The sequence below is a fragment of the Benincasa hispida genome, chromosome 1 (genome assembly GCF_027475165.1).
Source record: "Benincasa hispida cultivar pf3 chromosome 1, pf3_genome.v1.1, whole genome shotgun sequence".
Taxonomy (NCBI): domain Eukaryota; kingdom Viridiplantae; phylum Streptophyta; class Magnoliopsida; order Cucurbitales; family Cucurbitaceae; genus Benincasa; species Benincasa hispida.
The window spans coordinates 89,703,578-89,775,666 of record NC_143478.1 but is presented as its reverse complement, the minus strand read 5'-3'; the positions used below and the strand labels follow the sequence as shown (position 1 = coordinate 89,775,666).

General features: G+C 34.0%; 3 protein-coding genes and 1 long non-coding RNA gene across 9 annotated transcripts; 2 read left to right on the top strand and 2 right to left on the bottom strand.

The window, feature by feature from the left end:
* Positions 1–28,030: 28,030 nt before the first annotated feature.
* Positions 28,031–34,172, top strand: LOC120080974 (inactive protein kinase SELMODRAFT_444075-like). 6 transcript variants are annotated; one of them, XM_090307751.1, is made up of 11 exons: positions 28,031–28,171; positions 28,845–29,083; positions 29,389–29,661; positions 30,063–30,217; positions 30,317–30,411; positions 30,518–31,560; positions 31,885–32,045; positions 32,394–32,470; positions 32,557–32,704; positions 32,848–32,997; positions 33,544–34,172. In XM_090307751.1, exons 3-11 carry the CDS (start codon positions 29,481–29,483, stop codon positions 33,787–33,789), a joined length of 2,256 nt encoding a protein of 751 aa, XP_090163877.1. In that variant the 5' UTR covers positions 28,031–28,171; positions 28,845–29,083; positions 29,389–29,480; the 3' UTR covers positions 33,790–34,172. The 6 variants fall into 6 exon arrangements, with proteins under 6 accessions (XP_090163877.1, XP_090163889.1, XP_090163881.1 ...); XM_090307763.1 differs by having other exon boundaries at positions 29,353–29,661; XM_090307755.1 differs by having other exon boundaries at positions 29,280–29,661.
* A 2,322-nt stretch (positions 34,173–36,494) lies between these two features.
* Positions 36,495–37,531, bottom strand: LOC120086935 (PRA1 family protein F2). The gene has a single exon (XM_039043746.2). It carries the CDS (start codon positions 37,337–37,339, stop codon positions 36,797–36,799), a length of 543 nt encoding a protein of 180 aa, XP_038899674.1. The 5' UTR covers positions 37,340–37,531; the 3' UTR covers positions 36,495–36,796.
* Positions 37,532–52,196: 14,665 nt separating this feature from the next.
* Positions 52,197–55,026, bottom strand: LOC150038825 (uncharacterized). The gene is made up of 2 exons (XR_016527731.1): positions 54,853–55,026; positions 52,197–52,662 (listed from the first exon to the last, which is right to left on the bottom strand). It is a non-coding gene; the product is annotated as an uncharacterized LOC150038825 (long non-coding RNA).
* Positions 52,508–55,547, top strand: PLDEPSILON (phospholipase D alpha 4). The gene is made up of 4 exons (XM_039023333.2): positions 52,508–52,655; positions 52,778–53,338; positions 53,439–54,633; positions 54,877–55,547. The coding sequence occupies exons 1-4, from the start codon at positions 52,563–52,565 to the stop codon at positions 55,311–55,313; spliced, it is 2,286 nt and encodes a 761-aa protein (XP_038879261.1). The 5' UTR covers positions 52,508–52,562; the 3' UTR covers positions 55,314–55,547.
* The last annotated feature ends 16,542 nt before the right edge of the window (positions 55,548–72,089 follow it).

Below are 72,089 nucleotides of genomic sequence, written 5' to 3'. Positions count from 1 at the left end.
TTTAACCTTAACAATTACAAACTGTTGGCAAAAGCAGGTTATGACTTTGCAACTCACACTAAGTTGAAGAGCTGGAGGATCTATGAGTGGCTTGATCTTTTTCCAACCTAAAATCAGCTTTTCCAGTAAGAGCATGTTGTACCTGTGTCGAGAAAAGGACTTGGATATAAGTCATTAGAGCCAGTTCATTTAACTATAAGGGGAAAGGAAAAGGTGGTCGACAACAATCATATAACTGCAGAAGAGGTTGATGATGCAAAAGAAAAAGAAAGCAATAACCGAAGAACCACAGCCTTCGAACGTATTAGACCGCCTATCGCACGTGCTTTAATCTTTGAAAGATTAAGCATGACGATAGAAAAGAAAGAAAGTCGGTGTCCAGTGCTCGACCTTTCAAAGGTTGACCGTGCCTTCAAAAGTAGAAGAGGTCATCTGTCAAATGCTAGGGGGAACATGACCATCAGCCTTCAAAAGATTAAGCATGGCTAGAAAGAAAAATGGGGGAGCGCCCCATGTGTCAATTATTGATCGTCTCAAACGTGAAGGTGTTAAGAGCCGCTCCGGAAAAAAAAATGGTTGAATGAGATAAAATGTGAAGGAGAGATTTACAACAATGTTCCTAATGTAACTATAAAGAAGAAGGAATCGATATCTCGCACATCAGTTTGGTGCCGCCTTAAGCATAAGGACACTGAAAGTCAATCAGGTGAGAAGTCATCTTGTGAAACAAAGGGTGATGGAGAAATTCGTGTACTGTTCCTTTGCGAATGTAAAGAAAGATCTTTGTTTCTCTCAATAGAAACAAAGGTTCGCTAAAGGTAAAAAGGCATGACGTTATCTTCACGAATCTTGAAAATGAAATCTTAAAACAGGAGGAAAATGAAACTTCGTGTCACCACATTTCCATCATCGAAGAGTCGGAAAATGAAATGTCTGAAGAAGATGTAGAGGATGCCCCATTAACACGTGAAGATGGTGTTCGATCCACTATGGATGAACTTAAAGAAGTGAAACTTAGTACAGTAGAGGAACCGCACCCAATTTTCATTAGTGCATCACTCTCTAGTGAGGAGAAGGGTGAATACATGAGTTTACTCACTAAGTACAGGGACATATTCATTTGGTCATACAAAGAGATGACGAGGCTTGATCCAAAAATAGTAGTCCATCATCTTGAGATCAAACAAGGGTATCGACTAGTTAAACAAGCTCAATGACGCTTTCAACTAAGGTTTATTCCCCAAATTGAAGCCGAAGTCAATAAGTTGATTGAAACAGAATTTATTCGTGAAGTCAAATACCCAATGTGGATAGCCAACATTGTTCCTATTTGAAAGAAGAATGGACAGCTTCGCTTCTGCATAAACTTTCGTGATCCAAGTAATGTATGCCCAAAAGACGATTTTCCTATTGCCTATCACAGAGATCATGGTTAATGCGACTATAAGGCATAAGACCTTATCTTTTATCGATGGGTTGTCTGGATATAACCAAATATGAATGGCTCTCGCATATGAGGAAATGACGGCTTTTCAGACTCCAAAGGGAATATACTGTTATAAGGTGATGCCCTTCGAGTTAAAGAATGTTGGTGCTACATACCAACGTGTTATACAAAAAGTGTTTGATGACATGTTGCACAAAAATGTCGAATGCTATGTTGACAATCTTATGGTCAAGTCAAAGAAAATACAAGATCATCTAATTCTTAAATGAGAAAATTTCAAATGGGATGAGGCATGTCAGAATGCTTTTAACAATATAAAGGAATATTTGCTTAATTCTTCTATCTTTGGTGTTGCTATAGCAGGTAAGCCATTGATTTTATACATCGACACGCAAGAAAGATCATTGGGAGCATTGTTAGAGCAGGAAAGGGAGAAAGGAAAGGAATGTGCTCTCTACTATCTAAGTAGAACATTAACTGGAGTTGAAATCTACTCTCCTGTCGAGAAAACGTGCCTTGCACTCTTCTTCGCCATAAGTAAGTTGAGAAACTATATGCAAGCCTTCACAGTTCGCCTAATTGCAAAAGCGGACTCCATCAAGTACATTCTATCTAGACCAATCATCCCTGGGTGTTTAGCCAAATGGGTGATTATGCTCCAACAATATGATTTTTTTTTTTTGTGTGTCACAGAAGGCGATTAAAGGACAGGCATTGGCAGACTTCTTAGCAGATCACCTAATTCCATCAGATTGGAAATTTTGCAAAGACTTACCCGATAATGAAGTTTTCTTCGTGAAAATCACAGAGCCTTGAACCATGTACTTTGATGGTGCAACACAAATGAATGGTGTGAGGCAGGCAAACATATGTTGCCCTATAACTTTATGATTGTCGAGTTATGCTCGAACAATATTGCTAAATATCAGGCCTTGATAATTGGCCTCCAAATGGTGTTAGAAATTTAAGTGTCGTACATAAATATCTATGTAAATCCAAAATTAGTAATCAATCAGCTCTTACTCCAGTATGATGTGAAGCATGAAGATTTAAAGCCTTACTTAACTTATGCTAGATAGTTTATGAAAAAGTTCAATAATGTGATGTTCATGTCTCGAGGTCAGAAAATAAGAAAACGAACGCCTTGGAAAACTTGGCTACTGCCCCCACGATTTTAGACGATGTAACTCTAAACATATCTCTTTGTCAAAAGTGTTCAGGTTGATGCCCTAAATCTTGTGGATCTTGTAGTTTGTAATTGTAATGTACAAACAATTTTATTTATTTAATAAAATATGAGATGTTTTATTCGACATTTAGTAACATTAACCTACAAATCAATAAACTAACATTCAAGATTATCTTCTGTAGTTTAAACATGTATGTAGGACATACAGGTGGATCATGTTTAAATGATAACCTAAATGGTCTGTAGTAGATGGATAAGGCTGGGTACCTTATCTTGGTGACACTACGAATACAACCCACATTGTAGATGTTACAATTGTTGTAAAGTGCTACAAATAATCTGATCCTGATCATTCATGTAGAGACATATGAGTGGGGGTGTTCTATACAAAGGGGTTTGTATAAGATCGAACAATGAAATGATTAGTCTCATTATATAACATCGTTGATAATAGAGACTTACATTTCACCAGGATAACCATAAGTGACATGACCTGAATCTTGAGTGAGTTGTGAACTCCTGCCTATGAAGGCAGTCCTTTGATTTGTATGGATGAGAGTGGCTAGATCACCGACTAAAAAAGCTTACTATTTTGGGGATTCATCTTATTGGGGAGCTGAGAACATAGCTACACAAGACGGAATTCACTCCTTCCCTAATGTCGAAGTACGTAGATAAACTGCTCCCTTAAGAGCTGATTCCGGGGCTTGAACAATTAGTCATAATCCACCCTCTCTTGGCTCGATATGGGTTTGGTCATATTTGGACTATGACTAATTGTTCATTAGAGGGATCAGTGGTACTTAAAGAGTTAGGTGTAACTACAAGGGCAAAACAGTAATTTTGGTCTAACTGTACTTACAAGCAATTTGTGAAGAGTCGTTGCACTGTTCATTGGTTATATCCAATGGACACAGAAATATATCTGTAGTGCGAATTGTGCAGCTATCAATCTTAAAGGAACTGGCGAAGGTTCGCAGGGGAAGGGGATCGTCCCAATTTTTCAATTTTCACAAAACATCAGATTTACAAAAACAAAAATATGTGTCAAGAAAGAAATTTTTATAGCTTGCTCTCATAAAATAGGAAAAAGAGAATTAGGGATTAGAAAACCCTTACCTTTGAAGATCCGATCTTCAGTAAATCCCTCGAACCGAAAATCAAGAACAGAGACGAACCAATAGGGCACCACCAATTAAAGTCCTTTGTATTCTCTAGGATGATAATCCAAGAAGTTGTGAGATTTTGGTATTTTGGTGAGGAAAAAAAGTTTGAGATGAGAGGAGATGGGAAAATTTTGTGTGGGGAGATTTTCTGAACAAAACAAAAAAACTCATTGTTCTCTATCAAATCTTCTTTGTGAAGAAGATGAATAACCACTCACCCTACCACACATGTTCTCTCAGAGAGAATCAAGGGAGGGAAGTTATTTCCCTCCCATTAATTTAAAAATTAAATTAAATTAAAAACAATTTAATTTTAACAAAATTAATATATATTATATGTAATAACTAATTTATTATATATATATACATAACTATATATTATATTATATATGACATATAACATATAGTTTCTATATTGTATCAAATAAAATATGCCCTAAACTCTTCGAATTGTTTAATCATTTTATTTAATGCATTTTCAACTTCAGCCTTAAACTCTTTAAACTTTTCAAAAGCTTCAAACTTCTGTCTGCATTAAATAAACATACCCATATCTTGAATAATCATTAGTAAAAGTGATAAAATATTCAAAACCCCCTCTTGCCTTAACATTCATCGAACGATATTGGTCTGAATGTACAAGCTCTAAGGGTTCTTTGGCCCTATGACCTTTTCCAGTAAAAGATCTTTTAGTCATTTTGCCTTCAAGGCATGACTCATACACAGGTAAAGAGTTTTCTTCTAACTCGCTTAGAAGTCCATTCTTAACCAATCTCTCAATCCTATTGAGATTGATGTGTCCTAAACTTAGGTACCAAAGACGGACATTTTTTTAGGAGAAAATTTAAGTCTTTATTCCGAGTTACCGCAACATTTCAATGTTAAGGAAGGTTTTAGTTGCTAACGGTCTTAGCACATATAAATTATTTTCCAACTTAGTAGAACAAAAATTAATATCATTCTTGGAAAATAAACGCTTTGTTTACAGATAATTGTATATAGTAGTTTTGTTCTAATAAATACTTTATAGAAATTAAGTTCCTTTTCAAACCAGGAACAACAAATACATTTTCAAGTAAAATATATCTAGTCTATAAAGTTAGTCGGAGTCCTCCACTGCTACAACTAAGATGACGTGCCCAGTTCCAACACGCATCATCATCTCCCCAGCTTCCAGTTGCCGCCAGGAACTAATTCCCTGAAATGAAGAACAAATATTATTAGTGGCGTCTGAATTAATTATCCAGGTTGAATCATCATTTTCCATTAAACAAGTCTCCAATACAACTAAATCATATTTATCTTGCTTGGTCTTCTTCTTTTCTGCCAAGTATTTGGGACAATTTCTCTTCCAATGTCTCTCATGGTTGCAATGGAAATAGATTTCCTTTGCAACCTTGACCTTCTTCCCTTCTGGGCAGCACCTGGTGGGTTAGCTTTCCATTTTCCACCTTTCTTCTTCTTCCACTTTTTGGTGTCGGAAGAAGAAGGCACAAACTTAGTTACAGAGGTCGAACCTCTGTAGAACTTTTTAGAGGATGAGGTAACATTTGCCTCTCCTTTTTGTTCTTTGCTTTTCATCAAGAACTGAAAAGTCTGGAGCTCATTGAGCAAAGCGGTCAGGTTGTAGTCCATCATGTTCATAATAGCATTGCTACGAAATTGTAGGAAACTTTCAGGTAAAGATTCCAAGATGAAGCTAACTTGACTGGCTTCATTAATAACAGACTCATTCATCTTCGCCACGTTAAAGTGAACCATTATGTTGAGAACGTGTTCTCTAATAGATGCCCCTTCTTGCATGTGGGCATTGAAGATGTGTTTTAGAGCGTCGTGCCTGAGTTGTGTGAATGGTTGTCTGAGCATCCCCCATAGGGACTCCATGATCTCAAGGACAATGATCATGAACTCATGCTTCTTAGCCAAGATTTTAGAAAGGCTAGCCAAGATATACGCTCATGCCTTCTCATTTACCCGTGTCCATCGATCGTATGCTTCTCAAATATTTCGATCAACATTTGAAGCAGGAAGAACAATCCTCCATAAGGAAAAACCAGAGGTCATCGATAATTAAAATCGTGTTGATTGTGTTTTTCCATGTTGTATAGTTTTTGCCCGTAAATTTGTCGGCAGCGAGTAAATTTAAAGTCGCAGAAGTCATGATTAATAATTTGTCGAAACCATACAATTTATTATATTAGTAATCTATGCATTAATTTATTTGTAAAAACCAATCAAATTTAGCAAAATAAACTAATGCACCCTAAGTGATATCTATTTTGTAATGATGTTTCAGTGACTCAGGACAAAAGCCACGATAGGGTGATTAAGTGTCCCTTTACTGAAATGAGACTATCTCAATCAAACTTGATGTTTGTGATTATTTGGTTACTCACTAGGCTAGTAGCTCACTTGTTTTAAATGTTTTTCTCCTCCCAGGTAGTGGTCAATTCCCCAGGAGTTAACGATACAGTTGCTCTGTCACTTGAAGACTCCGGTTAAAGCTCAAGTTAAAGAGAAGTTTAGGTGTTTACTTATAAATGTTTGCACATATGTATGTTCATGTTAGAGACTAGTGTTAAGTGTTGGGACCCACAGAACTCTATTTTTATAATTATAAGGTAATTATGTTGTTGTTGAACCCCAGAGGTTGTAAAAGTTGTTTAAAGTTCTTAAAGCATAATAAATGTTAAGGTTGTATATCCAAGTTGTTCTAAGCAGGTTAAGGATGTCAGTTAGGTAGTAAGTACTACAAAGGGTTGGTAACTACTGTCATCACACTCTCTGTCATATTATGAGGATAATCTAGGAGGGGGTGTGATATAATACCTCTGATTTATCTCAAAATTAAATAGGGGCATAATCCGTAATTTTATCCCAAGCTAAAATTGAGTGAAGTTCAATTCTCATCTCACATTCTATTCCAATTTCAAGTCAAGCATCTTGGGTAGAAGTTCAACTTTACTCTAAGTTCAACTTTGAATTATCAATTATGTAGAACATAAATTCTAGTTAAATTCAAATCAAAATTTATGTTAAAAAAAAAATCAAAACTTTGACTTAATTTCATGTTTTGATAAGGTGACATGATTACAAAAGATATATGTGTCAAGGATATAAAATTTTGGTCAAGCTTATGTACCAAATTCATAATTTGATTAAATCGACGCTTTGAATAGAGTCAAATTCAAGAGTATACAACTTGTATTTTGATTCAAACTTTATCTTTTTCGAGATTCATCCACCCATACATGTGCATAAATATGGAAAATGGGCATTTGTTGAATGAGAAGTTTTGGACGAATTACAAATTGTCACGTTATTTTTCAAATTAATGATAAAATTTCAAATAATTGAACTTGGAGCTAATTAGAAGTAGACATGTGTCTCAAACTGAGGTTGAAGACATAAATGGGCAAATCTTAATCATGTCTCTTCGTCTTCACTGTTAGATTAAATTGATTATTTGGGTCCAATTAAATACTAATATTTGGGCTAAAGTCGAATTGAGCCCACGAATATGCTTAATTTGACCCAAATGTCAAATAAGGCCCAATTACAACTAATTGGGCCCAAGGGCCAGGTCCATTGACCAACTAGGCCCTAGCCCAAGCCCACAAAGCCCACCAAAGAAATCTATAAATAGAGAACTTCTCTTCATTTGTCAGTGTGAGTAATTCTACATTTTAGAGAGCCTAGAAATAATTCTCTACCTTCAGAAGACTCATACTCATAGACTTTTGAAGACTGAACCACTCCTTGAAGCTCAAATTCTAAAGGTACAAAAATTCTTTCAAGACTTCAACATAAAAAAACATCACATTCTGCTTCTCCAAGTCAAGCATACGCATTCAATTGAGAGAGAATCAAAGAATCAAGAACTAGAGATCGAACCACATCGTATCAAATCAACACAAACACAAGTTCAACTCCGCCAAACAAGTTTCTTGGAAACCTCATGCAAACATACAAATTTTATTTTTCATGCACTTATCATATATCACTAATTTATTTCTAGAAAGTTCAAATATATAGTGCTATATATATCAAATATACCTCCTTATCTCCTTCAAAGATTCTCGTTGATTCTTACTTTCATTTATGAGGGCAACAATTTTCGGATTTTTAAGTCATTGGAATGCAGTTTTTTTAATACATTTATCGAAATTGAGTTGCATATCTTGAATCTTCGAAATTAAGTACAAATGTATTTTTACCTATTAACATTTTACTTTTCTTTAAAATAAAAATTTTGAATAAATGACTCGAACCAACCCAACAGTTTGATTCATTATTTAATAATGGTTGTTTGTGTTGAAAAAATTCATAACTCAAGGTCCCGTTTGGTAATCATTTGGTAGATAGTTTTTAATTTTTGAAAATTAAGCCTATAAACACCTTTTCCACCTCTAAATTTCTTAGCTTTGTTATCTACCTTCTACTAATATTTTCAAAAATCAGACTAAATTTTGATTTTTTTTTATTTTTTTATTATTAAAGAAAAAGTAGTTTTTGTAAACTTGTCTTTATTTTTGAAATTTGATTAAGAATTCAACACTTGTACATAATAAAGATGAAAATTACTATAAGAAATTGAGAAGAAATAGATTTAACTTCAAAAAATCAAAAACCAAATAATATCAAATGAAATCCAAATAATTGAATTGGATTTAAAATATATCCCGATGAGATTCAACCAAACCCACAAGTTGAAAGTGGTCTGAATTGAAATAGTAGAAACTGGATGGGCCCTTTTACAATTTTGTATTGAGCCTTTGGGCCTTCTACTAGTTCTCTTCTACATGGGCTAACTGTATTAGAAGGACTGCAGCCCATTAATAATTTAAATCACATGATATTTTTTCATAGAAGAACACCTTTTTAGTCTTTTAAATATAGTTTCTATTTCATCATAGATTTCAAAATATTATATTTTTATCTCCAATATCTGTGTTTAGTTTTTATTTAGTTTTAATGTTTCAAAATGTTACATTTTTAACTTAAATTTCGAGCTTAGTTTCTAGTGAGTCCCTAGATTTCTAGATTTTATACTTTTATCTTTGATTGACTATTTGGTCAATGATGTTAATTTTTTACTTCTTAATTCAAAATTATTATGATGTGAACGGTGTAGTTATTTTTTAATAATGACTAAAAATTAATGAAAACTAATATAATTATAATTATTTTATATAAATTAATAGAAACTTGACATTGTGAACTAAAAGTGGACATTAGTAAAAACTCAATGGTAAAATTATAAAATCTAAAAATTTATGAACCAAATGAAACTAAACTCAACATTCAAGGGAAAAATGTAGTATTTTGAAACCTAGTAACTAAAAAGAAACAAAACTCAAAACTCAAGTGTAAGAGTGTAATATTTTGAAACCTTGGTACCAAATGAAAACATGTACAAAACTTATGGAACGAAAATATATTTTTATCTTTTTTCTAAAGAAAAATACCCACTTGGTCCCAAGGTTTTGAGAATAGTATTTTTTTTTTTTTTATAGGTCTTAAAATGTCACAATTTTACCCCTGAGTTTTGTGTTTAATTTTTATTGGATCCTTAAATTTTACAATGTTATATTTTTACTTGTAGTTTTGAGTTTATTTTTCATTTGGTTCCTATAAATGCCAATATTTTATACTTTTTCCTGTTGAGGATTATTCACATACCTAACTTAGCGGCTCTATAATGCGATGTTATAAAAAAAAAAAAAAAATTTGATCATCTATGCCTCTAGAGGGTCATAAAATCGAGTTACAATTATCACATTTGTGACATAATATTAATTGATTAGTAAACCATATAAAATTTATAAAATTAAATGTATTAATTTGGGTTCACAGATCATCTCTAAATTACTTCTTATCCACACAAACAATGTTAGTTCATTGTTAAAAAAAATGTTTTGACTAAACCATAAAAACCAAATTCCTCAGATTAGAGGGATTGAATTGAAAATCACACAAAATCAATAACTAAACCAATCTAAACCCAATTTTATTTTTTTCTGGAAAAAAAAAACAATATAAATAATTTTTAAATAAATGAACCAAGAGAAACCACAAGCCATATTCTGCCATATAGTTGCATTTGAACTTGAGACACTCTATGTCTTTCTCTAAGTAGGTGATGATGAACAAATGATGGTTCAAAAAGGGTCAAAAGAGAATCTTTGATTGACTGTCCAAATTTTCCATATCTCCACAATTATTTTTTCCTTTTTCTGCCATAGAATCAATCTTCTCTGAGCCCAAACAGAGGGGTTTTTTTTTTTTTTTTTTTTTTGATTTCAAAGAAAAATATAACTAAAATTTCGTTTTATACTAATATAAAAACACATTGGAGTTGGGAGGGACTCAAGTCTTTAGACCTATGCTAAATTCGCTTATGATTTCGAACTATTCTTTTTTTAAATTCGATACCACTTTTTATTGAGATAAATTATATATGTGTGTTCACACATATATGTATGTATTTGCCCCCAAGTCTCTAGGGGCCCATTGAAATGTGATGGTCCATTATTGAAGAGGGCAAAAAGTTGTGCATTATTTGAGAAATATGAATGGAAGTTAGCTGGAGGCTGATTCCAATTAGGTCAATGCCCTACATTAATGGAGCTCGCCTTTTGTCTTCTTTGTCTCTGTGTTTTTTCTTCTTTCATCTTTGGATTCATATCTATTACCTCTCATTCTTCCATTCTTTTGGATGGATTTTTTCCTCCAACAAAGAAAGTGTTCACGTTAACAAAAAACCAAGTTATTGTAACGATTTATTTAGTTTATAATGACCGTTTCTAATCACTACGATAGGTATAATAACGATGTTACAACCGTCGGCAAAAAGACCATTGAAAGGTCAATTAACAATGGTTTTCAAAACAATTGAAATCAAAATGCAAACAACTACTATTTTCTCATCTATTGCAATATTTTTTTTTATATATAATGTTTCCGTCTATAACAATATTTTGTTTTTTTGCTTACACCAATAAATCATTCAATTTTTAGTAGCACTTTTATTGGTTTATAATGGCAAATATTTTAGTCTATAGCAACATTTTTGTAATTATTACAATATATGTTTCAGTCTATAACAACATTTTTTGTGGTCTATAAAAATGGTTTAAAGCTTCCTATTGCAACAATTTTTTGAAACGTTTTGCAACACTTTTACAATTTTTTAGCTTTATTCTATATCTAATATATTGCATTACTTTTTAAAAAATAATAAATAAATTAGATGATATAGCTGCTTAGTGATGTAAAATATATGTTTCTAAAAACGATAACTCCAAAGTGTATATATAATTATGAAAGTTTAAATACAAAAAAAAAAAAAAAAAAAAAAACATTATAAATCAAAAAAATGTTGAAATGAGATATTTAATTTAAATCATGGTAAACATACTCTGCCTAAGCTCTTAGGAGCTTAAAAGCATCAAGAAAAATTGCCTAAGTTTAGGTGACTTTGCTAAAATTTAAATCGTGAGAAAGACAAGAAGGGGATTTGAATTTTATATTTTTATTCTATTTTAATTTATGATTAATTAATAGCATATTTATAGTATGAAAACATGAAATGTTGTTCTAGAAATTTTCTTCTTGTCACGAAATCCAAATACTATTATTAGATCAAATAATTTTTTTTAATGCATTTGAATCAGTGAATTTGTAAGCAAAGTAAATTATAGATCCAAATAAACTCTTAGTTATTTGTACTATAATCTCCACTTTAGAGAAAAAAAATCAGGTTAAAAACTAAAATTTTGATCATTTCTAAGAAGATCAAATCATTATTGCTCTAACTTGCATGATATACTTTGGAATGAGAGATGTTTCTCTTACTCATATTCACATTCTTCCTCTTTATTTCTAATGAATATAAAGTTATTTTTACATCACGACGCAATAAAAATTTAGGGTCCATTTGATAATATTTATGTTTGCTATTTTTTATCTTTCGTTGATCAATTTCTAAGTCATTGACTTATTTGATAGTCATTTTCTTTTGTTATTTCTAAATTTTAAGAAAAGATTCTAAGAAATTGGCTAAATTTGACCTTATTCGTTTTTCTATTTTTCTCTTAATATTTATATGATTATTTTTATAAACAAGGCAAGTCTAGGTTTGATTCCAACATGAAGGAATATGTAAATTTTTTATTCTTTCTATTATTTTATTTTATATATTATTTTAATCCTTATGGATGGATAAAATCCTAGTAAATAGTTCCTATAGGGACTATTTAGGAGAATTTATCAAACTATAGAAAATTAATTCTAATTATAAAACATAGGGACTACATTAAAACTTTCTCCAAATTATAGGCATCAAAACTAAAAGTTAACCTTTAATTTTTAGTAGACCCCATTAGAATTTGAAATATGTAGCTTTCATTTAATAAGAAATAAATTGTGTTCATTTAAACATGCATTTAACCTCATTTTAATATTTCACAACCAGATTTACAAATACAATATAGTAGAGATTGATCTAAATTGACATCATTTAAGACAAATGATTTGAGTGTCATATATCATTATAGACTAAATTTGGATAACGTTTAAAGGATAGGAACAACATTGTTGTTATTAATTTTGGATTGAAACTCAGTGTATTAGATAATATAAATTTTTTTGTTGAGACATATAACATATAAACTTTTGATAATTCTTATCCATACATTTTATATATTTTTATATCTAACTCTATTATATAAAACAAGGGAATAAAACAAAAAAAATGTATGAAAAAAATATAAGAAACGGAACACCTGAAATAGTTATTAGACAAAATTTTGTTTTTGTTTATTTTCTTCTAGAAAAAAATAAGAAACAAAATTAGTTACCAAATATATTTCTATTTCTAATTCTTAAAAAACAAAAAATAGAAAATAGAAAATATGAAACATGAGGATTATAAAAAAAAATCTAAGTTACCTGATTTCAACCTCAGATCCCAACGATTTTACGAAAATGGTAATGAAGTAAAAAAGTACTCAGAATTAAGGAATTAAGGTTTAAATACTATTAAGTTTTGTAATTTTGATTTCAATTCATTCTGGTCTTTATACTTTAAAATGTTTATTTTGAATTCTATACTTTAATTATAGTTCATTTTGATCATTCATATATATTTATAATATTAATTTTTGGTCCCTATATTTTTTTAATGTAAATTTTCTAAATTACATGAATCAAAATGAACATTTTAAAAATATTGTGACCAATTATTAAAAGTACAAGAACAAAAGTATAGTATTTAAACCCAAGATGAAAAGCGATTTAGTGGTTTTTGTTCTTTAAAACAAAAGCCATGAAAAAATAAAAGTATTCAAAAATTTAAATTGTAATTGTGGTTCATTTGATTTGGAAAAAGTTTATAATTAAAATTTAATTCCTATGATTTAATAAAACTCTCATAAATAGTCTCTATACTATATATGAGAATTTTATTAAATCAGTTAAACTATTTAGGAGTGGTTTTATCTAACAAAAAGGATTTATAAATTCTAAATTAAATTTATATAAGAATTAAATTTTAATTTTTTTTCAAACCATAAAGTCCATATATATAATTAAACCTTTTTAAAAAAATGTATGTGCTGTGTACCATGTTTAAGTTGGCTAAGTTGATCATTTAATTGGGACATACAATTTTTATAAAACCCAACTAACCAAATGAACCCAAGATTTAATTTATTTGAACACTAATAACTTATAACTCACTTCACTAACCTATAAGTTCTTTAAAATAATTTTTATTACAATCTTTTTTCCTCTATCCACATCCACAATACATACATGCCACCCTTATGATATTTTAATTTGTTTATGATTGGCTACGTTTAGGCTACGTTTATGAAAGGTGTATTGCAATAAATGAAAGATAATTTGGAAAGTGAGATCTTTTTTTTTTTTTTTTTTTACATTTTCTAGTGTTTTTGGCGTTCCACATTCGTACTAGAGGGCCCCAGTTAAAAATCCTTAATCGAATAATGAAATCTGAATGACGAGCATGATGTGATCAATTAAATTGCATCCGAAAGTTACGTCGTATCGTTACCATTATAGTTATTGTTATTGTTTTAGAAAGAAAAAAAAAACTATGAATGTTGACACATTAACTATTACCGTTACGATTTGGCTCTCAAATATAAAGGTAATCATAATGTAACAGTAAATTTGACAAAATTCTTGATTTTACGTAAATGCAATAAAAAATGATCTAATTACAATTGTGATTGAGACTCGTTACGATCGATCTGTCAATGAAATTCGATTACGATTACAACAATTTTTATTACGAATTGATAAATGTGACCTTAATGTCTATTGAAACAAAAAGTGTTGTGTTACCTTTGGATTATTATTAAAGAAAGTCAAATAGAGACATCATCAATAAATGGTTCAAACACATATTGTACAACAAATATTGAATTATGTAATAATATATTATCAAGATATTTTAAAAGGAGGAAACAATGACAAATCTACATCTTGATAGTAAAGATAAGAGGAAATTGAATTTTTTTTAGGGATGTAGGGTACAAAAAATGGAAAATGACTTTTGATTGGTTTCACATGCCAAATTAGATCCTCACCTACTTGTTTCATTTCAATAGAAACCTTTGAGCAAAACCCTTATCTTATCTTCTTCTTCTTATTTTTTAGTTTATTTTCCATTTTAGGGTTTAATTAATTAAAATGTTCCCCACCTTTTCTAATAATAATAATAATAATTAAGCTCCATATGCTTCTCTATTGTGGTTGGCCAAACTCAAAATGGACCACAAAAGAAGGAATCTATACCTATCCTTCAATGCCAAATGACAACTGTTAGAAGAGGTACAACAACTTAATCATTGAGCATGGTGTGTGATGGCTTTGACCTCTATTTATTGTGATTTTTAAATCTTATTTTTCATTTATCTTTTTTTTTTTATGCATATTTTCTTCTAGATTATAAGTTTTATTTTAATTTATAAGACTCTGGATAATAATTTTGTTTTTATATTATTCTAAAATATTTACCTACTCACATAACTCTTATCAACCACGAATATTTTTTTTACAATTTAAAAGGAAAAATGCAAAAGACGAGAGAAAATGCTTAAAAAATGTTTTTGCATATATTATATTTGTTAAAATAATTACAAATACTTCATCTCCAAAAACACTAGTCATAGGAATCTAATTGAATTTTTACAATATTAAAATATCATTTTGATCCCCTATTTTAGAGTTTGTTTAATCTTAGTCACTGTATACGTAAATGTTTAATTTTAGTCTTTGTACTTTCCATAAATCTTAAATTTAGTCTCTCAAAATTAACTTTTATCGAAATTGGTTAAATGACGATGATGATGATTTTATGCCAAAAATATATAATGTGAATATGTTTTCAAAATCTACAGTGAAAATGTTAATTAATAAAAAAAATATTTAATGAATCAACAACAAATTAGTAGTACAATAGAGACACTATTTAAGATGTTTTTTTGAAGAAAAAAAATTAAGATTTTTTAAAATAGTGGACTTAAATATTTAAGATGTTTCATGTGTTTTGAAATAGTGGACTTAAATATTTAATCTACAATACACTATTTAAGATGTTTCATGTGTTTTGAAACATGTCTTATATTATATTAGTAACTTGTTTCTGCAACATGTTTCATGTCGTGTAGACTATGCCTAGAGATTTTTTTTCCTATATGCGAGATTTTTTTCTCCCTATATGTTGATATACGTAGTTCAGGCATGTTGGTTTCCTATCCTCGACAACATATCATGAATAATGTCAAGGATAGTGTTGCATGACAGGCAAAAGTTTTGCATAATATTTTTTTACTTATCTCTCAAAGTGTATTGTAGATTTGGTGGTCTACTTTCCTATTCCCGTTGAGAATATTTCTTCATTCCTTGAAAATCTTCTCAAAAATGAGTATTAATATTGTGGTCTTATTTATTTTTTAGGGTTAACCACTTTAAATTAAAGTATATATGTGTTGAGTTTTTCTTAGAACATTCAAACATATTCTTATGTACTGATAGGAAATCTTGTGTTCCTCGTTATTGATAGAGGTGATCATAAAACTCGATGACCTAATGACTCAATCAATCAAATCCAACTCGTATGGTTTGGATTGGTTTGGATTATTAATTCATTTGAGTTGGATTGGATTCAAATAAATGAAAATTTTATAGAATGGGTTCATAGGTTCACCTAAACCAACGTGAACTTATTATTAATTTTAAAATACGTACATACTTGTGTGTGTATATATATGTGTGTGTGTGGGGTATGATTATATATACATATATTTATTTTAGTCGTATTTAATTTTATGGTTCTTTTGGATAATTTGTTCTCCAACACCTCCTAGAAATAACTTTACAATACTATGTAAAGAAAATACTCATAAAATAAATTGAAATTAAAATTGAATTGTTAATCTTAATTTAATATGTGAAAATAATTAATTAAATTTTTTACATTTTAACATTTTACTTAATTATTTTTAGAACAAAAATTTTAATCAATAACTCAAGTAACCCAACTAATCCAACTCAAATGTTTAGTGGTTGGGTTGAGTAAAGTTCATTATTTAATAAGGGTTAAACTTACAACCCAAACAAGTGGATTGAGTCTAAAAAGTTCTTCAACCCATCCCAATCCAACCCACGAACATCCCTAGTTATTGAGGGTGTTGCATGTACTTGTTTAGATTAGATTGTTTGCTTATGAGGATTGTAAGTCGTTTTGAGTAAAGTTGAGCGGAGCTCACACTTAAGAGGAGTCGGAATACGTTGTATTGAAGGGATCTCATACAGGGCTTGGGATAAGTTTTATTGTGGAAGCGAGGGAAACATTGATTTTTGTATTCTATATTAGATCTACTAATTTTTCAAGTTGAACCCATGTTTATTGCTTATAAATGATCAAAATGGTTGATTTTTAATAGCTCAAAGATTAAAAGTTTAAAGATCAAAATTAAATAAACTTGAAAATTTTTTGTCAAAGTTATATCGAGTAAATCATTAATAATATAAGTTAGGAGCAACATTTTCATTAGTAATAAATCTTTCGATCGAAATTAAAATTAAAAAAAAAAAAAAAAAAACCGTAAAAGCTCATATCTAAAGTAAACAATATCATACGATTATAAGCAAAGAAAAAGATTAATTGTTCATTAAAAAACCTAAAACATTAATACCACATGTGAGAGTAAATCTTTGAACCCTATAAATAACAGTAGAATATAAGGATTCAAACTTGTGACATCTTGCTATCGAGAACCTCAATAGAGTTAGGTTGAGATTGAAGTAGGGAGATTAAAGAGGGGTAAAATGTGAGGGGAAAGGGCGTGTTGCCTTGCCCATGCCCTACATGAGTTGGGGAATGTGAAAAGTGTGTAAAAAATTGTAGAAATAGAGAGCACAAAGCACAGAGATTTGATTCCAATCAGTGCCACTAGAAATGGGAACACAACCAATTTCCCAAACATTGCCCTTTGTACTTATTAGCTAAACTATACCAATACCTACAATCCCTTCACATTCAACAAACACCAACCTAATTTCATACTAAATTACAAATTTTCACACCCCCCAATTCCTCTACTCTCAATAAGTTCCAAAATTTCCCCCTTTTTTCCCTGAATAGCTTGGATTTTTTTATTATTATTATTTATTAGTTGGAATATATGTTATCCATTGTTTTTGTTTTATTTCATTAAATATTTGAGTCCAATAATTGGGATTATTCTATCTTAAGTTTAGTTTATTTAGATTTTGGTTGTAAATATACATGGTTTTACAATTCTCTTTGGTTTGTCATAACATGACATTATGGGCTTAGACACAAAATAACATAATAAGTGTTTGATACTTATTCTTTTTATAATTATGAGCTTAGACACAAATTAGCTTTTTTATTCTTGGATAATTAAGTGTTTGATATGTTATACATTTTATAATTCAATAACATATTAAATAGAAAGTCTTAGACACAAAATTTTGATTTTTTTTAAGTTGAAAGACATATTAACATATGCCTAAAAAGGGGGCCAAACTTGTGTTTAGGAAGATTATTAAAATCTAAGAACTACCATTAACTTTAATAAAAACATTTTAAAGTCAAATGTAATATTTATTAGAGGAAAAAATCAATCTATACCTTGAACATTAGATTATATCAGTTAAATCTTGCCAACAAGCGTATAAGACATAAAATTTGACTTATCCATCCCTAAATTATTGTACTAAAAAAACATCTAACTTAATCTTAAACTTTAAACATAGAATCTAAATAACTCACTTATAAAAATTTGATCAAAATAGGTTAAAATACCAATTTGGTTCCTATACTTCAATGTTTGTTCAATGTTAGTTCATATACTTTTAATTATCAAATTTTTATCACTGTATTTTCAATAAATCTTAAATCTAATTTTCACTACTATTTTATTGTTGATTTTTAAAACAGATTTATATTGTTAATTAGCATTTTTACTATAAATTTAATTATTTTATCAATTCGAATAAAAATAACTTTGAGGATTCAACTTAAAATTTATTAAAAGTACAGAATTAAAATTTAACAAACAACCTAAACTAAAATAGTATTCTAACCTAAAAAAAATTTAGAATTTTAATTCTTGTAATTATTACTTTGATATTTTAAAGATACCAGATTTAGGGGTGGATGTTTAAAGAAAAAAAAAAAGGAAAAAAGAATTGAAAAAAGAAATTTAGGGTGCAGGGTTTTTTTTTTTTTTTCCTTTTCTTTCTTTCTAATTATTATTATTATAATGAAGATAATTGTACAAAATTGAGGGTCGTTTTCCAAGAAATCGGTGCGTTTCCTTAATTTAAATAGGAAAAGAAAACAAAAGATGACGCCTTGGACATTGGTGTCATCAATTTTAAATTTTAATGCACGCCGATGTCGTTGAATAATATAATTCAGTATTTATTTGATTATTTAAAAATTATACAAATAAATAAAATATGCGTGACGACTTGTCGGCTTTCTGAGACTTCGGCGTCCCACAAATTTTGGTTTAATCAGTTCTACAGATTTTCGACGTTGATTTGATTATAAAATTGTTGGCCTTTATATATTAAAGTTACAGATCAAAGTAAGAACAAGCCAATAAAGAAAAAGAAAGAATCCGGATGATTTTGGTAATTTCATAAGAAAATGACATAAACTAAAAATCAAAATACATTTGTTTTAAAACTAAGGTCAAATTTCTTTTTAGCCTCCCATTTTCAGCCATCCACATCGTATTCTCAATTACATGTCCTTTTATAATTTAAATACCTCTAAAACTAGTTTTTAATCTCTTCAGGATCTATTTGTTTTTTTAAACATAATTTTGAATAATATTAGGATTAAAAACTAATTAATAATAATTTATATTTAATGAGTAATTCTAATTAGTTTTATAGTTTATAAATATATCATCAATACATTTCGAATCATCATTTAATTGGAATACAATTTCTGAAATACTACCAAATACATATATGAAAATATAAAATATAAATATATTTTTATTAAATCACTCGTTTTTCAAATTTATATTTTTAAGATTATCTATCAAGTAGGTCCACATATTTCCAGTGTTGTAGAGGAACCTATGTTAATATATTTACATTTTTTAGTTCATCAGATGTAGTATATGTATATGCAGTGATTTTAACATTTAAATTAAATGTACCACGCGTTAATTATGGTAAGGTGTTTAAATAAAGTCACATATGATAGGTTTTTAGACATATTTAAGTTATTGTCTAATGATTAATTTAAAAAAAAAAAAAAAAATAGCCCCAGTGATGACTAAAATCATATTATATGGTGTTTAAATTATAAATAAAATATTTAAAGGTCGTTGCGACTAAAATATTGTAGATAAATTGTCGATTTTGATTTAAAAAGCTTTTTCCAATTCAAAAGTAACCTCATTTTTTAAATCTTTTTTTTTTTAACTTCTTTTCTATCTTTTCAAACTTTAAGTGAGAGACCTACCACGTGAAAATGTCATTTTCTCCCTCCATTTAAATCAATCTATTCATCTTCCCGTAGAAGTTAGGGCTTTTCTATTTTTCTTCTTCTCGTTGAGTTCAATTTATTCATTTTCCCGTAAAAACTTCAATTATTGTTGGACTCTCTTCTCGCAAAGAAGACCTATCTTTTGTGATCATTGTATGTATTTCAGTTCCCCTTCACCCGATTCAAATTTTGACAAAAGACACACAAGTACCTTTTCCATTTTCTTTATTTCTAAATGATTAATCGATTGTATTATTTATAGGGGGAGTCTGTGTGATTTTTTGTAGGAATGTGTAATGAAAAACTCAAAACTCTTTTTCTTTCTTTGAACTTTAACGAATTTAAAATAATTTCACGAGACAAATATCTCGTGAAGTTGTTACGAAAATTTATCTCGTGAAAGTACTCTCAACAGTGGAAAGTTTGTAAAATAGCTTAAAAGCTCTTTGTCGTTTGTCTTGTAATGTTGTAAGTTTGTCCCGTGAAGTTAATTCACGAACAAAAGACAGATGGACTCGACTTTACGAGAGACAGAAGTCAATCTTTTGTCTCATAATGTTGAGTTCACTTTCGTCTTTTGTCTCGTTGTTTCGTGAAGTAGCTTCAGAAGACAAACTCGTAACTTTACTAGACAAATGACAGACTATCTCGTTTGTCTCGTAATAATGTTGTAAGTTTGTTTTATGAGGTTACTTCACGAGACCCCCCACCCCCCCTCCCCCCCCCCCAAAAAAAAAAAAAAAAAAAAACAAAAAATTACTTACAAACTCAACTTTACGAAACAAACGACTAATTTTTTACATAAACAAATAAAATACTACTTTTCGACATACTTGTCTCTTTTAGAACTCTAAAAAAAGAAAGTAATTGTTCATCCGAACTTGGGACCCTCTGAAAATATTCCTCCGAAGTTGGGATCCTCATGTAAAGTATATCTATCTTGAAAACAAAACGTGAAACTGAAGATTGAATTTACTATTTTAATATATGTGAGTTAGGTAAATTAGATGATTTCATATTCAAGATAATTAAATAATAATTTATTGAGAGACAAATGATAATTTCACGTGGAGGATCTCTCTACTTAACGATTGAAAAAATAGAAAAAAAAATATTACAAGAGTAGATTTTAAAAATGAGATTACTTTTGAATTGAAATTTTTTTTGGAACAAATTGGTAATTTCTCAATGTTGTACTAAAAGATTTAGAGAGACAAAGGAAATAAATTAGTAAATATAAAAATTCTAAAACAAAACAGAAGGTTTATATGTGTTTTGTCAGCTTGTTTTATTCGTTTTCTTTTTTCTTGGACAACCTGCCTTTATTTTGTTCCATTTCCCTATTCTCTCATTCAATCTCAACGCAAATTATTACAATTTGGTAGTTGAATCCTATCATATGATCAATATTGCGAAAGACAAAATTGTTTTGTTCCATTTTAGCTTTTGAAAATCATACCGTCTCCGACTTTTAATATTTTGTAATTCAATTCAAATTTTGATAACTAAAAAACATAATTTTGTAAAGACTTGTTTTTTATTTCAAAATTTGGCTAAAAAATTAACTATTGTAATTAATAAAGATACAAACCATTATAAAAAAAATGTATATATATATATATATATATGCTTAATTTTGTAAACAAATAAAATTTAAAAGAGTTGTTTTTAAATATAGAAAAATGTATCAAAATATTTACAAATATAACAAAATTTTATGATCTATTTGCGATAGACTAATATGTGTCATGATAGACATAGATAGTAGTCTATCACGATTCCCGCTCTATCGCAAATAAACTGTGATATTTTACTGTTATTTATAAATATTTTAAGTAATTTTGTGATTTAAAATAATTTATCTTTTTTAATTCTCTAAATTCAATGATTTATCATTTTCTGATGTGTTTTCTTTTTTAACCGATTCTCTGTCACCAAATGAGGAAGCCATACTTTTCTTTTTTGAAAGTGGAAAATCCCTAATTAAATGATAGCATTTAGTAGCTTGGCTATCAACTTTATAAAGAGGATCTTTTTATAAACAAATTGAGGAATATTCATTTTGCACATTAAAGAAGATTTGTTGCTTCATTTTCAGCCGTTTTATTATAATCCAATTTGAACTTCTAAGTTGAAAATAATTTTCTTACAACATAAAGTCCTCCGCGTGGAATTAGTTTCTTGTATACTTTTATAAATTCTAAAATCCTTTTTAATTACCACATAAATTAGCTTGACACTATTATTAAAACATACACGTGATCTAAGTATGGAAGTAAATCAAAATCTATCCGTTTAGTAACCATTTCGTTTTTAAGTTTTTGTTTTTGAAAATTAAACCTATAGACATTACTTCCGCCTCCAAATTTATTCATGTGATATCTAATTTTTATCAATAGTTTAAAAAACCAAACCAAATTTTCAAAACTAAAAAAGGTAGCTTTCAAAAATTTGTTTTTGTTTTTTTTTTAAATTTGGCTGAAAATTCTACAATTATATTTAATAAATATGCCAATTATTGTAAGAAATTGAAAGAATATATATTTAATGTTAAAAAATTAAAAACAAAAAATAAAATGGTTACCAAATTAGACCTTAACAATTAAATAGGTTGATTCTAACCTATTAGAAAATTTAGTTTGAGTTCTTACTCGACCACTCAATACGAATATAACTCCACTCATGAAAAACAGGAAAACTTGAGCAATATTGTATATTGGAGATATATCACCATAATCTTAAAATTATAGGTGGGAAAAGTTCAATTTACAGTTATACTCCTAAATTTTGTTTAACCTAATATCAATTTAAATTAGAACTAATAATTATATTGACTTAAATCTTAAACTTTGGCAAATATATTAAATAACCATTTCCTTCAAACTTAAACAATGTTTACACCAAGGGAAAAAGTAATAAATGCATGATAATTTGAAAAAGTTGGCCCAATAAATTACATTTGTTGTTGTTAACCTTGTGTTCTATACTTGTATCGACATGCAAGGCTCACTACCCCATCTGTAATTAAAAAAGGAAAATACTTGGATGCATCCGGGGTCGAACCTATCTATGTCTATCTGTGTGCATCCCACCAAATTGTCCAATCATAATTTGACATGTGATTAATTTTTCTTATTTATTTTATGAAATATCTTAATGATTTGTTAGGTGAGTAATAAGAGTGAGATGCATGATGATGGGACTATCAATGATGTACCCAAGTATAACCCATTAAAAAATGCAAATCGATTAACGAGCGAAGGGTGATTGATCTGTTTGCATTTTAGAACTACGTTATGGTTACCATTAGTATATCGTTACAGTATGAAAGATTAATTGTAATGGGCCAAAAAAACGTAATTGAGTTTAATCGATAAAACTATAAGTCTCACACAATGTTTATCAAAACAAAATGTAATAAATGATGTAAATTAATACACTTGCAAAAGTTTAAAGTTTAAATCAATAAAATTATCAGTTCATAGTTTAAATTTATACAACCTCAAAGGGTAGAAAAGTAAATTGATATTTTTCATTTGTAAGTCAGATCAATTGACTGGTTTCAATTGAACATGTCACACCACTTTATCTAAAGTCATGTCCCAAAACCAAAATCACTTCAATATGCTCATTTTAAATAGTTGCTTTTAAATATAGAAAAATGAGTCAACTCATTTATAAATATAGTAAAATGTTAATGTCTATCAGCTATAGAGAATGATAGACACTGATAAACACCTATCAATGTCAGAATGACATACTATATTTATAAGTACTTTCAGCAGTTTTGCTATTTAAAACAATTATCTTATTATAAATGTGAAAATGCGATTTAATTTTAGTACACACGAAAATGATGCATAAATCTAAGGTCTCTTATACTAAGTAAATTTAGTTTCACTAAAACTATAAATCTTACTCAAACGGCAAAGTGGGAAACTGAGCAGACCTCTTAGAACAAAAGTCAAGCCAATACTATTGTATCGTTTACTTTTGCTGCTAAAATTATAGATCCACACTGTCTTAAAAATTTAATATATGCCTAGTATTTCTATATGAGCCGATGAGGTGTGAAATCAATATTGTCCATTAGAATAAAAATACATTATAAATCCACCGAATTTTTTTGAAAAAATAAAGGGAAAAAAAATACTTTTTTGATCCATGAGTTTTGAGAAATAGGTGCGTCTAGTCTCTCATGTTTAAAACTAGCCAATTTAGTCCCTAAATTTTCAAAAATAGGTTTAAAAAGTCTATCTACAAATTTTTTTTTATTAAATTTGAATTAAAAAAATGACTAGATGAGTTAGAAAAAAAATCATTTTTTAATATTTCTCTTATCTCTCTTATTTTCCTCTCCCTTCTCTTCGTCCTCTCATCTCTCTTCTCTCTTATTCTCTCCCTTTTTCTCGATTGCTAAATTTCAAAAAAAATGAAAATAAAAAAATAAAATAAAAACGAAGCCTTTAACTCTCATATCCTCTAACCTAAATTTGAAAAAAAATATGACCAGCAGCAACAACGGTTGTAATAATGGTGTATAGAAATGACGAACATGAGGATGATGATGAATTACTGTGGCTAAATCATGGGTAAACTTCATATAATTACCACAACCTAAATGAATTAGTCCAATCAATTTCGATTTTTTTTCCCAATTTTTTGAAAATGTAGCCATGGTGGGAGAGGTGAGAGAGCATGAGAATTAAAGATTTCCATATTTTTTGAATTTTTCTGAAAATTTAGTAATGAAAAAGAGGGGAGAGAATAAAAGAGAAGAGAAAGATGGGGAGGAGAAAGGAGAGGGGAAAGAGATGAGTGAAATATTAAAAAAATAATTTTTTTCCAACTCATCTCACCGCCTTATCTAATCAATTTTTTTATTCAAAATTAATGACTTATTTGGATTTTTTAAACTTATTTTTGAAAACTTATGGATTAAATTGGTTAATTTCAAATATGAGAGACTAAATACACCTATTTCATAAAATTTAGGATAAAAAAGGTAACTTTCTCACCAATAAAATACATTGCATCTTTTAACTTTATACTAATTACTAAACAAATAAAAAAATTTTTAGACAGCAAATAAAATAAACAATATTCGATTAACAAAATATATAAACATGCAAGAAAACGTGCGTTCTGTACTATATATATATTTCTTCTTTTGATTGGATTATGGATAGTTGATTAATATTAGCCATATTTGAAATAATATTTATTTATTTTTTGTCTTTTGTCGAAAATGACCAAAATAAGATGAAATAAATAATATACAATTACTTCACTAAAAAAATTGTAAAATACAATTAAAAAAAAAAAACTTTAGGAGGTTCGAAAGCTGCGACACGATCCGGGATACGTGGCACCGAAGCCGAGGACGTCAGCCGCCAAAAACGCCGTCGTCTGGTCACTGCAGCGGCAGAGGCCGCTGCTACAGTTACCTAGCCGTGAGGTAAATCTGTCACCGTTTTCTGACGTGAAGATAATCGGAAGGTGCTCACGCGCCAAGCGTGAGTTTGTGTAACGGAAATCGTTGACGACGTTGAGAAACGGTGACAGAGCGACGTTGGTGGCGATGGATCAATGGTTGGGTGATGGACAGTGACGGGGATGGGTAACGGCGAGTGGACCCACGTGGGGCCGTGCGAATGGGAAAGTGTCGGAAGGTAGGGCTATGTTAATTTTAATTTTATTTTTTTTAAAAAAATTATATTATTTGATATTTGTTATAAATGCTTACTTGGGATTGTGGTTGAGTTCACGTTTTTGCAATTAATGAGAAGGTTCAAAATTGAAATGGGTCTTCAAATGTATTGGAGAAAGTGCCACCCATATTGCCTTTATTTACCATTTTGGGGTTTTTTTTTTTAAAAAAAAAAAATTAAATAAAATAAAATATATGAATCAAGGAAGATTAAAAAGCAAGAAACAAACCATGGAGAAAGGGAAAAAAGAAAAAAAAAAAAGGTAAACAAACAAACCAACGACTCTTATTTTGAATAAGGATGTCAAAAAGGAAAAACAATAACATAAAGCTTGAAAAAGAAAAACAACAACTTATCATTTAGATTTAAAATAGACATATAGAAAATGTCATAAACTATTTTAATTTGTTATATAAAATTAGGTGATTTTTATTTTATTGACTATAATTTTTTATCACTTAGATTTAAACAGAGCACCGACCTATAAACCTAAATCCATTTTCAGAGATAATAGGAGGGGGACTTCAATAATTATTGGAATATCTTCGTCTATTATTTATTTGGACACTTTGGGACCAATACTTTCTTACTGTATGATAAAGTCTTAGAATGTACCGACACTGAACAACTCCCATTCTTATACAACCTAGACCTACTCTTAGGGTGGGGAGAGTTACTAGTTGTTGAGACATTTCATCTATTATTTATTTAGAGACACTTTAGGATGGAGACCTTCTTTTACGACAGAGTCTTAGAATGTCCCAAGATTAAATTACACCCATACATTTTAGATATGTCAAGGATAATTCAAATATATATCAAAATCCACATTAAAAACATATCCACTTTTACATATTTTAAAAGAGGATTATAAACATTCATTTTCAATTAAACGCGAGGGAAAGACAAATGTCTTATTTCCTTTGATAATCAGTTTTGCACTAATTTCTATCTATATTTCATTCGATTATTGGAACGAATCAAAATCATTGTTAATCTTCCATGTTTCGAATTCAAGAATTTTCTTTTACCTCATCGTAATTGTGCTCACAATCATTTATAAATTATCCATCTAAATAAAAGTAATTTAAAGATCACTAAAATAATTTTATTTTCATTTTCCTCTTTTTGAACTCCAAAGCACTTTGGCTCAAAAATTCAGGCAAAGCTTTATATATACATAATCAAACCACACTTTTCCCAATATAGCTAATAATGTTACATTATGGTACGGTCAGATGAAAAGTGCATCCATTCAAATTAGATGATTCCATTCACCTTTTTTTTTTCTCCAAAAACCATACTCTTATTATTTTTGTTCTTATCAACCAAACCTTTAATTCAAATCAAATATTTAAAAATAAAGTTAATGGGCCCCATTTATTTCTTCCAAGTATATTCCAAAAGAGAGAGAAAAAACCCTATACAAAAGAAATCCCCTCTCACAAGAGGCTTCTTAAAGAGAAATGAACTCAAGATTGGGAGTGTTAGTTTTGTAATTACAATGAAATGGGAGGGCTTTATGAAAATTTAAGAAACTAAAACTTTCATTGGGTAAAAATGGCAGAGGCAACTGATTGAGCTGCAGGCTGATGAAGCACAGAGACATGCTTGCATTTGCACAGTGTGAGCTAATCTTTGTATTTATTCTACCTATTCCTTCCTACACCCCCTTCTTTCGTTTCCCTCTAAATTTCACTTTTTTAATTAAAACAACTCTACATTTTCTTTTTAGATGTTCGATTCGATTAATCATATAGTCCAAGTTTACCAAATCATAATATAAAGTGACGTAATCGTAATGAAATTTTCTTTGATGGATCAATCGTAATGAGTCTCAATCACAAACGTAATTAAATTGTTTTTTAACATGTTTACTTAGGATTACAAATCTGTCACATTTTTTTGATCAAAATGATAATGGTAAAGGTAACAATAAATGTGACATATTCATAATTCCCATAATGTTTAATGTTTTAGTAACAATATTTATAAATGTAGTAGTGGATACCACATACTTTTCAAGCATAATCAAGTTGAGTACCTTCCATTTCTCAATTAGATTACGTGTTTTGATTACAAATTTGGAGATGAAACTCACATGTTCGTTATAAGTAAATAACAACAAATGTAATAATTTAGAACCCACTTTTTACTTTACCATTCATGGATTATGTTTTAATTGGGGTAAACGTGACCCTAATCTTTTTTAAATCCTACATTTTTTTTATATCCATGAGTGTCGAGCCAACTAATTACACATATTTCGACTAATTTCATCGGACAATCTATTTGATTCTACAACATTTGGGTGTCAAGTAAATCTATAAGATTAAATGGTAATCAAATCTAAGCCTCTACAAATCACACATTTCTTAAAAAATGAATACAATATCAATAAACTTAAGATAGTTAAAACCTCGTAGCTTGGAATGGGAGGTTATAGATTTGAAAGTATTTTGAACATAAAAGTTAGAATCATATGAAAGATTGGGATAAAATGAAATAAAAGTTTGTGAGAGTTATGATTGTGATACTGATTTTGATGTTATCTTCCCTCGTGAATGACCCAACTTCTGAAGAGAGGTAGTTTCAAAATTTCTTTTATCTTCAACCTTCTCTCTCTAACAGACACACACACACCACAAAGCTGATTGATTGTTCTTTTCAATTTCACTCAACACCCTCTCTCTCTCTTCAATCTCTAAAAAAGCTTTTGTACTTATTATCTCAAAAAGGTTTTTCTGGGCTCAGGGTTGGGTGGAGGTGGTTGGCATTAGCACAAAAACAAGAGAGAAAGAAAGAGAAATTGGAAAAACCCAATTTATGTTTTGGGTTTTCATTACTCTGTTTTCCTTTTTCCTTACAAAATTCGATCTATCCTCTCTTTTCGGACCCATTTTGGCTTCTTTCTGTGACTCTGCTGGCTTGACGTGAAAGAAGAAGGAGACCCATCAGAGGGAAGGGGAGGGAAAAAGCAAGCCCTCGCTAAGATTTGGATAACAAGTTGTTTCTGGGTTTTGTTTTCTGTTTGTTCTGAGCAGCTTTTTTTGGCTCTGTTTCGATTCAAGATTTTTTTGGGGGTTTTCAATCGGTAGGTGGATTTGAGCTATGAGTTTAAAGTAATACCATGTGCATTTTGATGAATGTTGAATGCTGTATTTGTTCTTTTGCTGATAATGGATCTTTATTTCTTTCTGATCTGGTTTTAATCAGATTTGATGAAGCTTTATTTGAGCTGATTGAGTTTATTTTCCAGCTGGGTTCTGTTTCAAGTGATTCGCCTCTCATTCATTGCACATCAGCAAGAGCTGGCTTCTGTCACGTCACAGCCTCGTTCCTGTTTTGGTTGGACCTTAGAAGTGAAACATAGTGTTGTCTGAAGTATCTTTTTAACTGAATTCTCTCAAATCCCTGTTGGGTGAGAGCCATTTTTGGTGATTTGAAAGCTCGGAGGAGGTGCATAGTTCAAAATGAATAGAGAAATCAATTCTGCATGTGGGTTTGCTTTCTTTTTTGGTTTGCAGTTTGTTGCCAATTATCTTCTGATTCTCTCTGTTTTTAAGTTGCACATGAGTTAAAGAGAATTTTGAATATCAAAATGTCGAAGACTATGCTCTGAAATACTGATTAAGATAAAATGAAAGTGTGGTAATGTATGTAAATTACTGTGGAAAAGGTCGTGTCATTGTAGGCTCAGGTTTAACTGGCCTGAATTGTGAGCATGTCGGTCGGGAACATAAATTGAATCCAACATTGTGGGACAGATCAATAATGCACATGTTTCTGGGTTTGGTCCTCAGCCATGTCTTTGAGCAGCAGTGGCGATATCTGCTTCTTGGGGTGTGAGAATTGACTTTCTAGAGTGTAAAAATTTCAACGAATCGACGTGGTAATGAGTCGGGATCAGAAGCGGGGAAAGCAGGACAAAGGTTCTGATGATGTCCAGAAGGTGATTGTTGCAGTGAAGGCTTCCAAAGAAATTCCTAAAACTGCACTTGTTTGGGCGTTGACTCATGTTGTTCAAATTGGAGATTGCATAACTCTGCTGGTTGTTGTCCCTTCTCAAAGCTCTGGTACATTTCTCCCTTTCCCTCATTTTGATTTATGCAAATACTGAAGCATTTAGTGATGATCCAACCTCGGTTTCCTCTTATATCCTTCATGTCCCTGTTATTGGTCAATCATTTGTTCATCTTCCTATTCTGGTTGTTCTGCCTTTAACCGATCTCCTTCAAATCTTGTCACATAGTTTCTGCTTTTTATCAAACATGTTTCCAGATCTTAGTCTAGAGGGTGTTCCAGTGTCATTGGATCTTTTTTTTCGCCTCTCATTAATATAGAGCCTTCTCACGTTCCAAATGGTTGTCCAGAAAGAAAAAAAGACAGTTCGATATGGGACAACTGGATCTGGCCACTCCAGTGATTTATTATGTTTAATTAGTAGATGGATTACTAATAGCATCATATCCTTCAGGTAGAAAATTCTGGGGTTTTCCGAGATTTGCTGGGGATTGTGCAAGTGGTCACAAGAAAGCTCATTCTGGGACAAGCTCGGAGCTGAAATGTGATATTACTGACTCCTGTTCTCAGATGATCCTTCAGCTTCATGATGTTTATGATCCAAATAAGGTTAGAACTTTGACTTCCTCTTACTGCTTTCCCATGTCTAAAAATTAATTACTCCAATTAGATGACATATTTCTTGAAATGGAACTTTTTCTTTGGCAGATAAATGTGAAAATTAAAATTGTTTCGGGGTCGCCGAGTGGGGCAGTAGCTGCTGAGGCCAAGAGAGCTCAAGCTAGCTGGGTTGTGTTAGACAAGTAGTTCTCCTGCTCACTTCTCAGTTCTCTCAAATCTAACATTTGCTTCCATGTTTGTGGTCTTTCTCTCCCTACGACGTGTGATACTATTTTCTAATTGTTTCAGACAGCTCAAACACGAGGAGAAATGTTGCATGGAAGAGTTACAGTGCAACATTGTTGTAATGAAGCGATCACAACCAAAAGTTCTACGTTTGAACCTGGTTGGGTCTCCAAAGAAGGAACCAGAAGTGCCCTCTCCGTCACCTTCTGATATAGATGAAGGGTCTGAAAGCCATCAAAAAGAAAATAGTGATCCTCTAGATTTCATTCGGGGACCAGTTGTGACCCCCAGTAGCAGTCCAGAGTTGGGCACACCTTTTACCGCTACGGAAGCTGGAACATCATCAGTGTCGAGCTCAGATCCTGGAACTTCACCATTTTTCAACTCTGAAATGAATGGAGACACAAAGAAGGAGGAATTGTTTGTTATAAAGGAAAATAAAGAACTTGATGCTGCTAGTTCAGACTCGGATATTGAGAATTTATCTGTCTCTTCTGCGAGTTTAAGATTCCAACCGTGGATGACAGAGTTTCTAAGTTCTCATCTTCAATCCTCACAACACATAAGTGGAAGGTCACAGAGATGTGATGATAGGAATCAAGGCTCAACAAGAAAATCTTTTCTACCAAAGTCTTCTACACTTGACAGAGAATCAAGTATTGGAATGTCAAGCCATAGAAGTGACAATGATTTTCATGGGGACGTACGAGATGCAGTTTCTTTATCCAGGAACACGCCACCAGGCCCTCCTCCATTATGTTCAATATGCCAACACAAGGCACCAGTTTTTGGAAAACCTCCAAGGTGGTTCAGCTATGCTGAGCTGGAGCTTGCTACTGGTGGATTTTCACAAGCCAACTTTTTGGCTGAAGGTGGATATGGATCTGTTCACAGAGGGGTACTCCCAGATGGACAGGTGGTCGCTGTCAAGCAGCACAAACTAGCTAGTTCTCAGGGAGACCTTGAATTTTGTTCAGAAGTCGAAGTTCTTAGCTGTGCACAGCATCGAAATGTTGTTATGTTGATTGGCTTTTGTATAGAGGAGAAGAGAAGGTTGTTGGTGTATGAATACATCTGCAATGGTTCACTGGATTCTCATTTATATGGTAATGTTTTGAATTCAACCCCTTGAAAAATACACATCTAATTACTGCATGCACATTTTAAAATACATGATCCCACTTGTTACTTATGTCGAAATAGATTACATTTCAAAATTCTGGATTTCCTTCCTAGGGTCTTAAAATGAGTACACAGGTGCAATGAAAGAATCCTCACATTTCTCCTACACTTAGGTTTTTTCCTACTTCAACAGTTCATATATAATTTTAGTTGTGACTAAGTCATCTAATATAAATTGTTATTATCATATATTTTATTTTGCTTTGTGGTTAAATGCTTTTGTGAGTAATTTGGAGGTGCATTTTCAGGACGCCAACAAGAGCCACTAGAATGGTCTGCCCGGCAAAAAATTGCCGTGGGAGCTGCAAGGGGCCTACGATATCTCCATGAAGAATGTAGAGTGGGTTGCATTGTTCACCGGGATATGCGGCCAAACAACATTCTTATCACCCATGATTTTGAACCACTAGTATGAAAACTTCCAATCTTCAAACTGCTTTATATGTCTTCAATCTTCCATCACACGCAGCTCCCATTTTCAGATATCTATCAAACTACTTTTTACTACCTCAACCTCTGTATATCGATAACCCAGTCAAGAATAAACCGTGTGGATGCCAATATCTTTTCAAATTCTGGGTTCCAATATTATCAAATATTTACCACTTAATGCATCGCAAATTACAGTACAGACAGACAGTAGTCTATGAAAAATTGTGTTGTTATACTCCTTAGGATGCTAGAATTGATCAAGGGTCCTTTCTTCATTAAACTTTTCTTCTGAGACAAAGTCTAAGTTTCATTCTTTTTCTTCAAGGTTGGAGATTTTGGCCTTGCAAGATGGCAGCCTGACGGAGATACTGGTGTTGAGACAAGAGTTATTGGAACATTTGGGTAGACATCTAATGATATCTTGTACCTTTTCTCTATCACGCATCGTTTGCATATTGTATTGAACACGATTATTTTCTGTGGTGTAGGTATTTGGCTCCAGAGTATGCTCAAAGTGGCCAAATCACAGAAAAGGCCGATGTTTATTCCTTTGGGGTGGTACTGGTGGAGCTAATTACTGGAAGAAAAGCCGTAGACCTTAGTCGGCCAAAAGGTCAACAGTGTCTCACTGAATGGGTATGGATGAGTGAATATACTTCTGAAAAAAGCTTAACACCCTACTTTAATATTCATTTCTAACATTCAAATTCTTCGTAGTTAACAAGCTTCAAAAGGTACCATTGCTAACTGGCTACTCATACTATGTTTATGCAAATCAGGCACGCCCCCTGTTGGATGAATTTCTCATTGATGAACTGATCGATCCAAGGTTGGGAAATAGCTTTGCAGAGCATGAAGTGTACTGCATGCTGCATGCCGCATCGTTATGCATCCGAAGAGATCCCAACGCAAGGCCTCGTATGTCACAGGTGAGATACCAAGTCTAAAACCATCTCATTAGAAATCACTTACACATTGTAGCACTTGTTTTCTATTCCCCAATACATTGTCCAATCGATCCATGAATACAGATAGGCTGGTAGGGAGACAACTGGGTATGTTTTGAATGTGAGGAACCTTGTATAAGTAGTTTAATCACTTATCAAAACTGTTTCACTCGCCTCCCTGAAACCGAAAATTCCAACTTCTGAAAGATATTATGTTGCTAGTTAGGAAAGAATTTAAGAATCAGAATGTAGAATTAGTTCAACACAACTTCAATGAGGTAGAAATCAAAATGTCCAAAAGTTAGTAAAGGAGTTCTGGTCCCTTAATGACAACTCATAGAGTGGCCAATTAGATACAAAATACCCACCTTAGATTCAAATTCCAACCCCCTATTTTGTATTATTTCAAAAGGAGAGAGTTGAGGGAATCCCGAAACTTATCAGTATCTTGATTTGGAGGCATCAAAATATGGACCACCACCATATTCTCAAGACTTGACAATTCATATTCTATTTTCAACTGTCAAGGTTTTACGGATTCTGGAAGGCGACCTCGTCATGGATGCTAATTACTTATCAACTCCCGGATACGATGTGGGAAACCGGAGTGGTCGAATGTGGACCGAGCAACAGCAGCAGCAGCAAACCTACAGTGGCTCGTTGTCAGATGAGACCCTAGAGAGGTTCAATGAAAAAGTCTGTGTTGAAAATTTAAGACCAGGTTACTGGGAAAGGGACAAGACAAGGAGGACTTCAAGTGGAAGTGATTTGTAAAGTGGCTCAACATTCCTAGAATATACACTACACTCTTTAGTCTGCTGAATTTGTACTTCCCCAATTAATTTTTTTGGGTAATTCTTTTTCCTCATTATAAGCTTCTGTTTGTGTATAGTAGTAGTATTAGTAAGTGGAAAAATATGGTGGGGGGTTTTTTTGTAAGTTTTGTAGGAAAAATAGTGTAGTAGTAAAAGCCTATATGGTCACTTTCTAACTTCACATCTGAAGATGCTTTTATTTTTTATTTTTACCAAATCTAGGAAGTTGTTCTTTGACAAAATAACTCTCCCCCTCCTTTCTCACTCGATCTCTTTCGTGTACCAATAGAGATGAATCTTAGCGAAGGAAGCTTTATATCAACTATATTGGTGTTGATTGAATCGTTACTAGTACGTTCATGTGCTTGTATCGTTGTATTTATGTGAATGTATGTTTTGAGATAGATTTTTACTAAGTTTTGAATGTTGAAGTTTGAAGAGTTGAATGAGAAGATCAATGAGACAATATAGCAATGTAAGTATACTACATAACTTCAAATTTCTTTCTTTTGTTTGTTTGTTTTGGTTTTTAAAAAATCATTAGTGAATAAATGAATGTTAAATAAAATTTTTTGCTTCTTGAATTTCCTAAGATTACCTTGTATCTCTTTTAAAAAGAATAGAATAGACAGAATTATAAGGGAGGGTAGCAATAATTGTTAAATTTGTGAGATGAGAAAAAGCTTCAATGATAGACGACCATACAAATAAAAGTAACCTTTTTGTAATGAATAAAATCAAACTTTGATTATTGTGAAGATTCATTTAGTTGTGGCTTGTAATATGATCAAACCTTTTTTTTAATCATTATTATTATTATTGTTTCAAATTTAAATAAGGCAAATGTAGTATTCTTTTTAGTAATGATGTCCCCTTAACACACAATTTTGAAAGACTCAACATATAGCATGTTACTATAGTTTTAACAAATGATACTACTTTTTATGGAGAAGCCTCATGTTATAATTATTGCTTTCTAAATTTTAGGCTAACTTATCTCCATGATTTACTCATCCTGTACTTTTAAGTTTGTGCCAATTTGATTCATGAACTTAAAGTGTTCAGAAGTTTAGATTTTATGTTTAATAGATTTTTGAATCTAAAAAAAAATTGATTCATGAACTTAAAGTGTTCATCAAGTTTTGAAGTTTAGATTTTATGTTTAATAGATTTTTGAACCTAAAAAATATAGTAAGTCCCTAAATTTTTAATTTTATAGTTAAGAAATTAAGATTCAAGGACATTATAATTTTAAAAAATGAAGTACACCGAATAGGCATAAGAGTTTGAACCTCCAACTTTAAAAGAAGAATGAGATGTTAATTACAATTGGCGTGTGTGCTGATGTTTAATGGATAATTAAGGTTAGAAATTAAATTGATCGATCTTTTCTTTCTTTCTAAAATTAGACAAGGAACCAATGGATCTTTGGATAGGCCAGTTGGACCAAATCATATATAGATAATATATATAACTGTTATAATATTCTATATTATATACCACAAATACAAAATTCTAATTCTTATCTAAACAGATAACAAGTAGTTTATGGTTAACAAGACATAACCTTGTTATATGTTTAATATTAAGATTTTTCTGCAAAGGAGATGTGGTTTTATTATACCCCTCGTTATTTCCACCATTAAATAATTGACTAAAATATCATTTATTTTTTGGATGTATTATTTTGGAATTACATACACATTTTTCTCTGCAAGATATGGCCACCATACCACCTTTTTTTTTTTTTTTTTTTCTCTCTCTTTTCTTTTCTTTTCTTTCCAATTTGAAAAAGAAACCATCGTTGCAAAATAATAATAATAAAACTTTATACTTTCACAACAGATTTTAAAATTTTAACAAAAAATTAATATATAATTTTGCATGAAAATTACACCGTAAAATGATTCGGACAATGACATAGAACGATGTGATTATGTTCGAGTATCAATTTAAGTTCTAAATCACCACCACAACACTATTTCAATTCCTAATTTTTCATTCAAAACATTCTAATTGATACCTACTCTACTCCAATTGTTAGTTTTAAAATGTTTATGAAACAACAAACTTTATTGTAATTTTTGAAAGAATAATCTTTTTTAAACAAACGAAAAAGCTTAAGGATACTTTTGTAATTGAGTTAAATGAAAAACCCAAACTGAATCTTTTTACAAAGTTGACCATTGGGAAAATCAAACTATATATATAATATAATAGAAATAAGGAAATTCGAACTAGGATCTCTTGATTGCTAACACATATTAGACGACTACACTCCTTCAACAAAAATAAAAGATTTCATATTGTAGGATTAAATGAAAATATTTGAAAGCGAGAACATAGAATAATATAAAATTTAAATTTAAAAGGAAAATAATAGGCATCGCCTATCTTTGTAATAAAGGAAAGAGGGGTATGGGTTAGATGAAGCAAATTATTACTCAATCTCAAAGGTCTGAAATTGAAACTTTTAAAAGTTGAAGTATTTTATATTGTAAGAAAAAATGGTGCAAAAAACCAAAAAAAAAAAAAAAAAAGTCGAATTATTAAATATATGAAAACGAACCTAAAAAGGTTAATTGCATAACTCCATTTCATAAACCAACTAAGAGAAGATAATTATAATTAGTTTCTTTTTCTAATAAAAAAAAAGAAAAAGGAAAAAACAAGACATCCTTGAGTCGTCCAATTCAAAATCAAGCACAAAAAATAAAATGTCAACAATTACAAACTGACAAAATTAAATTAAATTACAATACGAAACAAAAAAACAAGAAGAAACCCTATTTGCATATCACAAGAATGAAAAATTAAGTGGAATTTGAAAGCAGAAATGGAATAACATAATTTTCATAAAATTTTCAATTGCCAAAAAACAGAGATCGTCAAAAGAAACCAGAACAAGAAGAAGAAGATGGAATTAACCTCTACAATTAACAACACTAATCCATTACGATTGCCGATTACGATCCAGGCGCGATCAATCCAGTGGCTTCTTCATCCAAGTAAAGATTGTCGGTCTTCCTCACGGCGGCGTGAGCCAAAACGACGGCGGCGCCAACGAGCAGAGCGATGAGAATGTTGAGTGTAGCGTTAGTCAAGAACAAGAATCCGATGGTGAGAATTGAGAGGATGAGGAGAATGATCCAATCTTCGAGGATGCGGCCGGCGAGAATGAGAGGCTGATCGCGGAGGAAGTAGAGGAAGAGCCAGAGGGATAACATGAGGAAGAGGACGAGGAGTGAAATCGGATGCCAGAGGAGAGCGAGGAAGAGGATCACGAGAACGACGATGGCGTAGTTCATACGGAAGTAAGCGAGATTGATTTTGATGCGAGAGAGAGTGTCGTGGAGGTTGGAAGGGAGAGTGAAGGAGCGGTAATCGGCGATTAGACGCCATGGACGGCGGTGACCTAGGCCGTCTTTGAAACGCTGTTTGGCGCGAGAGATGTACTCGAGGTTAGCGGCGGCGGCGGAGGAGGTCGGAATGGTGCCGTAATTGGTCATTTTTGTGGCCGGAGCCGTTGCCGGAGGTGGAAGAGGGTTTGAACGGTTTTGAGGGGAATTTGGGGATTGACAGAGAGGAAGAAAATGATTTGAGGGATCTGAAGAATGGAACTTTGACGGGCAATAAAATGTGCCCTCAATTCATTCCCACTTTTTTTTTTTTTTTTTTTTTTCAATAAATTGAAACTTATTTAATTTTAGTCCTCTCTCTCTCTCTATATATATATATATATATTTTTAAATTTCAATTTTAGTTCTTTACTTTAAAAAAAGTTTTAGTCTCCAATTGTTATTGATTTTTCTAAAATTGTTTTCAAATATAGAAAAATGTACCAAAATATTTACATATATTATAAAATATCACTGTCTATCATCAATAGACATTTTATAGACTACCATCGTGTATTATTCATAGATGGTGACATTTTGTTATATTTGAAAATAATTTTAATAATTTGACATTTAAAATAATTTTCGTTATATATATATATATGACAATTCTAAAGTACATGGACTAAAATACAATTTAACCTTTGTTTTATTAAAAATAATGTAAATAAAGATTAAAATGTATCAACAAAAGGGTTACATTACAAGCCCCCTCTATAAATTTTTGTAGTTTGTGTTTGTTTAGTCTTTAAACATTTAAAAATATTTAATTGGTTACTAAATTTGTAATTTTGTATTTGTTAAATTGGTGTTTTTTGTCTTTTAGAAAATCAAAAGTCCGGGAATAAAATCTGTAATTTAATTAAATAGAACTAATGAATATATATCTTGGTCTCTAAACTTAAAAAAGATTGACTATTGAATTTAGAAATTACTCCAAAGAAGTTTTAAGATTTTTTCTTTTCTTACAATTTTCTTTGAAATGAATGGATGAAATTTTGATATAGTGATTAATGGTTAAAAATTGAGAAGACATAATTGATCATTTACAACATGGCAAATGACAGAAGATTAAACATGTTTTCCAATTTTTACAGATTTTAAAAACAAATGCAAAGTTCAATACCTAAAATATTTTTTTTCAAAATTTAAGCCTACAATCGAAATTTACAAGATTTTTTTCTTTTTTAGGTAAAAATTTATTATCTCATAGTTTAACATTTAGAAAGAATAGTTGTGTTAAAGCCTTAATCGTGTCTAAAATTTTAAAATTGGTAAGAATTTAATTTCTGTACACGTCAATGAACACAAACCATTTGATGACTGTATTGTAAAAAAAAAAACATACGAGAATGCCATAGTACAACCTCGTAGTCATAAATTCAATTCTCCCAACCCATATATTGTCAGGAACAAAAATAGTTTTTTCTCTCAATAATATGAGTTATCTTTTAATTTAGTTATGACTATCAACTCAAACATAACTCGATTGATTAAAAGGTTTGAGTCTGAGGTTTAATTCCTCACTAGTGAAACTTAAAAAATTCAATAAATATTCATCAAGAAGTAGTGAGTTGAGGTGGTTGTTTATTTGTTGTACTCGTAAATAGAAAAACTTGATTTCTTTCAATGTTAAACTATATAAATTCAACCTATAAATATCAGGTGGTTATATGATATTTTGGAATATAATCTAGAAATGAATGACTTTTAAAAGATGTTGGGTTGCTTAAAGGTTGTGAACAGCTTTAGGAATAAAGAATCCTTCAATAGAAAATGTCAAAGAAACTTATCATATGTTTTCCTCTTAAATTTTTTAATTTTCTTTTACACAATTTGTTTAATATAATATAATTTATTTTTATAAGAAATAGCATTTTTTAGGTGTGAATTGGTTTCATTTATGTGTGTCGATTATTTGATAATTTGTGCTGAAAACGATATTAAATTATTTAGACTAATTCGTTTTTTTTTTCCCACCAAATGAAATAATGGGTGTTTGATTTGAGTGCGGTTGATAATTGATATGCACAAAGCTAATTGTATATTTAACATATTTAAAGAAGGGTAAATATAATAAAATCCATCTGTGATATTGTTTATTATTGTTAGATTTCGAGGGTTAGATTTAAATTTTGTTATATCTACAAAATTTTCTTTGTTATATCTACCAATATTTTGATTTCATTGTTATATTTGTAATTGTCCCATTTAATATTGGGATGTTAAAGAAAAACTAACTCGTGTAACAAAAATTTATTCATCAATTTAATAATTATTTCATTTTTTTATGCTAAAGTTAGAAGGCAAATGAATGAAGATAAAAATTGCAACACTTATTTAAGTTTAAGACCTAATTTGATGAAATTGAATGTTTAAATTAAAATCGATATAACTTAACTAGTTTAGAGTCAAAGTTGATTTATTTTCTTCTTCTTATTTTTTGATCAATACTTTATTTAATAACATAATCAAATTATTATACTCATCCATCAATACTTTTCTTTGACTAAGATAAAAAAATGTAAAGTAAAAATATAAAACTAAGGTGCTATTACGATTTTCTAAAAATGGTTTCTTTTCATAGTTAACTTTTATACCATAGTTTTTTTTTTGCCTTCAACATTTAAATTTTTAGCTAAAATTAAAAAACAAAACTATTTTTTTAATTTTTTTTTTCAAAATTTGACTTAGTTTTTCTAAAACTTTTTAATAATAATAATAATATAACAAAAAAAAAAAAAATCATGGATGGAGTTAGAATTTATGAGCTTAATTAAAAAAAAAAAAACTAAATAGTTATCAAACGAGGTCTACTAAAAAGATATATTTAAAGATTAACTTATATTTGATATCAATCATATATATAAAAATAGCCTAACCGATATGTAGTCAGTGGTTAAAATATATATTCTTGACCAATATGCAATTAATATGAAGCTATAAGCATTTATAAGATGATGATAATATATATAGTATAATAATTTTTGAAATTATTAAAAATTGCACATGCTAATTAAAAGTTAAATGCACGACAACCTTGCACGTTGGATCCCCTACTCTAAAAACTTTCTTTTTAAGGATTTGTTTTCTCACAATCTTCTTTAGGTTAATTTTTCCCAATGACATGGTTTTTAGAATCGTGTTTACATATATATTATTTGGTTAAATTTAGTATTTATCATCTTTTGTACTTTATAAAAATATATATACTTTTTGTGCTCAACTTTATTTACCTTCTCTAGTTGTATTCTTATATACTTTCAAATGTTTTATTTTTAAATCGTGATAATCTTATTCATATGTTTTTAAATTACTAAATGTACTTTTTTTTCTTGTTAAAATTTTTAATTTACGTGAAAACAATTAGTAAAAGTTCAATTTGATGAATAGTACATGAAGCAATTACTATAGAACTTAAAAAAAAAATTTAAAGTATAAGGAAAAATTAGATATAAATAGAAAATATATGAAGGAGAAATATTTAATCCAGTTTGATTATCATTTAGGTTTTGGTTTAGGATTTTTGAAAATCGTATTTGTTTTTTCATAATTTTTTTACAATAATTTTCATATTTTCTAATGAAAAAATTGTTGAAAATATTTTAAAATATAGCAAAATGTTATATTGTATCAATAATAGACACTGATAGATATCTATTGATGGTAGATGATAGTAGTCTATCAGTATCTATCACTGATACACGGTAACATTTTGCTATATTTATAAATATTTTTTTGTTTATTTCACTATACATGAAAACAATTCTATAAAATGCTTTTTTTTTTAAAAAAAAAAATTACAATTTGACTTAAGTTTTGAAAACGTAATGATTATCAAACAAAGCCTAATTTATATCCGTAGTTGAGAGTGCACCATAACTAAAGATTTGCAAATCATTGAATCCTATTGAAAATCAAACTGTCTAGAACATAGATGTTGAAATGAACCAAAATAATAATAAAAAAGGGTATCTTCCTAATTTGCCCTAAAACAAGCCAATAATTCCACATGTTAAAAAAAGTGGAAAACTTTCGAGTAAGCCTAAACAATTTGGGGCATCATAAAAAAGCCAACTTTTTGGGAAGAAAGATAGAAAGGTAGAAGAAGAAGAATAGGAGAGTGCATAGAGGCATTGATGGAGATGAGCATAGGTGATTCCGACCTCTTTGAATAGAGTAAATTAGATCCAACATATTCAACCACTATTTCAAACAAGATATGGGTTGGAATCTAGTGTGGACAAGACTACACTAAGTTTGGTAGGGACAACAAAAGCCAATTATAATAACAAGACGGCAAAGAAGAGCCCAAGAAAGCCAGCAAAAGCTAAGCCATTTCTCTATTTCTATATATGTTTGGGATGTTATTACGACACAAAAATTTGATTTTTCTTCTCATTATATCTAAAGATCCAATGTCTATGTTGCTAGCTTTCTTCTCCTTTCCTTTGGTTGAGTTTGTTTTTCCCTTATCATTTTGAGAATATGATCGATTCCTATTTCAAAGAAGATAAAATAGTGTTATGTATATCGTACGTCGGATTATATATAAAGTGAGTCATTTTAGAATCAAATAATATTTTGCAACAAGTTTTGTAGCCTTCTTTCACGATGCAACATTATCAGTATTAGAATAGTTGAATTGTATTACCAAACCATGCATAGCTCATTGGCGTATGACTGTGTTAATAATCACGAGATCTGTAGTTTTCATTTTCCTACCCCAATTGTACTAAAATTATAAGATAGTCTCTATCTGTCTTTTATTAAGATTTATTGGACTTCCTTGCCAATTGTTTAGCTTAAATTACAAATTTATTTTTTGAACTTTGAAAGATATTTAATAAAATTCTAATATTTTAATTTTGTTTATGATATGTTCTTAGACTTTGGAAAGTATCTAATAGGTCTCTAAAATTTCAATTTTATTGCTAATAGGTTTTTGACTTATTCGACACATTTTAAAATTTATAGATCTATTAGACACTAAATTAAAAATCAAAGAATTTATTAGATTCAAACTCAAAGACAAAAGGGCTCTATCAAATTGAATTTTCATTATATATTTAGTAGAACAATTAATTTTTAAGAGAATGTCAAATATATTAAAAATACATTTAACACAAAATTTAAAGATTAAAGATTTACTAGAAATAAAATTGAAAGTTTGGAGATTTATTAGATATTTTTTACAAATTTAGACTACTATTAGACACAAATTTAAAAATATCGTAATTAAATTTGTAATTTAATCATTTTTTACAAAGTAATTTCACCAATTAAATTTTGATATTTACAATGAACTTCGTATAGTGCGATATTTTGTTTATGGTTTATTGTTGTTGCAAGGGATATAATTAGACATTATTTTATGGTGCCACAAACATTTCTAATTTATTTATGTGACAAATTTTTTAGTGGGCCAACAGCTTATTCCATAGGATAGATTTTTGTTACCTTGGATATCGTTTGATAATTTTTTCCCCTTTTTGAAACAACTTTTGATAAATTTTTAATCAAAAGATTGAGACATAAAATAACTAATTAAACCTACTATAGAGAGCAAATGGGATGGAGCCACGTGGATGGAAGAGTTAAGGTAGCATGTAGCTACAGGTGAACATTGTATCAAACTATTTTGTATATCACTATTAATTGTGTATCTGAATGGTAAAATATACAGGTATTTATATACATAAAACTACTTAACGATAGGTACATAAAATCTGTAAACTAAACGTACAAAAGTGTAACCACCCAACATCCTCAATCAAACTCAAGATGATAGAGTAGAAACCAACTTGAATTTGCAAGATAACTGATTAAAGCGTGCAGGAGAAAGTGCTTTAGAAGATTTCAGCCGGTTGTTCAGTCGTAGATATAGCTTGAAGATGCAGGGTGGAACTTTGAAGATGATGACAAACAAATTGACAGTCATTCTCAATATGCTTCGTCTGTTCATGAAACACATCATTATGAGCAATCTGAATAGCACTGCGATTGTCACAATGAAGACGCAGGGTGGAACTTTGAAGATGATGACAAACAAAGTGAGATTAGTCTCAATATGCTTCGTCCGTTCATAAAACACATCATTATGAGCAATCTAAATAGCACTACGATTGTTACGATGAAGAATAGTGGCAGAGGCATGGGGAGCTCCCATATCAGACAGGAGCTAGCGAAGCCACAAGACTTTGGAAATAGCATCAACAAGGGCTCGATATTCCAACTCTGTGCTAGAACAAGAGACAACAATTTGTTTCTTACTTCGCTAGGAGATGAGAGAATCACCTAAATAAAAACAGTAACTTGTGGTGGACCGTCAATCAGTAGGATCACCAGCCCAGTCAACATCAGTATAGCTAGAGAGAACCAAGGAAGACTAAGAAGAGAATTGAAGACCATGTCCCAGAGTTCCTTTAACATACCGCAAAATACGAAGAACAATAGTGAAATGAATAGTGCGAGGAGTAGACATGACTTGACTCACCACATGGACCGCATATGCAATGTCTAGACGTATCATAGTTAAGTAGATGAGACTACAATAAGTTGTTGATACAGAGTGGGATCCTCGAGAGAAACACCATCAAAAGAGGTCAAGCGAACATTGGAGTCCAATGGTATTGGTGCAATGACAATATCAGTGATGCCAGAACGCGCCAAAAGGTCAGACACATATTTTTCCTGAGATAAATAATACCCTTCAGAACACGATGAAACCTGAAGACCAAGAAAATAATTGAGAGGGCCCAAATATTTCATCTCAAAGTGTTCTCCTAAATATCGTTGTAAATCTAATATAGCAGGAGGATCATCAATAGTGATAATCATGTTATCCACATACAATAGTAGAAGAACAATGCCATGCAAAGTCTTACGAGTAAAGAGAGCTGAGTCATGAGTACTGGAGATAAATCCAAGTTGGGTGACAATGGCACTGGAAGTTGTAAACCAGACATAGGGCACTTGTTTGAGTCCATACAAAGCACGTAAAAAAAGACATGCCTTCTGAGATGGGGAAGAAATACCATGTGGTGGCTTCATATAAACTTCTTCAGATAAAGTGCCATTGAGGAAATAATTCTTAACATCCATTTGAAGAAGGGACCATTGTTTAGCAGCGACTACGACTAATAAACTTCGAACATATGTCATTTGGCCAATGGGAGCAAAATTTTCCTCATAGTTGATACCATACTTCTGAGAATACCCTTTGGCTACCAGACGAGCCTTATACCATTCAATGGACCCATCGAAATGAGTCTTGATCTTATAAATCTACTTACACCCGATAGGCTTCTTGTTAGCAGGTAAGTCTTGATCTTATAAATCCACTTATACCTGATAGGCTTCTTTCTAGGAGGTAAGTCAACAAAATCTTAGGAATGCGTTTTCTCCAAAGCTTGAAGTTCTTCATTCATCGCTTGCTGCCCAAGAGGGTTAGTACATGCTTCCTGATAAGAGAAAGGTTCAACCAAAGACATAACAGTGGAAAAACAGTGATAGTCTCTAAGATGATGAAGAGTTTCTCTTAATCGAGTGGATCGACGAACAAATATAGGTTCTGATTCTGAAGGCAGATCTAGGAATGCATCAGTGGAAGAAGATGAATCAAGCTCAGGGATAGGCTGAGGGGACAAGTCAGGCAAAGAATCTCAGACAGGGAAGAGATTAGTAGAGGAATTAGTGAAGAATGAGTGGGGACTAGTAAGGGAACTATGAAAAGAAGATAAACTAGAGAACATACAATTTTCCCAAAATGTGACATGACGAGAGATGTGAAGCCTTCTAGAAATAGGATCCCTACATCAGAACCCTTTATGCTCAGTTCCATAACCAAGAAAACAACATAGATGAACTACGGGTTCAAGTTTGATATGTTCATGAAGATGGAGAAGGACAAAACATGCACACCCAAAGACTTTAAGATGAGAGTAAGAAGGAGAGGTACCATACAACCATTCAAAAGGAGATAGATTATGAACGACCGCAGAGGGCAGGCGATTGATAATATAAACAGACGTAAGGGCAGGCTCACCCTAAAACTTCTCAGAGTAAGATGTAAAGAGAAGTCGAGCACAGATAAAATCCAGGATATGGCGATGCTTTTGCTCAGTTCATCCATTTTTCTGGGATGTATAAAGGCACAAACATTGGATAAGAGTGTTCTGTTGGGTGTGGAAAGAAAGTAAGTGGGCATCCTTATACTCTGTTGCATTATTGGTGCGAAAAACTTTGAGTGTGCAAAAATTGAGTGTGGACCATTTTTGCAAACTCAATGTAGACCTGGGGTAAGGAAGAGAGATGTTTCAGAAAGTAAATCCAGGTAAAGCGGGAGTAGTCATCAATAAATAACACAAAATATCAAAAACCATTAATAGTAGGAGTAGGCGCAGATCCCATATATCAGAATGAACCAGATCAAACGAAGTATCGCATAGTGAAGCAGAAGTTGAAAAAGACAGAGTAGGTTGCTTTGTAAGTTTGCAATGTGAATAGTCAAAAGAACTGAATTGCACAACATTATTCAAAGTCTCAACAAAAATTAAATCACGAATCTTGTCAGATGATGCATGACCAAGATGCAGATACCACTGAATTGTATCAGTATCAATGACAACAACAGAAAGAGATGGGGAAATGGGTAGTTGAAAGACTGTGAGCTCAAATAATCTCCCTACCTTGCGACCCGTATAAACTATCTGACCTGTCTGCGAATCCTAAACCTGACAACCATGGGAAAAAGAAAATAGTAAGTCCGAGGTCACATAACTGACCAACAGAAGCAAGATTAAAGGTCAGATTAGGGACATGATAAGTATCGGAGAGGGTTATAGTTGGTGTATTAACAGTACCAATTCAAGAAATGGTCATATGGTTACCATCAACGAAGTGAACGAGAGGAAGCGAATTGACAGGGATAAAGGAAGATAACATAGCAATGTTGGAGTTCATATGATTGCAACAAGCCGAATCAAGAAACTAAGATGTATCTGGTGTGATAGCAAGAGTAGGTGCACTAGAAGATAACACTTGTTTGAGCAAATTCTGAAGGTCACTGATCTGGAGACTCAGAGGGGATGAAAGATGTCACAGCAACAACAACAACAGGTGGAAGGCCAGATTTGATAGAATTCTTTGACTTAGTAGTATAATAGAAGAGAGGGGGGGGATACAAGGTGGTCTGGTAGGATAACTATCCAAAATGTGACCAAGTTTGTGGCAATATCTACACTTAATTGTAGGATAATTAGAAAACTTATGACCATGCGATTTTCAGTTTTTGCAGAAAGAGCATGAATGACTGGTTGCAAGAGCAACATCCGATGATAGAAAGGAGACCAATCCAAGCTTTTTTTTTTCCTAAAAAAGGATTTCCTGAATTGCAACATTGAGAGGGGGCAAGGGATTACGATACAATAAGACAACATGAACATATTCACATTCTAGTCGAAGCCCCATAAGAACTTTGATAAGTTGCAGATGATCCAGGCTAATTTTGTCCTAATCTAACTGAGTCCAAATGGGCCGAAGAATAGCCAAGTACTCATTCACAGATTGTTTGACCTCTTGATTGGTGCTGACCAAGGTAGAGTGTAATTGATAGTTGTGAGCTAGACCAATGGTTTGAACCACAGAAAAACCCATAGTTCTTTAGCTGTGCTCGGCTAATAGGACGAAAAATATCAATTTTTTCCATTAGAACAGTAACTGAATGAAGACAAACAGATGAACAAGAAAAATGACTAAAAAAAATAATGGCTTGACTCAAATTATGGCTCGACTCAGCTCAACAGATGGCTCGACTCGCAGAGAACTCGACTCGGGTAGGCTTTTTCTTAGATTTGAAGCGAACATGGGTCAAAACGGATCTTAATGGCTGTTGCATTAGGCAGATCTGAATGGCTGTGAACGAAACTGAGTTGGTCAGATCTGAGCAAAAGTGAACGACGTTCTACGGAACTGAGTTGGTCAGAAGTGACCGACGTTGTGCAAATCTGATATGGCTGGTTGGGCTTGTAGTAGTTGAACGGTCTGTAGTAGTTTGACCTGAAGCAGTTGGGATTTGAATGCTAACGAACGACAGACGAACTTCTCCAACAGGCTGGTTGGTGAATTTCATAGCGGTGATAGGCGGACCTCTCTGACAGACGGGCGGCAATAGGCGGCGACGCGGATGGGAAGGCGACAGAGGAGCTGGTGAGTTTCACGGATCAGTTGGTGATTTTCATGTCTTTAATACCGTATCAAACTATTTTGCATATTACTATTAATTATGTATCTAAATGGTAAAATACACAAATATTTATACACATAAAACTACCTAAAGATATGTACACAAAATTTGTAAACTAAGCCTACAAAAGTGTAACCACCCAACAACCCTTATAACGATAAACAATAACAATTAACAGGTCGAGCGGAGTCGGTTTTTCATGAAAACCAGTGTTGAAATCACCTAATCGAGATAGAAAATTCAAAATCGGTGTTAAACAAGATGGATGATTTTTTAAGACATTTGGATTCAGTTTAAGATGATTTGGTCCAGTTCTATTTTTTCTTTTTTCATTCTTTTTCTATTTCTTTTATATATTTAGATATTTTATCATAAAATATAAATAATATTAAGACAATATTTATATTTATTTGTATTATATAATATAATATATATCTAAAAAATATATAATATTAATATATCGATCGGGTTTGGTTTAAATGTCGGTCGAAGTTGGTTGGTTTTTAACTGAATTTTTACATAATCGACCCTAATCGATTTTTGAAAAAACCGCCCTCTGACCTTCGGTTCGGTCAATTTCAATTGTTCGACTTGGTTTTTCGACTATCCTTACTCACTACTGCATGTAGCTCATAATTGCTCCTCAAGCGATAGTCAAAAGGAAAGTGCCATTTGTACAAAAAAAAAATTAGTTGGCACCCTTTTGAAAATGTCATGTCTGGCACATGTTTTTGGAAATATAGTCCTTGTTGTTTTATATGTTCAAAAAAATTAAATGAACATAAAAGGAAAATACCAAATGGAAACAAACAATTTGCCAAAATTTTCACGTTCCATTCTTATTGTTTCCTTTCAATTATTATGTACTCTCAAAATTGTATCTCCAAAATTAATAAATAAATATTTGGATAAAATACACTTTTGGTTAGACGTTTATTTGGTCTTTGAGATTTTATAATAGGCAATTTTAGCTCCCAAAATTTGAATAATGGTTCTAAATGGTCCTTAAACTCATTTGACCATGAGTTGACTTAATGGATTGTTGACTGAGATTTAACTTATCAATTTTTACTGTAAAAGCAGATTAATTAGAAATTTATTAGATTAAAATTTAAAATATAAACAAAAAGATTTTATTTTTTTACATTTTTTTTTCAGAAAGAAAGAGAATGGTAGAAGCTCTCTAACTCAAGTATATTTTGCCCCATGTATTTTCAAGAAATTATATATATACACTCAAAGTAAAGTTAGAATATGAGAATGGACCAACTTTAAGTATAACTTCAAAACTTATAATAATGATGGAAGATTAAGTCTTCGACTTTTAAAGGGGAAGGACATGTCAATTATCATTGAATTATGCTCACTTCGATCCTAAACTTATAGTTAGATTCGTTAAACTCTTAGACTTTCATATTTAAATTAATATAGATAATTTATTAGGATATTTGAAAATCATTTATGTATCGACTCTACTTGATAGGCTTCTTATATTAGAGTAAGAAGAACTTTTTCTATGACAAAGTTTTTATTTTTATCACTTTAATCATGAGATTATTCTAATCTAATTAAATAAACATTTTGGGGAGATTATTAAAAAAGGAATATAAAGATATTCATCTTCCTACATTCTAAGGATGACTATTTTTATTGAAATATGTTGTTTACGATGCCCACCTCACCTGAATTGGATATAAAGGTCTGGGCTTGGGCCTTTTACTGATTACGATTAATGCTATGTATAATTTTGTTTTTGGTTTTTAGTTTTTAAAAATTAAGCGTACTTTTTTATTTTATAATAATTTGCATCTTTTTTAAATACAATGATGAAAAATTTTAGTCAAATTATAATAACAAAAAATTTTTTTGAAAGCTTTTTTTTTTTTTTTTTAATTTGACTTAGTTTTTTAAGTTATGGGTAAAAAAATAAATAACAAACAAAGAAATTTAGAGGTAAAAATAGTATTTTCATACTTAATTAAATAAAAAAATAAAATAGTTACCGAATAAAGCTTTAATATTTCTCTGCGAAATTGTACTGCATGCAACATGTATGTTGTTTTTTGAAATTTGGCGAAACACCAAAATTTTAGAAATATAAACTATCCATTTTTGCATTTTTGAAATTCCAAAATGTCCTCAATGATCGTGCCGTACGATGTAATTAAATTTGATTGTTTATGTATTTGATAATCAACCTAATCTGATTCAACCAAAGAAATCCACTCAAATTGATTTGAATTTTATATTTCAATAAAATTTTTATTTTCAAATCTAAATTTATCTAATTGTTAAGTCCCCCCTCCTCCCTCTTATTTTTGTATATTTCTGATTCTATTTTCAAATATCAATTAACCTCAATCGCCTCGCAGTTTTTAATCTTAAGGTAAAATGCAATCCTTTTCCAATTTAAGGTGTGTTTAACTATACAAGTATTTAATTTTAAAAATGAGTTATTTTGAAAAAATTTAAAGTGTTTGACAACTACTCAAAATAGATTTTGAAACACTTTCAAAGAATATTTTAAACAACTTTATCAAAAGAGATTAAATAAAATGACTTTTGTGAAAAACATCTCTTAGTCAATCCAAACATGTCTTAATTTCCTTTAAAATGAAAAACAATTGTCGAATGAAGAAAAAGATCATTGACTAGTTATAATGTCAGCTATGAGGACAAAAATACTTGAGAAATTCGCCAAATACAAGGAAAAAGGAATCTGCCACAACGGAGATTGAGGGCTTTATATCTAACCCAAAACCAGAGAGAATAAAAGATAAAAAGGAAAGGACGATTGAATGAATGAGCTCATCATCTAATGGTTCAAAAAGTCTCGGGGACCATTTAGAATCATTTCTTAGGAGGCTTTTTACACCAATAACCTAATTAAATAGGTCAAATTGCAAGAATGACTCAAATCCATCATTTTTTTTATGAATAGCCTAATATGTTACAATATTACAAGCCCAAAAGTCCATAATACCCAATTAATTTATAGCATTTTTATTAAAAAAAAATGGAAAACATACAAATATAGGAAAAAAAAATGGAAATCATGTGCCTTAAAGTATTTTTTCCAAAATTTTAAAAATCCATCGCTAAAGGAAATGGAATTTTTTTTCGTCCCTAATTTATTTTACAAATTTTGAATATTAACTTAAAATTCATAATATCCAAATTTGGCGGATTGCATTTAATACATAATTATAGTGCCAAATTTTGATTTTCATCTATGTTTCATTTTTATTATATATACTAAGTTTATTTCAAATATATACAATGTTTATCTTAAACATATTTAGAACAATTACATATTTAAGTTTGTTATAATATATACCCTCTATTATAATTTTGGTCTCATTTATATTAAGAAATATATTTCATTTACTTTATCATATCTATCCATGTATATTTAGTCATTTTGCAAATATATGTCCCATATTATATAATAATAATGTTAGGACAAATTGCAAAATATATCTTCAAATATGGTAATTGTTGCAATTTTCACTTGTGGTTAGATGCTTTGTTTGAAGAAATTTCATAGTAGGTGAATACTTTTGGAAATATAACCACCCCAACATATTTCTAAGATTTAGGGATAACACATAAAGTAAGACACAATTAAATGAAAAACACTCATTAATGATGATATATTTCATAATTAATGATCAATAAAAATAAAAAAAACTCTCTAAATAATTAAATAAGAGAGAAAATGTACTACAATATTAAATTTGTCTTAAAAATCCACACAAATCTTATTATAAAATATTCTTCAAATTTAGGTTATTTCTGAAATATCGCTTGTGAAGTAGGTTGATTGTTTAAATCTTTCTTTCTTAAATCTTGGGACTAAAATGTTCGTATTGAAACTTTAAGAACTAAATAGACATCAAATTCAAACCTCAAGACCAAAAGTGTAAGTTATCTTAATAAAAATGTGAAGAAAACAAGTTGAAAATGAAGAACAAAAGAATTACAAAGTTAATAATAAATAATAACTATCGAAAAAGAGGCAACATTAATATATATATATATCACCATCTAAAATGGGCTATGCATGAAAACTTTTAATTTCCCCTTTATTCCGTGGATAATCATAAGGTTATATAATGTAATTTCACATTAAAATCATTAAATAAAAAGTGCACCTTATTTTTATGTTCACTTTAAAGGAAGATTTCCTTTTAAAAAAATTATATTTTATCTCTAAAATCTCAAATTTACCTTAAAAAGGAAAAAAATATAAAATAATCACATTTCAAAAGGTTTAGCTTAAGTTGAAGATGAATGATCATTAATACAAATGAGATTTGTAATTTTTTTAAATTATAGATGTTATTTACAAACATATACTATTAACATGAAAGACAATACATAATCCAACCACTTTGTCTTCAAAAGTATACACCAAATTGTTTAAACAAAGACCAGTTTGGTAATGTGATATCATAGGAAGGAATTTATTAGAATCCCCCACTACTAATTAATTCTTCAATGAAGCAAAAAGGGTCGGAAAGGAATGATCAAAGCAAACATTGCACCACAAGCAATGGGATCATATTAAAATTATTGATAGGAGCTTTGAACTTTTCTTCAAAAAAGGGGGAAAGAAAACAATTTCTTCTTCATTATAAAAATGTGAGATGAAGATTAAAAATGGTTTTAACTCATGTAGGTAAGTTGGAAAAAAAAATGGAGGAAAATGACCAGATGCTATTTAGTCCTCAAAAAATGGAAGGCAGAGCATTATTTATATTCTCATGTTTTTCAGGGGAAGAAATGAAAATGTGATTGGAGTTGAAGAGACTTGGGCTTGAAGCATAAAATAGTGGACTAAAGGATTACCTCTAAGATTGACATGGAAAATCCCACAAGTTTTTCCAACTGCCAAACAGACCCTTTGCATTGAATTCCAAGCTAGCTCTTCCCCTCCTTGCTGATGTAATTGCAACACCTGATATAATAGCAGCTGACTTATCCATTCCTATATAAGAGACTGTGCATCACACAACACATTCCTCAATAAAACTTGTCATTTTCTCCCTTTATCCATTCATTCTCTGTAAAAAATTGTTTGAAGTTATGGCAATGGAGGGAAAGCAGAAGTTCTTCCACGGAACACTTGAGGTTACCGTCTTCCATGCAACGGCATACACCCCGCCATCACCTCTGGATGTAAGTTCTGGATTATAAGAATGCAAACACATAATTTCAGTAAATAATAGGCATTTCTAAATATTCATTACAAATAATAGAGAGTAATCAAAATAGCTTTCTTTTGTGGCTCTTTTTTGTAGTGCATATTTTCTGGAGGAAAGCGTAGCTATGTGACCATCAAGATAGACAACAAGGAGGTCGCCCAGACAAGCCATGAACAAGACCGTGTATGGAACCAGACATTCCGAGTTCTATGCGCACATCCATTGACTTCTACTGTCACCATTACAATGAAAACATCTCGTTCTGTATTGGGTAAATTCTACATCCAAGCCCAACAGATTTTGAAAGAAGCAAGTTTTATCAATGGTTTCTTTCCACTTCTTATGGAAAATGGGAAGCCAAGTCCGGAGCTCAAACTTCGATTCATGCTATGGTTTAAACCAGCAATATATGAATTAAGCTGGAAAAAGATGCTGGGAAATGGAGAATACAAGGGGCTGAGAAATGCAACATTTCCTTTAAGGTCCAACTGTCATGTGACTCTATATCAAGATGCTCACCACCTCCCTACTTTTCAACCTCCATTTCATGGTTCGAGTACACCAAGAAGGCTATGGGAAGATGTATACAAGGCCATAGATAATGCAAAGCATTTGGTTTACATTGCAGGCTGGTCCTTCAATCCAAAGATGGTGCTGGTAAATCAAAGCAATCAACCTATCTTTGTAATCAATAATATTCTTTTCTTTTTTTCTGTTTTTTGCGGTTGAAGATGGCCAATACACTTTCAATGATCAGGTAAGGGACTCTCATACTGATATACCCTATGCTTTAGGAGTAAAGCTTGGAGAGTTGTTGAAGCAGAAGGCAGAGGAAGGAGTAGCTGTGAGAATACTGATTTGGGATGATGAAACATCCCTTCCCATCATCAAGAATGCCGGGATAATGAACACACATGATGAAGATGCTCGGGCATATTTCTTGCACTCAAAAGTCATATGTAGATTGTGCCCCAAATTACATCCTATGTCTCCACCAATTTTCTCTCATCATCAGAAAACCATAACCGTAGATGCTCAAACTCACATTAATGCACGAAACAGGGAGATTATGAGTTTCATTGGGGGTTTAGATCTTTGTGATGGTCGCTACGACACAGAACAACATTCATTGTTCCATACTTTGAACAGAGAATCCCACTGTTCAGATTTCTATCAGACGAGTATATCCGGTGCCAAACTTCAAAAAGGAGGGCCAAGAGAGCCATGGCATGACGTTCACGCTTGTGTAACAGGTGAAGCTGCTTGGGATATATTAACAAACTTTGAGCAAAGATGGACTAAGCAATCAGATGCTTCGTTGTTAGTACCAACAAGCATCTTACTAAAATTGATGCCCCAGCTCGAATCAAGCACAAACCCACAAAAGGATTGGAACGTGCAAGTTTTTCGATCTATTGACCATTTGTCTGCCAGCCAAGTGTTCAGAAACATGACCATCGAACGAACCATCCATGAAGCTTATGTTGAAGCTATCAGGCGAGCCGAGAGATTTATTTATATCGAAAACCAATATTTTATTGGAGGGTGTCACTTGTGGGACAAAGATCAACACTGTGGATGCACAAATTTGATACCAATCGAGATTGCGCTCAAGGTGGTTAATAAGATCAAGGCAAGGGAGAGGTTCACAGTTTACATAGTGATTCCAATGTGGCCAGAAGGACCCCCAGAGAGTGAATCAGTTGAGGATATGCTACATTGGACAAGGCAGACAATGGCAATGATGTATAGACTGATTGGAGAAGCAATCCAAGAAACTGGGGAAAAGGCCCATCCAAGAGATTACTTGAATTTCTTTTGCCTTGCAAACAGAGAGGAAGAGGGAAAGTGGGACTTTATTCCCCCACAGAGTCCCCAACATGCAACACAGTACTGGAATTCCCAACAACATAGGAGGTTCATGATCTATGTCCATTCCAAGGTCATGATAGGTAAAACTTCATATGTTCTGAATCTCATTTCTAAGCGGCATTTTAACAAACATGTAGAGAGCAATATAAAAACACGCTAACATCAATAGTCTTATTAGGGGCATTTTAACAAACAGGTAGACAGCATTTCAACAAACACAAATATCGAATGTCAAGCTCATTACCAGTTAAACTAGCACTGATTTAAAGCAAAAAACTGTCAAAGAAATAGAAACTAACCATGAACACGTCGGTGTTTTCCAGTGGACGATTTGTACATTTTGATTGGATCTGCCAACGTAAACCAGAGATCCATGGACGGAGACCGAGATACAGAGATTGCAATCGGATGCTACCAACTAGAAAACGACGGAGAAGAGTTCCCAAATGGAAGAGACATTTCAACATTCCGATTATCCCTTTGGTACGAACATACACAACGATTCGAAGAAGTGTTCTTAAACCCCGAAAGCTTGAAATGCGTTCAAAGGGTTCGTTCAATAGGAGATAAATCATGGGAAATTTACAGTGGAGAAGAAGTTGAAGACATGAAAGGGGTTCATCTGGTAACGTACCCTGTGAAGGTGAAAGAGGATGGGTCGATGGAGGATTTGGAAGAAAATGGAGGCCATTTTCCCGATACCAAATGCCCCATTAAAGGAAGAAGATCAATGATGTTGCCGCCCATTTTCACAACCTAGTTTTACTTTCTTCAATGGCGATGAGCTAACTCTGAATTTGCTTTGAAATTGTTCGAACCTCCATGAATGAATGAGAATACCCAACTGGGGAATTGTGGATTGGGGGGAAAAAGTTTCAATCTTTTTCATTTTTACATTTGTATTTTTTTAGTAAATAAATTATTTGTAACTCCTAATTGGTGTTTATTATAAACTGAGTATTATATTTTTTTAAGAGAGATAACAATTAAAATTCATTAGTTGGGTAACTATTTATTTTTTATTTTTAAAAATTAAGCAATACTTCGAGAAATTGTCCAAAATAACTTCCTTTAGTTTTCACATTTAAAAAATAGCACGCTTTCTGAAATCTCATAGAATTGGTTTTTCTTGAGTCTTCTCGGGCGAGATCGGGCCCGAGATTATGTTCGAAACGTAATGAATTCAAATTATCCAGTCGTGTAAAAGGACGAAAATACCCTTGCTTTTAAAAAACCCATTCATATACACGAAAACCCTTCAGACGATCTAGCTCCTCAACTTGCCCAAGATATCTCTACTTTCTCCGTGAAAAATTCATTCTTCACGGTTATTTGCATCCTTAAGCTTATTTTAGAGGTATTTCCTTCTTTAAGTATTTTGTTTCATTTTTAATTAGAGGTTTGCTAGCATTTTTGAATGTATAAGTATTTGGATCAATACTCCCAACCCTTTCATATACAACGAAATCTGGCTTGATGATTACGTATGTTGCAATATTTGTTCCTTTTTTTGTGTATTTAGCCTGTTATTGATAATTTTTTGGAATTTTCCCATGCTATTCAATTGAATTTGTTTAAATCTCGGTCGAGATTCGATGAAGTGGGCCCGAGATCGTTTGAATGTGTACCAAGATTGGGTTTAATACCTTTGAGTTTTGGGAATTTTATATACAATCTCGGGGTAAATGTAGCCAGAGTTCATCCCTGAGATTTTATACAAAATGGGATCAAAATCCTAATCTCGTGTCACGCCAGTATAAATGTCCCGAGTTCTTCCTTATTAAGGCACGATCTCGGGCGAATTTTCCACTAAACTCTTCACCGAGATTTAAGCTAGATTCCAGATTTATGTTATTTTTTGTTATTGTTTTGCCTACTTGATTTTTGAGTTGAATGTATGGCTTGTGGTATGTGTGACAGATGACATTGGTGACTAAGATCCGTACTTCTGACTATTTTCCAGTAAATCTAACTTGTTGTTCTCATCTGGCGAAAACAGTCTCGAATATTTAAAAAAAGTCAACACCTAGGCAGTTGTATATGTTTAGGCAGATTGTTTTTGTGCATTTTTTGGATGTGAAGTTAGTTTTATGGGTCTCTATTGAAAGATTTTATATCAAAGAGTTCCATGAGCGCGTTCGGATCGCTCTGATCTCACCGTGACCAAAATACAACAATATACATTCAAACATACAGTTATGCAAACAAAAAATTAATTATCGGCATACCAAGAACAAGATAAATAACAAGGGAGAGAGTTCCATACCAGTTGAAGATAGTCTTCGACACTTTGGAACTCAATACAACGGAACCCTTCAAGAGATCTACCAACGCCCAGTAGCAGCATCAACAGCAGCAGCACGAACAACCGCATGAACACGAACACCATGGGGACGACACCACCAGTAAAGAGCCTCGGGTATTCTAGGATTAAAAACCTAAAGGGTGGTCTTTGGTGAATTTGGTAGAGGAAGGAGGAAACACGAATCTTATAGGCGATAAGCAAGTGGGAGGGAAAAAAACGCTATCGCATAGTAGATTGCTTATCGTTTAGGAGAAGCTACACAATTGTGTAGGATTTACTGAACGATCGTTTAGGAAAAGGTATACGATCGTTTAGCTAAATCGGCACACTATATGATCGTTTAGAGAAGCTATGCGATCGTGTAGTCGACAATGTGTGATCGTTTAGGTGCGAGGTGGATGATCGTTTAGGTGGAGAGTGCTATCGTATAGGCTCTAAAAAAAAACTTAAGCGATCGTTTTCTTTTCTCCAACGTGCGCTTGTGAAATTCTTTTGGGCGATGACGACAGACTCTTCAAAAATGAAACAATTTCATCTTTATTTCATTAGTTACAATAACCGACTCATTCCCACTAACCCACGTCCAAACGTGAAATTTGGATTAATTATCATATAATTAATCAACTAATTAATTAATAAATATAATCATATTATATTTTTATCCTATAGTTTGATATCACATATCTACTATAGTATTTTCTCCTATACTTGATATAAATCATATTTATATCTAATTTCCTCCAAAATAATATATCTCATATATTTAGCCAATTATATCATATATAATTAACCAGTCCAATTATATCATATATAATCGAACTTCCTCTTGTCAATTTGAACATTTCAAATTAACCCAAACACTAGTTCTTAACTTTATCCAAGCTACCTAGGGGACCTAATGGACCTATGGCTCGAAGCTCCAACGGTCTGTGAATAACGGACTAAACTCTTTAGCCACGAGATCCATCATCCGTTAACTATCAGGCATTCTAGTAAAGACCAACAACTGAATTCTTCTTACCATAAATATATTTCTGTGTCCATCGAATATAACCAATCATGAGTACGATGACCCTTCATAGATGTTCATAAGTACAATTGGGCCAAATTACCGTTTTTCCCCTGTAGTTACATCTCACTCCTTAAGTACCACTGATTCCTCTAATGAACAATACAACATAGTCCAACTATGTGTGAACACCTCTCGGGCCAAGAGAAGGTGTGTGGCGCCACATTGTTCAAGCCCCGGAATCAACCCTTAAGGGAGCTATCTATCTACTTACCTCTGCCTCGGGGAATGAGTGAATTCCATCTTGTGTAGCTGAGTTCTCAGCTCCTAAATCAGACGAATCCCCAAAATGGTAGGTTTGAATCGGCAACCTGGCCACTCACACCCATACAAATCAAAGGACTGCCCTCAATGTCAGAAGTTCCCAACTCACTCAGGATTGAGATCATGTTACCTATGGTCATCCTAGTGAAGTGAAGTCTCTGTCATGAACGGTGTTATATAACGAGACATTAACACTTCGTGGTCAGGTCTTATACAAACTCTTTGTATAGGACGCTCCCGCTTGCATGTCCCTAACACAAATGATCAGAATCAGATCATCTGTGACAAGTCACAACACTTGTGACCATTCCACAAAGCGGCCCGCATTTGTAGCATTACCAGGATAAGGTTTCCCTCTTATATCCATATACTACAGACCATTTTGGTTATTACTCAAGACATGATCCACTTGTATGTCACCACATACATGCTTGAGTCACATACAGATAACCAGGGTTTTATGTTTATTGGTTTGTGGTAAAGTAAATAAAACAAGTAATTGAGCAAAAATACAAGATGTGAAGTAAATATCATATATTAACAACACAAGCGTTCGTACAAACTATTTATAAACTACAGGACACGAGACTTTAGGGCATCAACCCCAACCATCTCGCACTTGTCCTAAAGCGAAGTGGGGTGTACAATCAACTAGTACAAAACAATAAACTAGGACATAAAAGCCCAGTACAAGAAAATCTCCCACTTGCCCTAGTCCAGCTGCGGGCGATCCTGTAGACCCATGCTTCGTAGGTGACCCTAAAACACTGTAGCCGTGAGAGCCTTCGTAAATGGGTCCGCAACATTAAAATGGCCTGGGTTAGACTGATCTGTCTTATCTCCTCAACCTCTTGAAGGATCTTAGAACACATTTCCTTAGACAAAGTGACTCCATGCCTAAATGGCAATAGGCCCCTCCTAGAGTCCTGCATCGAGTACTTGAGCAACATCTTGTCAATGTATGATGCCTGAGACAGTGCTAACACTTTGTTCTTACAATCCTGAAAGATCTATATACGTAGAACAAACTGAGCCTCTCCCAAATCATTCATTTGGAATTGGGTCGCTAGTCAGTACTTAACTGCAGTCAGTAGACCTACATCATTCCCAATGAGTAGGATATCGTCTATGTACAATATTGAGAAGACTTACTGAATCATTGATGATCTTCCACTAGTCACAAGGTTCATCAAAGTTTTGGTCAAAGCCATACGATTTGATCGCAGTATCAAACCGTATGTTCCAAGATCGAGACGCCTGTTTCAGTCCATAAATAGACCGATTCAGTTTGCAAACCTTTTGCTCTTGACTTTGGGCTATGAATCCCTCGGGTTGCACCATATAAATGGACTTCTCAAGATTCATGACCTTGACCCATTCATTTTGGTCAACATCTTCCATTGCCTGCTTATAAGACAACGGATCCTCAACATCGACATTTGCTACCATAACAAGGATTTTCGTGAAACCCAGATAGCGAATGGTGTTGGATTTTATGTCCTAAAACTCGTAGTGTGTAAATTGATAAACATATTCTGTTTTGTTTTTTGATAAAATTTTTATTGAAATTGTAATCTTGAATCCAATAAACTAAGGTCCCAAGGCTATTTAATGTAGACTTGAACTTTATGTGATGACATAAAACATGGATCAAGTTCGAGTAAATAGCTTAAAATGGTTTATAGTATAGGGATAAGGTTGGGCGCCTTGTTCTGGGGACACTATAGATGTGGTCCACTTTGTAGTTAGTACAAACGATGTGATCATGAATCGTTTATAAAGAGATATGTGAGTGAGGGCATCCTATGCAATGAGCTTGTATAAGACTGGACCACGACTTAGTCACTTTTTTTTATAACACCGTTTACTATATAAAACTGATTAATTCAAATTTGATGACCTAGGTAACTTGATCTCAATCCTGAGTTAATTATGAACTTCTATTTATTCGGGATTATCCTAAGATCTGCATGGGTGAGAGCAGTTCAACAACACTGATTCAATAAGCCTCCCATTTCAGGGGTAAGACCGGGTAAATAGCTGGGGACATAGGGGCAAGAAGAACTTCACTCCTACCTATCTCTAGTGGTAGTAGATAGGTTTTCCCTTAAGTGCTGACTTCAGAATAAGAATAAGGGGCCCCACCCTCTCACTAGGCTGAGAGGAACTAGATTTGTTGGTTGGACCGCAAATCAATTGTTCTTTAGAGGTTTAGTGGGACTGAAGGAACAAGAAGTGTTCTCGGGGGTAAAATGGTATTTTGACTTACTATGAAAATACCATTTATTGTTTATATCAGATGGATAGAAATATATCTACAGTGAGGGGAGTGCAACTACGGAACTTTAGTGGAATGACTCGTTAGTTAACAAATGTTGATTAATTAGGTTAAAGAGTTTTACCGGTTAATCTCGGATTATTGGAGCCCATAATCTGTAGGTCTATTAGGTCCCCTTGCTAGCTCATATGAATTAAACTTAGAACAGTATGTTGGATTAACTCGAATTGTTCGAATTAGGAAAAAGGATTAAAACCGACAAGTATATGCGATATCGCTATCGATTTTTTGTATGGCGCTCTATATTCAAATGTGATTTGAATTTCGAAAATATGAATGTGGATTCATGTTTGGGAGGTAAAAATTAATCAAGAGGGTCAAAGCTGTAAAAAGTCAAAGAGTTGACTTTTTCGTAAAAAGTCAAAGTTTGACTTTGATCAAATAGAAAAAGACCATTTTGCCCTTGACTAAGAGTTAGTGGAATTATCCAACATTTTTGTTGGATAATCCCACTAACTTAAGTGGGCTAGACCATTTTGCCCTTGACTAAGAGTTAGTGGAATTATCCAACATTTTTGTTGGATAATCCCACTAACTTAAGTGGACTATGTGTAAACATTATAGAATGGCACATAGCCCACTTTGGTTTAGTGCTTTGTGAGGTGTTGATTTTTGGTGAGTTTTTACATGCATTAGATGCATGTAATTGTTTTATAAAAAGGAAGTTTTATAAAACAAAAAATTTCTCTTTTCTCCTTTTAAGCAAGCTGAATTTTTATAATTTTGGTTTCCAAAATTCTCACCAAAATTTCTCCTTTCTTTCACACATTAACCTTGAACCACCATCTCTTCCCTTTTTCATTCCTTCATTCACCGGGTCCCACAACCCGGTTCTGAGTCTAGAGAATAGCGGGTAAACTCTAGTGGTGGTCCGGAAGAGTTCGGGTTGAGATTCAGCGAGAAAAAGCATTTTTCGATAGCTACAAAGGTTGTATTCTATCCTTTCTAGTTTACTGTTTTTTTATACATTTGCATGCTAATTTCCTTTTAATTAAAAGCAATTAGAGTGTAATTAGATTCTTATTCCGCTGCGTATGTCTCGTGTTCCATCAAAACGATCGCATAGTACCATCGTATAGTAAATTCAACGTATCGTTTAGTTCCCACGCCAAAGCTATACGATCGCTTAATGCTATCGTATAGCAAATTGAACGCATCGTTTAGCTCCCGCAGGTACACGATCGTCTAGCGTTCAACATCACAACGACTAGCTTTTTTTCACATCGTGAAGCGTCTGGAGCTAGACAATCATTTAGCAACTGAAACCACAGCGACGATAAGAACAGAGGTTGATTTTCTGGAACTGCAACTCGGCCTCTTCGCTTGTTTTTTCGATTTACAGCTTCATCTCAACTCTAAAGACTCCAAATAAATTACAGGCTCTTGGGAACACATTAAAGCTCATCAAGCCAAAGCCAATTACAAATTTAAATGAGAAATTAAAGAGAATTAAACAGCTAAAACTCAGAAAACCATATCAGTACACCAGTTTCATATTTCACATATAAAACACCCACCAAACCAAAATTAAATTGAATTGAATACGAAAAGTTCGCGCACAAAAATTTGGCCCTGGGGCAGCCCCGCCAGGCCCGAAAGCCATTTGGGGCACCAAATGAGCTCCGTTCGTAAAATCATCTGGTGCACAACTTTTTTTCATCGTTCCTAACCCCTGGGCCCGTTTTCGCTCGCCAAAAAGTTCTCGAACAAAAATTGGGCCCCGGGGCAGCCCTGCAGGGCCCGATAGCCATTTGGGGCACAAAAGGAGCTCCGTTCGCAAAATCGTCTAGCGCACGACTTTTTTTCATCGTTCTTAACCTTAGGTCTGTTTTCGCCCGCCGAAAAAATTGCACACAAAAATTGGGCCTCGGGGCAGCCACGCCGAGCCCAATAGCCATGTAGGGCACCAAATGAGTTTCGTTCGCAAAACCATCTAGCTTTTTTTCATTGTTCTTAAACCCTGGGTCCGTTTTCGCATTTTTGTTCGTCGAAAAGTTCACGCACAAAATTTGGGCTTTGGGCCAGCCCCATCGAGCCCGATAGCCATTTGGCGCACCAAATGAGCTCAATTCCCAAAACTGTATGGCGCATGAATTTTTTTCATCGTTCTTAACCCTTGGGCCCGTTTTCGCATTTTCTCCTGTCGAAAGTTCGCGCACAAAAATTGGGCCTCGGGGCAGCCCCGTCGAGCCGGATAGCCATTTGGGACACCAAATGAGCTCCGTTTGCAAAACCGTCTGGTGCACGACTTTTTTTCATCGTTCTTAACCCCTGGGTCCATTTTCGCGTTTTCGCTCGCCATAAAGTTTGCGCACAAAAGTTGAGCCCCAGGGCAACCCCGCATGGCCCGTTAGCCATTTCGGGCACCAATGAGTTTCGTTCGCAAAACCGTCTGGCGCATGACTTTTTTTCATCGTTCTTAACCCCTGGGTCCGTTTTTACATTTTTGTTGGCCGGAAAGTTTGCGCACAAAAATTGGGCCCCGGGGCAGCCCCGCCGGGCCCGATAGCCAATTGGGGCACCAAATGAGCTCCATTCGAAAAACCATGTGGCGCATGGCTTTTTTTCATCGTTCTTGACCCCTGGGTCCGTTTTCGCGTTTTCGCCCATCGAAAAGTTCGCGCACAAAAATTGGGCTCCGAGGCAGCCCCGACGGGCCCGATAGCCATTTGAGGCACCAAATGAGTTTCGTTCGCAAAACCGTTTGGCACACGACTTTTTTTTATCGTTCTTACCCCCTGGGTCCATTTTCGTGTTTTCGCCCGCCAGAAAGTTCGCGTACAAAAATTGGGCCTCGAGGTAGCTCCTTCGGGCCCGGTAGCCATTTGGGGCACCAAATGAGCTCCGTTCGCAAAATCGTCTGGCGCATGACTTTTTTTCATCGTTCTTAACCCTTGGATCCATTTTCGCGTTTTCACCCGCCAAAAAGTTCGCGCACAAAAATTGGGCCCCAAGGCAGCGCCGCTAGGCCCGATAGCCATTTGGGGCACCAAATGAGCTCCGTTCGCAAAACCATCTGGCGGATGACTTTTTTTCATCGTTCTTAACCCCTGGGTCAGTTTTAGCGTTTTCGCCTGCTGGAAAGTTCGCGCAAAAAATTTGGGCCTCGGGGTAGCCCCGTCGGGCTCGATAGCCATTTGGGACATGAAATGAGCTCCATTTACAAAACCATCTGACGCACGACTTTTTTTCATTGTTCTTAACCCCTGGGTCGATTTTCGCGTTTTCGCCCAAAAAGTTGGTCTCGAGGCAGCCCTACCAGTTCCGGTAGCTATTTGGGCACCAAATGAGCTCCATTCGCAAAACCGTCTGGCGCACAGCTTTTTTGCATTGTTCTTAACCCCTGGGTCCGTTTTCGCGTTTTCACCCGCCGGAAAGTTCGCATACAAAAATTGTGCGCCAGCGTAGCCCTGTCAATCTTGATAGACATTTGGGGCATCAAATGAGCTCCACTCGCAAAACCATTTGGTGCATGGATTTTTTTTCATCATTCTTAACCCTTGGGTCCGTTTTTGCGTTTTCGCTCGCCATAAAGTTTGCGCACAAAAATTGGGCCTCAGGGCAGCCCCGTTGGGCCCAATATAAATTTAGGGCACCAAATGAGCTCCGTTCGCAAAACCGTCTGGCGCACAGCTTTTTTTCATTCTTCTAAACCCTTGGGTTCGTTTTTGCATTTTCGCTGGCCGGAAAGTTCGCACACAAAAATTGGGCCCCAGAGCAGCCCTGTCGGGCCCGATAGCCCTTTGGGGCACCAAATGAGCTCCGTTCGCAAAACCGTTTGACGCATGACTTTTTTTCATCGTTTTTAACCCCTGGGTCCGTTTTCGCATTTTCGCCCGTTGGAAAGTTCGCGCACAAAAACTGGGCCCCGATGCAGCCCCGCCGGGTCCGTTAGCCATTTGGGGCACCAAATGAGCTCCGTTTGCAAAACCTTCGGGCGTACGAATTTTTTTCATCGTTCTTAACCTTTGGGTCTGTTTTCGCGTTTTCGCCTGCCAGAAAGTTCATGCACAAAAATTGGGCCCAAGGGCAGTCCTGCCGGGCCCGATATCCATTTGGGGTACCAAATGAGCTCCATTTGCAAAATCGTCTGCGCATGACTTTTGTTCATCGTTCTTAACCTCTGGGTCATTTTTCGCATTTTCACCCACCGAAAAGTTCGCGCACAAAAATTGGGCCTCGAGTCAGTACTGCTAGTCCCGATAGCTATTTGGGACACCAAATGAGCTCCATTCACAAAATCGTCCGACGCACGACTTTTTTTTTTATTTTTTTTTATTGTTTTAACCCCTGGGCCCATTTCTGCAATTTCACCCGCTGGAAAGTTCGCGCACAAAAATTAGGTGCCGGGGTAGCGCTGCCGATCCCGATAAACATTTGGGGTACCAAATGAGCTCTGTTCGCAAAATCGTCTGGCGCACGGCTTTTTTTCATCGTTCTTAACCCCTGGGTCCATTTTTGCGTTTTCGTCCGCCGGATAGTTCGTGCACAAAAATTGGGTTCCGGGGCATCTCTGCCGGGCCCGATAGCCATTTGGGGCACTAAATGAGCTCCGTTCGAAAAACCGTCTGGCGCACGACTTTTTTTCATCGTTCATAACCCTTGAGTTTCGTTTGCAAAACCGTCTGGCGCACGACTTTTTTTCATCGTTCTTAACACCTGGGTCCATTTTTCGTGTTTTCGCCCGTCGGAAAGTTTGCGCACAAAAATTGGGCCTCAAGGCAGCCTCACCAGTCCCGATAGCCATTTGGGGCACCAAATGAGCTTCGTTCGCAAAATCGTCTGGCCCACGACTTTTTTTCATTATTCTTAACCCCTGGGTCCGTTTTCACGTTTTCGACTGCCGAAAAGTTCGCGCACAAAAATTGGGCCATGGGGCAGCCCCCCGGGCCTGATAGCTGATGGAACTCGAGAAATACACAGCGGAATTAGGATCTAATTACACTCTAATTGCTTTTAATTAAAAGGAAATTATGCATGTAATTAATGGAAAAACAGTAATTAAAAAAGGGATGAGATACAACCTTTGTAGCTCCCGAACAACGCTTTTCCTCGGCGAATCTCGACCCGAACTCTTCCGAACCACCACTAGAGTTGACCTACTATCCTCTGGACTCAGAACCGGGTTGTGGGACCCGGTGGATGAAGAACCCTGAGAGAGAAAAAAGATGAAAAAAAGGAATGAATTTGGGTTTTTGTTTGGGTTTTCTTTTTGAACTTCACACAAAGAAAAGAGGTTTTTTCCAGCCCAAATTAAAAAAAAATTAGTAAATTGTCAAAAGTCTTTAATTTAAAATCAAAAGCCCATTTTATAGAAAAAACCATGGAACAATTGCATGAACCAAATCCATAAAAACCCAACACCTATAATCCACCATCTTAGTGGGCTTAATATCTCCACTGTAAGCCAACACCTAACCCACTATTTTGTTAGTGGAATTATCCAACAAAAGTTTGGATTTTCCCACTAACTATAGTCAAAGGGCAAAATAGTCATTTGGTCAAAGTTTGACTTTGACCAAAAAGTCAACATTTTGACTTTTTATGATTTTTCCCGTGTTGACTAATTTTGACCTCCCGAACATGAATCCACATTCATTTTCTCGAAATTCAAATCACATTTGAATATAAGGTCGGTCAAAGTTTGACTTTTCAAAGTCAAAAGTCAACTCTTTAACTTTTTATATTTTTGACCATTTCCATTATTTCCGAGCTTTCGAATATGAACGTATTCATATTCTTGATATTGAAATCACATTTAAATATTAAAGTTGTATCTCTAAACTGAAAAACCCGACCACTATATCACATATACTTGTTGGTTTCTCTCTTTTCACCTAATTCGAACAATTCGAATTATTCTATCATACTATTCTAAGTTTATTCCATATGAGCTAGTTGGGGAATCTAATAGACCTATAGATTATGGGCTCCTATGATCTGAGATTAGTTGACTAAACTCTTTAGACGGAGCTAATCAACATTCGTTAACTAACGGGTCATTCCACTATAGTCTTGTAGTTGCACTCCCCTCACTATAGATATATTTGTGTCCATTTGATATAACCATGATTAATAAGCTAATCCTTCACAGGTTGTTCGTAATCTCGGCTGGGTCATAAAAATCGTTTTACCCCCAAGACTAAATCTTATTCCTTAAGTTCCACTGATTCTCTAATGAATAATTGGTTTAAAGTCCAACCTATAAACCTAATCCCTCTTGGGCCAAGGAGAGGGTGGGACCCCTTGTTCAAGACTTGGATTCAGTACTAAAGAGAACAACCTATCTGCTATCCCTATAACGGGTAGGAGTGAATTCCATCTTACACCCTATGTTCCCAGTTATCCACTCGATCTTACCCCTGAAATGGGATGCTTATTGGGCCAACAATGATGAGCTGCCCCACCTATGTAGATCTAAGGATAATTTCGAGTGAATAGGAGTTCATAGTTAGCTCAGAATTAAGAATAAGTTACCTAGGTCATCAATTAACGAAATAGTCAGTTTTATACATAAAACGACATTTAGAACGTAAAAAGTGACTATTTCATGGTTCAGTCTTATGCAAACTCATTGCATAGGATGCCCCCACAAACATATCTCTATATGAACGATAGACATTTGGGGAACCAAATGAGCTCTGTTCGCAAAATCGTCTGGCACATGACTTTTTTTATCGTTCTTAACCCCTGGGTCCGTTTTATCAATTTTGCCCGCCGGAAAGTTCGCGCACAAAAATTTGGTGCCGGGGCAGCCTCGGCAGGCCGGATAGTCATTTGGGGCACCAAATTAGCTCGTTCGCAAAACCGTCTGGCACACAGCTTTTTTTCATCGTTCTTAACCCCTGGGTCCGTTTTCGCGTTTTCGCCCACCAAAAAGTTCGCGCAAAAAAATTAGGTCCCGGGACAGAAACGCCGGGCCCGATAACCATTTGGGGCACTAAATGAGCTATGTTTGCAAAAATGTCTGGCAGACAGCGTTTTTTCATCATTCTTAAACCATGGGTCCATTTTCGCGTTTTCGCTCGCCGGAAAGTTCACGCACAAAAATTGGGCCCAGGGGCAGCCCTTCCGGGCCCGATAGTCATTTGAGGCACCAAATGAGCTCCGTTCGGAAAACCATCTGGTGCACGACTTTTTTTCATCGTTTTTAACCCTTGGGTCCATTTTCGCGTTTTTGCTGCGGGAAAGTTTGCGCACAAAAATTGGGCCCCGAGACAGCCCCGCCGGGCCCGTTAGCCATTTGGGGCACCAAATGAGCTCCATCCACAAAATCGTCTGGTGCATGACTTTTTTTCATCATTCTTAACCCTTGGGTTTGTTTTCGCATTTTCGTCTGTCGGAAAGTTCGCACACAAAAATTGGGCCCCTAAGAAGCCCTGCCGGGCCCGATAGCCATTTGGGGCACCAAATGAGCTCTGTTTGAAAAATCATCTAGCGCATGGCTTTTTTTATCCATCGTTCTTAACCCCTGGGTCCGTTGTCGCATTTTTGTCAGCTGGAAAGTTCACGCACAAAAATTAGGCCCCGGGGCAGCCCCCTTGAGCCCGATAGCCATTTGGGGCACCAAATGAGCTCCGTTCACAAAATCGTTTGTCGTCATGGCTTTTTTTTAACGTTCTTAACCCCTGGGTCCGTTTTTCGCGTTTTCGCCCGCCGGAAAGTTCACGAACAAAAATTGGGCCCCGGGGTAGCCCCGCCGGGCCCAATAGCCATTTGTGGCACCAAATGACCTCCGTTCGCAAAAGCGTTTGGAGGATGGCTTTTTTTCATCGTTTTTAACCCCTAGGTTCATTTTTGCATTGCCCACCGGAAAGTTCGCTCCCAAAAATTAGGCCCCGTGGCAGCCCCGTTGGGCCCGATAGCTATTCGGGGCACCAAATGAGCTCCGTTCACAAAATCGTCTTGCGCATGGTTGTTTTTCATCGTTCTTAATCCCTGGGTTCGTTTTCGCGTTTTCAATCGCTGGAAAGTTTACGCACAAAAATTGGGCTCCAGGGCAGCCCCCCAGGGCCCGATAGCGATTCGGGGCACCAAATGATCTCCATTCGCAATACTGTCTGGCGCACGACTTTTTTTCATCGTTCATAACCCATGGGTTCGTTTTCGCTCGCTGGAAAGTTTGCGCACGAAAATTGGGCCCCGGGGCAGCACCGCCTGGCTCAATAGCCATTTGGGGTACCAAATGAGCTCCATTGGCAAAACCATTGGGTGCATGGCTTTTTTCATCGTTCTTAACCCCTGTGTCCATTTTCGCTCGTCGGAAAGTTCGCACACAAAAATTGGGCCTCGGAGCAGCCCCGCGGGCCTGATAGCCATTTAGGACACCAAATGAGCTTCATTTGCAAAACTGTCTGGCGTTACGACTTTTTTTTCATCGTTCTTAACCCCTGGGTTCGTTTTTGCATTTTCGCCCGCCGGAAAGTCCACGCACAAAAATTGGGCCCTGGGCAGCCTCGCGGGCCCGATAGCCATTTAGGGCACCAAATGAGCTTTGTTCGCAAAACCGTCTGGCGCACGGCTTTTTTTGATCGTTCTTAACCCTTGGGTTCGTTTTCGCGTTTTCGCCTGTCGGAAAGTTTACGCACAAAAATTGGACTCCGGGGCAGCCCCGCCAGGCCCGATAGCCATTTGGGGCACTAACTGAGCTCCTTTCGCAAAACCGTCTGACGCAAGACTTTTTTTCATCATTCTTACCCCTTGGGTCCGTTTTCGCGTTTTCGCCCGCCGGAAAGTTCGTGCACAAAAATTGGGCCCAGGGCAGCCTCGCCGGGCCCGATATTCATTTGGGGCACCAAATGAGCACCGTTTGCAAAACCATCTGGCGCACGACTTTTTTTCATCGTTCTTAACCCCTGGGTCTGTTTTCGCATTTTCGCCCGCCGAAAAGTTCGTGCACAAAAATTGGGCCCCGGGGCAACCCCGTCGGGCCCGATAGCTATTTGGGACACCAAATGAGCTCCATTCACAAAATTGTTTGGCGTCATAGCTTTTTTTTCATCGTTCTTAACCCCTGGGTCCGTTTTCGCATTTTCGTCCGTCGGAAAGTTCGCGCATAAAAATTGGGCCCCGCGGGGCCCGATAGCCATTTTGGGCATAAAATGAGCTTTGTTTGCAAAATCGTCTGGCGCACGAATTATTTCATCGTTCTTAACCTCTGGGTCTGTTTTCACGTTTTCGCCCACCGGAAAAGTTCGCGCACAAAAATTTGGCCCCGGGGCAGCCCCACTGGGCCCGATAGCCATTTGGGTCACCAAATGAGCTCCGTTCACAAAACTGTCTGGCGCACGACTTTTTTTATTGTTCTTAACCCTTGCATCTGTTTTCGTATTTTCGCCTGCCGAAAAGTGAATAAGTAAAACAACATGCAGCGGAAGTATCAAGGATCCATAAGCTTTCTAATTCACTAATTTTAGGAAAAACTAAAGCATGCTCTTCTCAAAAAGTGTGTTTTCTGAACATATCTTTGATGAACTCTCCAAGAAAATGCCTATTTTGGTATTGTATTCACTTGTTATGAGCGTGAACCACCTTAAAGCCTTCCCTACATTGCTCTTGGAGCTTTTGGCAGAGTTGTGGAACTCAAGAACAGCTTGAAGATGTGAAGAAATTAGAGAAACTCACAGTAGCCTGACTAAAGAAGACAACTTCTTCTTCAGAAAAATTTCTCTCAAATTTATGTATTATCCTTTTCTCCAACAACTCCAATCTTCTTTATATATATTTGATGAACATGCAAAGAGATGGAGTGCATGGCTTGCAGCTCATGCTTGGAGAAACAAACTATAGAAGATAATACTTTTTGTGTGAGCATAAAGACGATGATAATGGAAAAAACCCATTTTCCATTTTTCTGCAACACGCAAACGAATTTCCAAATTAGTCGATTAATCTCGATTCGTTAACTAATGGGACAGTCCACTATAGCCCATAGTTGAACTCCCCTCATTGTAGATATATTATGTCCACTTAATAACCATAATCAGTAAGTCGATCCTTCACAGGTTGTTTGTAATCATAGCTAGGTCAAAAATACCATTTTACTTCTGTTACCACACCTTGTTCCTTAAGTTCCTACTGAAAGTTTGCGCACAAAAATTGGGCCTCGGGGCAGCCCTACCAGGCCTGATAGCCAATTGGGGCATCAAATGAGCTCCGTTCGCAAAACCGTCTGGCGCACGACTTTTTTCCATCGTTTTTAGCCCTTGGGTCTGTTTTCGCGTTTTCGGCCGCTAGAAAGTTTGCACACAAAAATTGGGCCCCGGCGCAGCCCCATTGGGCCCGATAGCCATTTGGGGCACCAAATGAGCTCCGTTCGCAAAACCTTCTAGCGCACGACTTTTTTTCATCGTTCATAACCCCTGGGTTTGTTTTCGCGTTTTCGCCCGCCGGAAAGTTAGTGCACAAAAGTTGGGTCCAGGGCAGCTCTGTTGGGCCTGATAGCCATTTGGGGCACCAAATGAGATCCATTCGCAAAACCGTCTAGCGCACGACTTTTTTTCATCGTTCTTAACCCCTTGGGTAGACTCATCAGGCCCGATAGTCATTTGAAGCACCAAATGAGCTTCATTCACAAAATCGTCTGGCGCATGACTTTTTTTCATCGTTCTTAACCCTTGGGTTCGTTTTCGCGTTTTCGACCACCGGAAAGTTTGTGCACAAAAATTGGGCCCCAGGGCATCCCCACCGGACCTGATAGCCATTTGGGGTACCAAATGAGCTCCGTTCGCAAAACCATCTGGCGCATGAATTTTTTTATCGTTCTTAACCCCTAGGTCCTTTTTTGCGTTTTCTCCTGTCGGAAAGTTTGTGCACAAAAATTGGGCCCCGAGGCAGCCCTGCCGGGCCCGATAGCCATTTGAGGCACAAATTGAGCTCCATTCGCAAAACCATCTAACGCATGACTTTTTTCATTGTTCTTAACCCCTGGGTTCGTTTTCGCGTTTTCTCCCACCGGAAAGTTCGCGCACAAAAATTGGGACCCGAGGTAGCCCCGTCGAGCCCGATAGCCATTTGGGGCATCAAATGATCTCCGTTTGCATAACCGTCTGGCGCACGGCTTTTTTTCATTGTTCTTAACCCCTGGGTCCGTCTTCGCATTTTCGCACGCCGGAAAGTTCGCACACAAAAATTGGGCCCAAGGGTAACCTCGCCGGGCCTGATAGCCATTTGGGGCTCAAAATGAGCTCCATTCATAAAACCGTCAGGCGTACAACTTTTTTTTTATCGTTCTTAACCCTTGGGTTTGTTTTCGCGTTTTCGCCCGCTGAAAAGTTCACGCATAAAAATTGGGCCCCGGGGCAGCCCCGCCGGGCTCGATAGCCATTTGGGACACCAAATGAGCTCTGTTCGCAAAATCGTCTGCCACATGACTTTTTTCATCGTTCTTAACCCCTGGGTTCGTTTTCGCAATTTTTCCCGCCGGAAAGTTCGCGCACAAAAATTGGGCCCCAAGGCAGCCTGGCCCGGCCCGATAGCCATTTGAGGCACCAAATGAGCTCCTTTCGTAAAACTGTCTAGCGCATGGCTTTTTTTCATCGTTCTTAACCGCTGGTCTGTT

Bases quoted from the DNA above. Each gene is read 5' to 3' on its own strand.
- PLDEPSILON (XM_039023333.2), top strand. From the start codon at position 52,563: ATGGCAATGGAGGGAAAGCAGAAGTTCTTCCACGGAACACTTGAGGTT. The intron at 52,656-52,777 runs GTAAGTTCTGGA...TCTTTTTTGTAG, and splicing joins CCCCGCCATCACCTCTGGAT to TGCATATTTTCTGGAGGAAA. The intron at 54,634-54,876 runs GTAAAACTTCAT...GGTGTTTTCCAG, and splicing joins CCATTCCAAGGTCATGATAG to TGGACGATTTGTACATTTTG.
- LOC120086935 (XM_039043746.2), bottom strand. From the start codon at position 37,339: ATGACCAATTACGGCACCATTCCGACCTCCTCCGCCGCCGCCGCTAAC.
- LOC120080974 (XM_090307751.1), top strand. From the start codon at position 29,481: ATGAGTCGGGATCAGAAGCGGGGAAAGCAGGACAAAGGTTCTGATGAT. The intron at 29,662-30,062 runs GTACATTTCTCC...CATATCCTTCAG, and splicing joins TGTCCCTTCTCAAAGCTCTG to GTAGAAAATTCTGGGGTTTT. The intron at 31,561-31,884 runs GTAATGTTTTGA...GTGCATTTTCAG, and splicing joins ACTGGATTCTCATTTATATG to GACGCCAACAAGAGCCACTA.